Source organism: Annulohypoxylon truncatum, assembly GCF_022578515.1.
Source record: "Annulohypoxylon truncatum strain CBS 140777 unplaced genomic scaffold F4807scaffold_22, whole genome shotgun sequence".
In the NCBI taxonomy this organism is placed as follows: domain Eukaryota; kingdom Fungi; phylum Ascomycota; class Sordariomycetes; order Xylariales; family Hypoxylaceae; genus Annulohypoxylon; species Annulohypoxylon truncatum.
In genome coordinates this window covers 180-65154 of record NW_025953808.1, presented here as the reverse complement: position 1 = coordinate 65154, position 64975 = coordinate 180, and the positions used below count along the sequence as shown (strand labels likewise).

Below are 64975 nucleotides of genomic sequence, written 5' to 3'. Positions count from 1 at the left end.
TCGTCCCCTTTAAGTAACTTCGAGGCCCAGTGGTCTACAACGCCTTCTAGTTCTTCTTTCTCTCGCCATAGCTTAAGGCTCGTAGGATAGAACATCTTGTAAGCATCGCCGCCGCCTCGTCCGGAAGTTTTCGACATACGTTTCACTGGATTCGGAAGAGAAAATAGAAGTCCCCTTGTTGCGACCTGGAAAGTGATCTCGTCCTGCCTTAATACGTGACTCGCGGAGTCTCGACCCGAAAATGAAGATGTACCAGAGCCTCGCCCGCGGAAAAATGAATCCCATGATGGAGAAAGTAGATCGCTATCTGATAGATACTCAATGCAATTGCTGATATAGTCGAGTGATGAATTTGGATCAGATGGCCCGGTAGCTTCGCAGGAAAGCACATAGTTCTCGTGGAGAGCTGATATAAAAGTATGAGTATCGGTGCCCGTCTCATCGATGAGGCTATCGACAGAAACCTCAGACCGTTTTGGCCTAGAAAGATGAGACATGAAGTCAGGTAGTATTTCAGCCTGGCCTTCGGGTGTCTGTTGACTCATTGGTCGTTCATCCCTTTTATTATATACCACCTTCCCAACGGCATGGAATATACCTAGACTAGCTTCCCGTTGTGAGACAAGCTGCAGGGTTTCCACTTCGCCTTGAGTTAAGGAGACTTCGTTTTTCGCTCCGCGCTTAGGTTTTGTAAATGTGACCTTAGAGCCCCAATCGGCTGTATCTCCTTTAAGGCAGAGGAATTCGAGCGAAGAGACCGCACTTCTTATATCCCCTATCTCTCCTAGCCTTTTTAGAACCTGGGGTCCTGGAGTTTTCCGTCGACCGGATTTTCGGGCTTCCTTCTGTACGATTAACTCGAGCGCGCTCGAAAGAAGAGTGGGCGCAATGGCGTTAAAGTCTATAACGCAACAACCTGGATGCCGAGTTATTTCGGGTCCTAGCAGTCGATGAGCGGTAAAGCTGTCTGCAGATGCCGAAGTAGTGGTCAGGAGAGTTTCCGATATGACCATAACGACAGGGGTAATAGGTTCTAAAGAAGTTTGCCGGCCAAATGTAGCAAGAGATGGTGTATTTGTGGCTAGGTATCGTAGTATAGTATTTCGAAAGGCGGTTAAAGCCGTTGACGAGCGGGTGAAAGTGTTTGGAAATTCTTCAATGAGGATAATCTTCCTTGTATTATCGTTAATATCGTTCTTGGGGATACTCGAAGGAGTTGAGTCAAGATCAATATCTAATTGCCCAAATTTCCCACCTCTTCCCATGAACTCCTCAAACTGCGCTGAGGCTGATTGGAACCCTTGATTTGCGCCCAGGGAACCGACTGGATTTCTCCATTCGAGAAGCTCGCAGCGCATATCCTTAGCAAGGAGCTGAACTGTACTCGTCTTCCCGGTTCCTGCGGCACCTTTTAATATAAGGAGTCTTTGGCGCATCCGGCCAGCCATAACATCTTCAAGCCACCGGCGAACATCTGCTACCTTCTTTTTGTGGACTGCCAGTTCCTCCAGGTTCACGGGCGCAAATCGTTCGGACCAGGGTCGCTGTTCGTCGCTTGGAACAAGGCCCTGTTGAGGACGAGGTGGTTTAAGGAACTTCTGGCTAGACATAAGTGCCGGGCCACTAGTCGGTTGACTCGACTGGGATGAATCTCGGAAACGCTTGCGGGCGTTCTGTCCTACCCGGCTACTGCTCGCGGCTATATGCTCCCCCACGTCGTCATCATCAGAAATTGGATCGCTCATAATGTCATCTCTCTTAGTCGGTGAAATTGTCGGTGCCCGTTGTGCTTGTCTAGAAAACATAGTCACTAGATCCGCACTCTTATCTTTTTCGACCCGTTTGCCTTTCGTGAAAGACCGAGTCTTCGGCTTTTCAGGACTCGTACTAGCACTTTTGAACCCATTATTACTCGGTTGAAGAGACTTCGACGTCTGTTTCGGCTTCGGAGGTTGAGAGGCGAGGGGACGAGAGGTCTTCCTCACTGGACTCGGTGAAGTGGGTGTGGCTCGAGAGACCCCTGCGGTAGTACTTCGTTGCTCAGGCGAAGAGAATAGGTACTGGCTAAGGACGTTTGTCTTTGGTTTCGACTCCTCTTCATCGTCCGAAGAAGCGTGAACGATGTTTCGTCTCCGACGCTTCGTAGGCGGCGCCATGACGATAAGAGAAGCAACGAGGGCACGGCATCTGCTAGCGATTATAATTTCTCACGTCGAAGGGAGAAGCGACATAAATTTTCAACCAATCTTTCCGACAAACTGAAATTGAGATTTTAAGAAGCAAGAATTAATTATAAAGAGAGAATACTGAAAAGGATGGTGCGGCTGATTTTTCAAATTTACGTAGTGTACTTTCCGTCATACCCAATCTAATGGAACTCTCGTCGCGGCACAAGTCCTGGGGTAGGCGCGTCTTGCGGGATCCAAGCCACCATAATTGGAGATGCGACATCATGTGATCAATTAAACTCGCATACTAACAAGTTGCTGTACCAAAGTATTTTTATCTTAGTTGAAGTCATATTTCAATCTCATTTGAGATATTATATGCATCAATTGATATCAGAAGTAACATTTGATCATTATTGTTATTGATATTGAATCCAGCAATTTCAATTTTCCATTCTCATCCTTTTCCGGGTCATTCTGTCACATAATCCTTAAGCGCCACATGTGAAAACTCCGAACTAGTATACATCCATTCATCATAAAGAGACCTTTCACTTTTTGACCTGACTATGTCATAATTCATGAAGTCGACAATCGCAATGTCTAGAGCCATCAACTGTACCTAGGTTCTCAAGAAAATACCCAACCTTGAAAATCGTCGACGAATCGTACCGCGGAATTCAAATATCGATTGTGCACGTCTCCCCAAGTCCGGGCCGCTTCCTTGATTGCACGGACAACTATAGTAAGTTAGTATACGACAGATTCACTTTGGGAATTGAGAAGGTTGAAAGTAGTTTTACCTTTGACGAAGTGAGCATCGGTAGCAAATGAACCATCCAATGCCTTCTCTTCCACATAGTCCCATTGCTTCTGGCCACCATCCCCGATATAATCAGGATCGATTTTCGGGCGAAATACAACAATGTAGACAGCAATTGCAAACAACCACCATTGCCTGACTAGGTTGATGCGATGCTCGGGTGGTATGAACGGAAGCAGAATTCTGACGGCATGGCTCGTCGTGAGTATATGGCATAAATAGAAGTTGTACGCATGGGTTCCATTTGGAACTGTCGCGATTACGACAGCAACAGCTGCCTCTTGAGACAATTCGAAATCTTTGACTGGGTCATCAAGACTCCACGCGTTCCAGTACTCAAGCACAATGTTCTCGTGGTCGATGAATAGTCGCTCCATATTCTCGGCTCCGGGCGTCTTGAATAACCCATTTAGGCGATTGTCGCTTGCCAGTTTGTGAAATAGTTCCAATGGCGAAGACGACTTAATCGGAGAAGGCTTCGAATACGAAGGGTCGTCAATGTACTTATGAAGGAAATTGTACTGCGTGGCGGCCATACCGAGAGCCTCCATGGCAACTTCGCGGCTATCTACCTCATAAGCATATGCCAAGTGAATGAGAGGATGACCGACTGAGACAGTTAGCTTATACTCTAACAAACAGGTGCATCTCATGGATCAAACGTACGGCCTCCGAAAAGACAGTTGATCAACGGTTCTTTTCCTTCATACAAATATTCATCCACGACGCCTTTCCATTGGTAGTTGTGCCTCAACGCTAGGGCGTCTTCGAAGAAGTCGACGTAGGCTCGTTGGTAGTCTGGATCCCCAAGGAAGTCTTTCCAGTCATCCTGGGTTATCTCGGCCGGGGACGGTGTCCACGGCTCGAGTTCTTTAGCTTCCACATCGTAGATTTTATGCAGATGGTCAACGTCTGCTCCAAGAAGATAAGCAGAGCCAAGGATATGTGGCATATGATTGTGAAACTCCAAGCTGTGGTAAAGGATAGCGTGGTTTACATGATTTGCCTTCAATAGGTGCTTCAGTGTTCTTGGTCGCTTCTCAGGCGCCGTCTCCACATTGTGAACCTCAACAGGTGGGATGTCAATCGTCCGGCTTTGATTATCCTTAGAGACGAACCGGTTCACGATGGGAACGTGAGATAGTATCGAAGCCATACTGAACTTCATACTAGAATATCACAATATTTGCCGAATCAAAGATGAAGTGGCGGAGTACAAATGACGTAGCAATAAGAATCTGTGTGAATCTGTAAAAGGTTACCTATTAGATATATGCATTTAATCGGAAGCTTCGGAGTAGGAATATTGCTATAACGTACCTAGTGACTGTGCTACTGTGTAGGTAGCTATATGTCCAGAGAACACAGGACCATAACTTCTAAGATTACATATACTTTTCGTAATCTGAGTTGAAGCACGTTTCCATAAACCAGAAAACTAACTCTTCAAATATTGTAAATATTATATAGGAGATAAAGAGTTTTTGAAAGCGGAGGCTACTTCCGATATTTCTTAGGAGTATTACGATTGGGACATATATGCTCTAACTCGATAAAAAAGAAACTCCACCTCTGGTCTGTGCATGTCCAGAAATACTTATATCGATCACGCCAGAACTGCCGAGAAGTTCTCAACAAAATATCCGAGCTGCAACATGAGTGCATCACAATCAGTCCTGATCTACGCCGAACTTTTGTCAAATATACGCCAAGTCTCCGTTGTATGCCTATTGCCTACTCCAAGTCGAGAGGCAACTAGTGCTATTATCTCGCCTGATAGCCAAGTCTTCACAATCCATCATGATGGCGTGGAGACGTCCGTCCGTCTCCCAGGACAAGTTCATGTGCACAACCCGCCCCGAGAGCAAAAGCTGCCCCGATCACAGAAGCTAGGATCGAAGTATCTTTCATGGCGGTTGCCTCTAGCAACTACTCAAGAACACCATGTCGTACCCACGCCAGAAGATCAGATCGTTCCATGGTCTGCGAACAATCTCCAATCGGAGTCATCTCTTACCTGCAGAATATGCAGTGCCGTTATTGTTGAATCCAATATTATCAAAGTATGGAAAGACCTGCCAAGTGAGAATTGGGCTGAAATGATGGAATTCTGGCATTGTCATAAACCACATGACCATGGACACGGGCATCAACATGATGATGAAGGTCTCACTTCCAAAGGATATGGAGCGAGTTCTAGAATATCAACGCAGCCTAGTGTTGGGTTTGTGGATCTTACTTCATTCCTGTTATCTGAAACAGATATTTCTGCATCTAACGTAAGTACGTTTCTCATTAACTAATTTAAATGGGTATATAGAAGGTGGCCAGACCAGCTCTTTAGCTTATCAGTGGTATGGTCACCGATACTCATACCCTAGACTGATATTATCTTCCATATTAGTATGTAAGCGTTGAACCCTAAGCTTCAGCTATGGGATCGGCACTTGCGTGCTAGAAGATTCCTCTGTCTTTCACTAAGAGTTTCCTTGGATGTGGAAATTTTGGGATTATCTAGAGGTACATTTTGCGTGGACACCAATCCTCTGGTGTAGTGTAGTATCCAGGGTTTATTCATATCAGAAGCTTTGCTAATGCAAACTTCGATAGATAATAAAAACTACATTCTCGGCAGAGTTATCAAGGGAAGCAGATGTCTGTAACGAAGTGTCCAAAGATGAAGAACTTCATCAATCGCAAACGGGAAATACACCCATTATCTGCGGTTCCTGTAAGACTCAGCTCGGAGTGTTAAACGACCAGGATGCATCTGTCTCCTTGTTTAAATGGCAAGTCCATGTGAATGAGCAGATTCAACGAAATATCGACAACTCTCCGAATCTTTCTCATTGCATCAGTGCTATGCTTCTAGCAACCATGGCCCGTTCGGGCTGTTCTAAGTCCATCATACTGCCAATGAAATCGAAAGGGCAGCCAGCCCAAGGCATACCACAAGGAGATGGTAACACTCAATCTTTATTAAACATCTGGGTCTTTAACAGCAACATTACTTTCTCATCCACTAAGGAGACAAGGTCACCTGTCAAAGCAGTCAGGCTATTTTATCGTATGGTTAGCCAGAATGAAGCAGACAAACTGCTAGACTCCATGACATCGGACGTACAAGATATCACTCTGCCAGCTGATGCAATTGAGAAGATCATTGGTGTTCTGGACAATAGCAACGGCTTGCTACCTCCGAACGATCGCCAACTGAAGGAATGGAAAGTTGGTCTCCTGGAGAAGTGGGATGGAAAAGACCCCTTAGTTTCCTCATAAGTAGACAATCCAACAAAGTTAACTGATGTCGATTTATAACCCCGAATGATGATAGATTGCGAAACAAGACGGTTCGTTAATACGATTCATTACTACGTAATTGTACGAGTCAAATCAAATTTATATGTCATTTAGATGTGATAATGTTTTTACTCCTTAGTTTTATTCAATTGGGTACTCCTATCAGCCCCCAATACCCATCACCACGGCGCTATGCAAGGCTATGAAAATAGCAAGAATTGCTCCCGTAGCAGAAGTCATGTCCTAAATCACAATGGATCGTGAGGCCGGTATTTTAAGAATAGATTTCTTTTGACTAATGCACAGGGGTGTTTATAAACACAGGTAGAGGGCACAAAGGGAATAGTGCTTATGCGCCATGGAGTATCTGTCTAAATTGCCTTGTCTATTGAGTCTTCTGAGACACAATTCCTAGAAAGTTGTTAGCTATTTCAGCTCTTCGGACTGGTACAGAACCTGCGACTTACTCTCCACATCGGAGACGCTCTGTTGAAGAATCTGCGACAGGACCTTAGGACTCTCGAGCTCCTTCTTAACCTTGGCGATGATGCTCTCGGCCAATTCCCTCTGCTGGCGCTGCTTGACTTGGCCCTCGTATCTTACCCACGAATCCAAAACGGCCTTGGCTTCGTGCGCCAGAGCGGTGGTTTGCTCGAGCTCGTAGGCCTGGGCCTCGAGCTTGGCAGTCTCCTTGGAAACTTCGAAGAGGGACTTGGTGATGTCGACAACGCCGGACATCTGCTGGACGTTCTCGATGCGGTTCTTGACGGCCTGGGTGTGGTCGGCACGCGCGGAATTTAGGATGTTCTTTATCTTCGCGTTCTGAGCCTCCGCCCATTCCTTGTACATGGGGCCACCGTACTTGATCAGAGCCGCCCAGACGCTGAGAAGACAGAAGGCGACTACGGACTCCTCGTTTACGACATAGTACTCGTTGCTAATGGCGTAGATAGAGAGACCGGCGGCGGAGGACAGGATGGCGGTCTTAGAGACGAGCGAGTTGCCGGGCAGAGAGTCGATGATGGACTGCGCCTTCACCTTGGGCTCGGGCATATTGGAGGCCGGGCGGGTTGTGGTGGAAGAGATGGTGACTGCGGGAAGAGCTCGCGAAACAATCGACGGTCGCAGACGGGCGGCCCCTGCAATTCGCGATGAGCTTTAAACGACCCAATTGATATTATGAGTAGCATAATCCAACTTACCGACGGCACGAGTAGCCAAGCGGGAGGCCATTGTGAGGATATGGCGATTGAAGGCGGCTTCGGGTGAGGGGATATGTATTGAATTATTTCAATATTAAAGAGGAGCTTCGGAATTGATGTCGATGAGGTTTTAACGGAACTCGCACTTTCCCGGTCTTGCTAGGTTCAGGCTCAAACAAGCTTCTTTGATTGGCTGAAAATGCACGTGATTTACCGATTATGCCCCACCTCAAACTCAGCTAAGGTACGGCAACTACGTGGTCAGCCTTGCATGGTTTCTTTCTCGAGGCTGTTGACAATTTTAACTTTTTTCTCTCTTCTTCTTATTCTAACATTTCCACCCGCCACTTTGATCGATTGCGCGAAAATGTCAGGAAGTGTTGGCGAAGAATCTCGGAAGAGGAAGCTATCGAAAGCCTCAGCGAAAGTCAATAAACGATCTAAGCTAGAAAAGAATAGCAGTGAAGATGAATCCGATCCCCAGGCCGAGATCCTCCTACTTGAAAATGCGATACTAGAGTCAAAGAAGAACTACAACAACATAACAACACTACTCGAGCTGGCGCAAAAAGATGGCGACTATGACGCGACCCAGCTTGCCATGGTTTCATTGTGCAGAGTATTTCTGCGCTTGCTTGCATCGGGAAACATGTCAAGGCGAGATGGGCAGTCGGAGAAAGACATTGTAGTCGTCCAATGGCTTAAGAAGAGGCTCGGAGACTATAAACAATTCGTACTCTCTGCTTTTAGTCAAGAAGAGTCTGCATCAACTGCCCTAACACTAGCTATGCGCATCTTACAAGCCGAGGGCAAGTACACGAACGACAAGGACGAGTCCAACTTTCCCAAGGTTTTCCTGAGGGAGATAGTAGGTGCGCTTGTTCGGAGTGGAACTGAAGATATTAGACAAGAGTTCTGTGAGAAGTTCTTGGCCGAATACACGGATATACGGTATCATACTTTTAAGGCGCTGAAGTAGGTGGATGGCTCTTGTCGAAAACCTGATCATACATACTAACAGTTTCGCAGAGATATTCTTTCTCTTGAATCGGATGAATCTTCCGATGAGGATCTGTTCGACAATGCATTTGACTTGCTCTCTTTCTTCGAAGATGTTCCAGATTCTGCAGAAGATATGAGCCAATTCTACGTTGATGCACCTAAGAAAAAGTCTGATCCTGTCAAGTCCCTTAATCAACATAAGAGACAGGCCCAGGAGGCGTGGCTAGCATTGTTCGCTCTAGATCCTAACCGGGAGCAAAGGAAGAACGTGCTTCAAATCATGACCAAATCTATCGCTCCGTGGTTTACCAAACCCGAGCTTTTGATGGACTTCTTGACAGACTCGTATGATTCGGGAGGCGCAACTTCGCTCTTGGCACTATCGGGAGTATTCTATCTGATACAAGAACGAAATCTGGACTATCCGTCCTTTTATCGGAAATTGTACTCGTTGCTAGATGCAAACATCCTTCACTCGAAGCATCGGTCTAGGTTTTTCCGATTGTTGGACACATTCCTGTCTTCCACGCATCTTCCCGCCGTCCTTGTCGCAAGTTTTATCAAGCGGATCACGAGGTTGTGCCTCAATGCACCCCCTGCCGCCATCGTCGTAGTCATACCCTGGATTTATAATCTATTCAAGAAGCATCCGCTTTGCACGTTCATGATGCATCGCGTACCAAGGACTCCGGAAGAGAAAGAGATCTTGGAAAATGAAGGGATGGCAGATCCGTTCATCGCCGACGAAGAAGACCCAATGGAGACGCGCGCCATAGATTCCTGTCTATGGGAAGTGGTTCAGCTACAGTCGCACTATCACCCGAACGTTGCGACCATCGCGAAAATAATATCGGAGCAATTCACTAAGCAGTCATACAATATTGAGGATTTCTTAGACCACTCTTACAGTAGCGTAAGTCAATCATGCCGCCGGCTCGCCCATCAGTTCCTCTTTTGCTTACGAATCTATCTAGTTGCTCGATGCGGAACTTTCCAAGCAAGTTAAAAAGGCTCCTGTTGTGGAGTTCATGATACCAAAGAGAGTATTCCTCCCGCAGGATCCAGCCTCGGGGACGGAGGAGAGCCTTCTAGCCAAGCTCTGGGACTTTCAATGATCACCGGGTCAGACGTTTCGTATAGCCTAGAGCTATGGGGACCGCGTCAGGATAACCATCAGGATATCTTGAAAATCTTGGCAAGAAGGCTTCCTAATCAACAGTGTCAAGTTTACTATGACTATCGGCCCCGATATTGATTACGCCATCTATTCGATGGATTCGATGGATAGTCAAATAGACCCTCGGGTCGATGCCGAAAGGGAAAGGGACGAGATCGTCCGGTTACGAAGCCACTCTCACCGCTCCGACTGGCTGCGTCGCCACCGTCGCTGAGCCCTGTTTTTCCAAAGGTTGAATTCTCGAAAGTACTGTTGGGATCTTTTTTTAGGCCCCTCAACGGCTTCACGCGACTCCGTGCTACCACGGCCATATTACTTAGGTACACCAACGCAAGGTACGGAATGACAATCTGCTGCGCATCGTTCGATTTGGAATATGCTTCGACGCGCAGCCTCAAACTTCCATCTTGCCCTACGTAACGCGAAAGTGGGGAAGAAGTCGCTATTTCAGGTGTTCACGTTGGGCGAGAAATACGTTTCAGAATGCTCACGTTCCGACGAGATGAGTGGTCGAAATTACCAAGAAGGATTCAACCAACATGTCAAGTATATTATCCTTTAAGAAGTTGCCTGTTTTGAAGGCAAGCCGCACCTGGGCACACATGGTTCTCCCGGACTATCGGGGCTACACCGCCATAATGGCTGACGCCTATCCCTGAATTTAACTTACTAGTGAAAATACGAATCTCAGATCCAGCTTGGCAGAGATGGAATTGACAATTGCAAACGAAGACGACAAAGGCAGACAAAAAACGTCGATATCGCTCTCTTCCCTTGTGTGACAACAGATTTAGATATGACTCATTCTTCAGTCCCCCGATTTAGGCATGTTACAAGCAAGTATCGGGGTTCCTGGTGGTTCGAACGTAATGTCGCATGTGGCCGGTGGAGCCAGACGGTACCTTGGCTGCCATTGAAGCTGCAGGTGTCCGATGAAAGGTTAGATCTGAGAAACGGGCGCTCGAAGGAGGCCGATAGGTAGAAGCATTAAGACCATTTGCTTCGTTCGAAGCCGTCCACATCAACACAATGCAAATGCAATTGCATCGAGCAAGCTGCTCCTTGGATAGGTACGCCAGGGCAGGCAAGCCTAGGGATCATCTAAAAAATCGACATTTTCATGACGAATTCTCCATCTCGCCCTGATTTCCTATCCCTTTGGGCAGAAACGAAGGTTTCGTATTTGACTATCAGTCGTAGTACTCCATACCAGGATCGATGTTCGGACGCTGGTTGGTCGGCACAGAAAAAAATGCCACTCACCGCCGATTACGAGCTATCCCCTTTCGGCCTTGGGAGTCCCGAGCTGGTGCACATGTCTTGCACTCGGCAGGCTCAGACGAGCCAGACAAGAGCTGTTGAAGTTTAGTGTTCTCCATCAGCCCCGAATCCGTCCTCTCATTCTCTTCAGATCGTACCAGAAGGGGGATGTGATCAGTCTTATGTGCGAGAGGCCGCATAAAAGCCGGCCCGCTAGGTGTCACGGTGCTGCATGTGTGCAGTTCGTGCCTAACGAGGAGCTGTTCCAATCCGGGCAAGTGCTCAAGTTTTTTTTTCTTTTTTCTTCAGTGTTTTTTTGTGCAGTTTTCAGCATGTATCGTCGGTATCTCGGAATAAGGTACCATACTGGCCGCGGCCATAGTCGGTGTAGGTCGCACGATTGGCTGAGCTCCTTGCTGCAACAGGGTCGACCTGTTTCGTCCACACCGCGTCGCACCCACTGAATAGTGGTGAGCTCGCTGGTACGTCATGAAGCCAGTGTTGGACGTAACGCCCAAAGCTACAGTACATAGCTACCCGCCTGCTACTACTGCTTGTTTTGATCTAGAATCGTCCAATTCATTCATGCTCGACCGGGTTAATTGTACTCGATACTCGATCCTCGACATTGCGTATCGCGGGTAGGGAGGTAGACAAGCAGAAAACACGCGCCGCGACAAGCGTGGCCTGGTTCATGGCTTCTTTTTCAGCCGACCCGCAAGAGGATGCACAACTCACAGCCAATCACTCAGACGAGGCGAACGAGCATTAGGAACAGTAGTAGTAGCAATTGAATAGCACGTGCGGTTTAAGCAATCCCTCAAGCTCCTTGCCTCGGATTGAGACGAATTAAGAGCTGATCACCAAGTTTCTACCCGTATCATTCAGGCGTCAACCGAGTTACCTGCTGTCGCCGATGACAACTTTCTTTCGCTATTTCTCCGGTTGGCTACTCCCACCTGCGAACATCCAGTCCAGAGCCCATGATCATTCCAACTCTGGTCGCGGTGGCTCGGGGAAAATGGGAAAATACTGGTTACTGGTCCTAAGTGCTGACAGGGCTGTGATTAGCGATCAGAGGATATTATCTTTTTTTCCTCCTCTGTCTCTCGGACATCTACTTATAAACAGAAGTCCTTGGCTTTCGTCCGATTATCCGTCCCCGTGATGCCCATTTTCCCCCTAGTAGAGCCTCGAACGGATCCTCCACGAGGCGTTCATTAACTAAGCGTCGCCGGGATCTACAGCTGCGCGCCATCGTTCGAACCGGAAATTTTCTTGTTGGCCCCCATTTCCACCATCCCTTTAACTTATACGGGGTGGCTGAGTACGTTCATGGATGATGTCTGTTGTTGTTGTTGGTGGTGCGTTCGCGTCATCTTGCCCAAAGACCGAGTCGACAAGGCACGAGTCAATACCAACTTCGATAGCCACGATATGCAGACAATTCTTCCCCAAAAGTGCAATTGTATATTTTTTTCTCTCTTGACAACAGCAAGCCATCCTCCCAAAACCGTCAATAGCGCCATTAGACCATCAGACCCTAGTCCCGGAAGACCCGCCTGTCAGCAGGGAAGAGGACCCGTCGCGTCAAACCCGTTACGTGGATATCGAGGAGTCGGACCCATCGTCTGTGCTCAATCTTCCACAACTGAGCCCTTATTCTTCTCTGAGCCTTGACTATTTTTAACGATATTTGACAAAAGATCGTCTTCACCGCAAGTACTGTATCTCGCGCGATTGAAACCAACCATCCACATGTCAAGCTAGAATGAAATCCTTTATCAGACTGAGTCATATGAATTGCGAAGAAAGGGCAGAGAGAGGGGGCAAAAAAGGGTTGGAGGATTTCATATAGGCAACGCCGAACGGAGGATATTCACAAATCTGCCAATCTTGCCAATCTTCCAATCCCTACCTAATCTCCATAACAAGTAACCGACGAGATGCCGACAAGTTCCAGGGTTCCAAGGTTTCGTAGCAAGAGTCGCTACCAAAGCATAGACCAAGGAAAGGATCGACCCCGGGCTCCCGGTTTCGCTTTAACCTGACACTTGGGTATCGCGCTCCCGTCGTCCCGTTCCGAGATCTGAACATGGAAGGGCATGGTACCGTGTGGAGGGGGAAGATTGTAGCAAGTAATCATAGAACGGCCGTGCCGATGCAATCATCGTCAATTGCGGTCGCTGCTGTCGTAACTACCTCGTGATCTACTGTCATTGTCTGTCATTGTCAAACCGGGCATGATGGGACGGACGCCGCATCGCTTCTCCGCGGTTCTAGGGATATGTTGTAGTCGGTGTTTGCTTCACATCGAGACGTAACAAGCGGCCATGTCATAACTGTAAGAGCCGCGGATGCACAAGCTTCCTGCTGTTCAGGCTGCAATCTTTTTATGTTTTTATGTCTTAAAGCTCAGGCGCGGTATACTATACGCCCTCAGTACAAACAGCAATAGTTAGCAGTCCTGGTTGGGTTATGGTCAGGTGACACCGGTGGCAGCAAGAGCATGAAGGGCATGAAGGGCATGAAGGACGTCAACATCTGGGTATCTTCTGCGAGTATCTTGAGTATCTTGAGTATCCCGGGTCTCTCAGGTCTCCAGTAGGATCTCGGGGAAGCCCATCGCGTTTTTGTATGGCGCAGCTGCTCCCGTGCGTCTCGAATTATAGCTAGACGGATATTCGTCATCGAACAGCGCCCATCACCTCGACCACTTAACCATTTCTTGGGCTCAAGCTAAACTACTCCAGAGACAGTCTTGTCTATGTACGGCTCGGGAAGCGACCGTCGCCATTGAAAGCAAGAAACTAACTAGTCTGTCTATTGTATCGACCGATCCGGTGGACTCGTAAGAGCAAGAGTGCCTAGCAAGAAACGATCTCTATCACCCCACCACGTCTCTGCTGAGCAATGAGAGGCACAAGAGGCCATCCAGAGGCTGTTAGTGGACGCTAGACGGGTGCTCGTGGGCGTTCTGGGTGCATGGTTCAGGGCCTTTAGGTAGCAATTGAACCCAAAGGACGGCCGTCGATGCCCAACCTCGGCAGGGCTAACACTTTTGGCCTATAGACTGCTTAGCTCTCTCGTAAACACCGTTTCGGTTCCAAGCATCAATAAAGCTCCGTTTTGGCTAGTACCATGTACCCTCCCCATCGATCAACTCCATCCCGTCGGCATACTATGTAGGAGATCTTTTAGGATTCCAACCATTCTACTCGCTCCGAGCTGTCCAGTCGGAGGAGGGAGTGCGGACGGAGCCCGTGTGGGCGTCTGCCTACAGATCATACACAGAACATACAATGATCCGCTGCCCTACCGTAACAAGAGCCCATACATAGTAGCTGCAAGCTCGGTGGCACGTATCCCAGTGGCTGGAAGACAAAGCTATACTATCGTACTATCTTCGTTAGTCAAGGATCTTGTAAGCTTCCCGCGCACGCTAGACGATCCACCCAACCGTTATAGCTGGGCTATCAGGGTCGTCTACGCTCTCTCGTCGCCCTAGGGGCCCAAGTTTACCGTCGCACAAGACTATTCGGGAAGAAGAGAGGAAAACGGTGCGGGCAGGTTTTTCCAGTTAGGAAAAGAGTAAAAAATAGACGGTGGACCGATGGGCGATTAGCTCGTTCTTGGCTGAGGATCACCAGTGAACCGGAACAGCATCCATCTCGCTGCCACACACCCCCGTACCGTACCTACAGGGACCATACCCACGTCCTCCCACACCATTCCACGAGCGAACCCAAGCAGAAGAAAGATGCCGTTCGTCAGTTGGTAGTCTCATGGGCTTCCTATTCCCCACCGCGCTCTGGGTGACAGTATTTTTGTGAACCCCCCGGTCCCCTTAGCCCACAAGAGTCCACAAGCAAATCCATGGGAGTCAAGAAACCTGACATCTCTTTCTTTAAGTACGACTGCCATCCCTCCACCCCCCATCAATATCGCCCCCCCGACCATAAGGAATAACTTATAAGAAAAACATCTGGATTGCTGTCGAGATCGTTAATCACGCGATTACCAGCGACATCTATTACAACCACCTCATCATCTTCTTTACACTCGTTCTGTTTTACATAAACATATCTTTGTAAGACGGACCCAGACCGACGACATTGCTATACCTACTACTATTACGACATACACGCACAACAAGAAGCCATTCTCTCATATAGCCGAAGAAGTTGTAAGTAAGAATTGTTTCATAGTGTAGTAACATACTCATACCTACCACCTTCTCGTTTTTTCTGGTCTTATTTTTTTTATCAATTTCTTTTTTGGAAAAAGAGAAGAAAAAGAAAAAAGAAAAAAAAGAGTGCCGGTTCTCTCCTCCTTCTATCCCACCCTGCAAGTCTCCCCGCCGCCACACACGCTGCCAATACTACTACTACCTTCTTACCATTACACCTCCAATCCGTCCGACCTCTTATCGGCCTCCCGTACATACATGACTGCAACATTCCCCTCCCCATTGTCTCTCCATTAGCACCTACACATACATCCCTCCCGCATACATACACACACAAACGCTTGCCCTCTTCGCTCATAACATTCATACACAACATTGCCCTTTAATCATCGTCTCAAACCTTGGATTATTATACCGAGTTAGGACTCGATTTACATAAGGGAAAGAGAAAAAAACAAGAAAAAAAAAGAGGCTTATACCGCTTTATACCAACGACCACTACCCGGCACACTAGTCGTATCTATAATTATTCACCGCTCGATGCACTAACAAGAACAACCCTGCAGAGCAATACCGACTTCTTCGACTATATTGCACACAAACCCGCAGAGCTCCTGACTCTCATTTCTCCTGCAAGACATTTTCACACACACACTCACCGCACACACACACACAAAAGACCAGCAATGGTCTCAACATTTCAGATGCAGGCCTTCTACCGGCCGAATCACTTATCCGTCGACACCAACCATGCACAGAAGTACTTTGAGGAAGAGGACCAGATCCTCGACGACAACATACTTGACAGCAGTGGAATGGACTCGGGGTTAGAACTGTCGCCGCCCATGGCCGGGAGCCGAAGAGATTCGTTCGCCGTGCCGGGCTCGATATTCTCGCCCAAGACGGAAGTGGGGGATTGGCAATCCGTCGACATGCAGTCGGTGCCTTCTAACAACCCCTTCCTAGAGCCACAGAACAACAACCCGTTCACGAGAGCTGACCCGCAGGCCGCATACGGCTCGCAAAACCAGCAATGGATGGGACAGACTTCTGGCACCTGCACACCGCTACAGTATGACGGCCTCGAGACTGCGTTCGACAACAACCAGTCTATCTTCCAGCAAAGACCCCTTCAGATGCAGACCCCCTTCAGCAACCCCGGACACCAAGTACCTCTCTTCTCCACCGTCGGTCCTAACAACCCCTCCATCCAAGCCTCGTCAGACAAGGACTGGATGGGTCAGGACTTAAAAAACCAGTCTCTAGTCAAGCGCATGCGGCCAGATACGCCCACGATCAGGTCGCATAACGAGCTTCGCCGCGGTGATGGCATCCGCAAGAAGAACGCGCGATTCGACATCCCCGCCGAGCGCAACCTCGGCAACATAGATCAGCTCATCGCCTCGACGACGGACGAGCAGGAGATCAAGGAGCTGAAGCAGCAGAAGCGGTTACTGCGCAACCGGCAAGCCGCGCTCGACTCCCGGCAGAGGAAAAAGATGCACACGGAGCGGCTGGAGGACGAGAAGAAGCACTTCACCAGCGTCATCAGCTCGATGGAGGAGGAGATGAACGAGCTCCACATGAAGCTGGAGCAAGAAAGACGCGAGAGGGAGTACCTGGTGGCGCACGTCGAGAACTTGACCTTGGAGAAGGAAGAGTTGATCCGGAATCACACGATCGAGACCGGCGACCTGCGCAAGAAGATCAGCGTCCTCACCGACCACGTCCAGCGGCTCGAGCACGCCGCCATGCCCAGCAACACCGGCTACAACAACGGCTTCAACGACATGGACAGCCTGACCATGGACACGTCCTGGGACGGCATGGGATTCATGAACGAGTTCCCCATGGAGACCGAGGTCAAGCAAGAGCTCCAGATCGTGCCGCAGAAGAAGCAAGAGGTCTCGCTGCCGGCCGACGTCGACAAGTCCAGCACCCAGGGCGGCCTGCTCTTCATGCTCTTCCTCGTCGGCGCCTTCGTCCTGTCCAACAGGTCGACGCCGACCATCCCGCGCGTCTCGGAGGACGTGCGCGAGGCGTCGGCGACGCTGCTCAACAACATCTTCAAGGACGCCGGCGTGCCCAACGGCGCGGAGAACGCGATCGTGCCGGCGGGCCCGCAGCCCTCGGGCGCCGCGGACTGGACGTCGTCGGCGTCGGTGCCGATGGCGAGCGGCAGCATGGAGGGCGTGGCGCCGTCGATGCTGGGCGAGCTGGCGGACTCGCTGACGCAGCCGACGCAGGAGCAGACGAACGAGCAGATCTTCTCGCTGACTCCCGCGCAGTACAACGGCGTGACGTCGCAGGACTTCCTGCGGTCGCCGCCGCCGCCGCGGTCGACGACGAGCCAAGGGCGCCGCAACCTCGCCGAGGCCCTCAGCAACATGCGCAGCAGCGCCGAGAGCCAGAAGCAGCAGGGCGCCGCCGAGGTCTACACCCGCTCGCTGCTGTGGGACCAGATCCCCGGCGACGTCGTCCGCAACTTCGCCAAGATGGTGGCCGAGTGCAACGGCGCGGGCGCCGCGCAGGCCGCCGGCGGTGGTGGTGGTGCTGGTGGCGGGGACGCCAACTCATGATACGAATTTTTTTACGAGATTTACGAAACCTACTACTGAAAAACAAAAAGAAAGAGAGATGAGAGATCTGAGAGAGCAATGAAAATATCTGGCGGTTGACGATGAAAACACACTGTTTCCGCAACCGACGCACGTTTATGAATCACACGACCACAAGCACACAACACGCACACACTTCGTTCCTATATTCTCTATTTCATATTGCTTTTACTTTTCTCTTGTTGGTATTTTTACATCGTCGTCGTTTTCGGTTTTGCCAAACATTACTACTACTACGGCCTTAACTACTTTCTTGTTCATACACTACACTTTTTTTCGTCTTTTACGACTTGGTGCTCTCGCGCGCACAACCCAAAATCAACAGATCCGACGATGCTCACGCATACCGAAACGAACTATGACCATTTTTCTTCTTCTTCTGCTCTACGATCAATCATCATCATCTATCATCTTCTCATCCGTCAAACGTCATCTACTTTGTCTATCGAATCTCTCCATCTCCATCTTATCTCTCTATCTCCAAATCCGCAATCATTTATTGTCGACAACTTCTTTTTTTTTAGCAAGCGAAGCGCCAGCATTCATCGTCATTTATTTCCAATCTTGATTTAATCTTAACCTTCGTCTGTCCCATTTATTTGGAATGAGCTTCTTCTCGAAGAGAGAGAGAAAGTTCCATTTTCCAAAAAGCCCGATATTTTTCTTCTTCATCGGCACCACTTAACGTTATTCTTTGCATGGCGAAAATGGGTCGGTCATTGGGAAAGGGGGTGGGAAAGGGGAAGGGGGGGCGGCGGTGGCTAAGGGGGGGGGAGGTGGAAATTGGCATGTTGTAAGCCCTGGGGACTGTCGAGGCTACACATTTTTTCATTGTACAACGTTCAAATGGGATCATTGGGAACTTGGGGCAGAGCCAGCGCGGCCTGCGAGGGAGGCCTTTTCTCTTTTCTTTCGGGAACAGTTGATTGTTATTTCTTTGGTTTTCTTTTTCTTTTCCTCTTCTCATATTATTCTATTCATGTTACCACCGCCCCTTTCCGTCGACATGTCTCCGCAATAGTCGGTAGGCTCTCACGAAGGGGCGGGGGTCCATGGCCGGCTTACTTCGTCTCTTGAGGGGAAATAGGATCGGGATAACGTCTCACATAATAGGGTTGATTTGTAGTCGGCGCAACTTTGAACTCCCCGATAGGGTCGAGACGAAGCGAGCTGACGAGAGCAATCGAAGCGCGAGCAACGTTTATTCACCCTTTCTTACTTTTCCCCTCGTTTCGAAATTCAAGCGGCGCCGTTTATTCAGGCCTGGGGGTTGGAGGGCGGTTTGGTTTATTGGTTGGAAGCGAGAATCATCCATCATCATACGAGAATGACGAAGACATGTCACGGACGAACAGCACACAGGAAGGCAGTCAAGAGACAGGCAGCTTACCAGTAGCTGGAAAGGGACAACACTACTACTTTATTTTTGGGAACAGCAAGGCAAGAGAGAGAGAGAAGAGAGAGGGCAAGCACAATTAGAGGCACCCCCATCATCATCATCCCCATCTGCGGTTGTTTGTTCGTCTTATTAGTTCAGCTCAGTTCAGCTCATCAGTCAGTTTTATTAGCGAAACGTCTAAGATGAACATGAAAAACCCCAGCAAAGCAAAGCAAAAACCAAAACAAATATGAAAACTACAATGATCCCAAAAAAAACCAGTTCCACTCTCGCTCTTCTTCTCCTTGTCTATGACCGACTTCAGTGGATGACCGCCTCTCTCTCTCTCCGGCCTCTCGCTTGTTTTTTCGCTCTCCGCCCTTAGCCTAGTTACGAACAAATGAGAATAAATGAGAATTAATTAAAAAAATATTGTCTTAGTGCTCTAACGTGTTTCGTCTAACCCGTAACCCTCTAACGAATAAACCGAGTAAACTATGTGCCTCATGTGCTCTCTTGACTTATGCCGAACGAGCATATGCACGATACGGATACATTAGGTTAGAAATGTCAGATCAGATGGGGTGCTTCCACTTGCCTAAATCAGCTATATCCATTCGAATACGTTCATAGGTTCTTCCTTTTCTCCTAGGCCGGTGTCATTCTTATCTAATACTACATATAACATACCTACATACTCCATACTACTACGTACATTACGGGTCCCATCCCTTTCTGCGTTGCCCACGGTAGATACCTACATATGTGCAGATTACATATGGTTATGTAGGCTAATTAATTTGCTTTCTTGGAGTAGTTCGTTCCCATGCTTTGCGGGTGCGTCTTCGCTGCGCCCCGACCCGGCTTGCAACCAGTAGCATCGCAGGAAAAATAGTAATAAATTCGCACCCTTCAAAAAAAAACTTACGCCCGATCCCGATTCGCTCACTTTTTCTTACCTTTGCGTAGACCGTAGGTGGGATGGGCCTATGAGACGTCCGGGATAATCCCCTAAATCGAGCTAACAATAAAGAAGATGCCGACTTTACGTGCTTATTGGAAGGCTTCGGATAACGTAGCTTTTCTCCGCCAAGACAACCCCAGTATGCCGTATGCATCTGAGCTCACATGGGCTATTGCTTGCGCGTTCCTATTCTTTTTCTTCCCCAAGTCTCGAACTTCTACGGTTATTCATCTGTTCTCTCATCCTCTCGCGAAACACGCGCATCTAGCCTTTTTCCCCACGTATTCCCGAACATTGCCATATGAATCTAGTTACGGTATGGTATGGTAGTGTATGGACGAACTGTGTGGTTCGAGGCCAGTGAGAGCGGCCGTCACGGCGCATATATATGAATTATTCCAAGACAGGAACGCGCATCGGTAGGTAACGGTGGATGGGTAACAATACGGGGACTAAGTAAGTCAGGTATGACAAAGCGTTCGTGTGTTCGTCTGCATGTCTTAGTATTTCCTGTCTTACTCTTTCTGATTAAGGCATCTAAATCTAGATAGAGAAAGAGATAAATAAAGATAAACCCGGAAAATATTCTAAGTTACTAGGAGGATCAAATAGCGCGCAGGCGTGACCTCATTCCATCACCACCACCCGCAAAGCCACATACGCACCTTTCCCTATAACAGCACCGAGACGCCCACATGCTGTCTCAAACACGGGACTCCGGGGGAAGCATGCAGGTTTTGGGAGCTTCTTAGTGTGGGAAGCAGATACATATCTTAGCTCGTTGGTTCGCCGTTGGTGGGATGGGCTGGATGGGTGGTGTTCACGCGAGACAGGTTTGCGGTCCGGCCGAGCAGAAAGGGGTGTGGTAGATTATGGTAGATTACGAGGGGTTGGTTGATCTCGTGGTTGACAGCTGGCATTTCCCCATTCTGGATTCCCCATTCCCCCATCCATCCACACATTATTCGCGATCCTACATACTGCCCATACAGAACCATGGAGAACCACGTCCACCCGTATAAACATACATGCACACACAAGCTTCTCCCTACAGTAGCGCTAGTGCCTTTACCTAACCAAGGCAGACTTTGTTCGTGTGTGTGGGCAGACCTGCGCATGCGGTCTATTCTATAGGTCCCCCGAACTCATATTGTTACCTGCTAATGGGCCTCAAAGGTTGGTACGGTAGGTATGAGCGAATGTATGTAAGATCACAAGTGAGATCGGAATACGGATGTTCGCATCTGCGCATCTACTACCGATATAGGTAGGTAGCGCACCTACTCGCTAACCGTATTCTCTACTCTGCCTTGGTAGCTGACTGGCCATAACTTTTCTACTGATCTGCCTGACCTTTGTCGATTACCGCGAACCCATCTATGACGATAACCGCGCTACGTGAACATGTGTAGAGTATGAAATGACCAAATTTATATCGAGATATCTTAGGTAAGTAAGTACTATGGGAAACTGAGCAAGGCACAGGAGGCATCGCATCGTCTTGCCTGAAGGCCTAGACCATCGACCGACCGGCCGTGACTAAGAAACACAAGCACCTGTACATACAATACCTCCAGAGCTACCATTAATGTTACCACTATAACCTACCTACGACTTTACCAGCTATCTTATCCCTCCCCAAAGCACGATTGCTCATTCCAGCTCGTCCAACCGCGCGCATAACCAACGACCAGGCAGCCGGGAGCCCGGAATGCCCCGGAGCCTGCGCCGGCGCGCTGCGAGGAGGTGCGGATAGCTGCTTGTTCGCTGCTTGCCTTGTCTTGCCTTGCTCTTGTGTCTCCTGTTTTCTGTTTCGCGGGGCCCGTCAGTCATGCCATCGCCCACTTCGCCTGTGGTACGTGTCAGTATTCCTCTGGAGTGCCGTCGCACTCGGCACTTTATTTCCTTCCATGTCTCTCTTCCCCACGGGGATGGGAAGGGCTGTTCTTGAGTCGTCTGGTGTTACAATACCTTAGGTATGGAATATTCCTGGTATGTAGGTACCAAGGAAAAAAAAACGGACCACGGGTGCTAGCAGTAGTGGCTTGCGGACTGTCACAAGTAGAGTGAGATTTAGCAGCATATAGAGACATAATGGTCTTCATTCGCCCTGAGATAAACCGGTTTAGGTGATGATATAGGCGCATGCACTTGCAAGTTCGGAGTATACATCTCGTGGCACGTCTAGGCAGATAGCTAAGGTAATACAGGGGCTTAAGCAGCGTCCGTCCAGGTGTAATTCTCGTCCTATCAATAGCTATAGCATCTAGCGTATATATGATCTCACATACTACCTAGATCCACTGTGAGGGGGCAACGATAACACCGCCGCCCTCTTCCTCCAAAGGTTGAAAAGGTATCACGAACGTTTATTGCCCTGTTTGTGTGTGTGTGTGCTGTGTCTAAATATTACGTTTCTACGATTGGCATACCTTCCACTGCTTGGATTATGACTCCCTTTCGTCATATACTCAGGTCGCTATATGCCTTAGGCCATTGATTGACTAGGCGCATGTCCCACGAAGCTCACGATATACTACATCGCCCATGTATCATGTAGTATTTACCTAGGTACGTTATACACAACGGCGCATCACGCAGCCCCGGCGTACTACGGGATCGCCAAATCGCTACAAAGGCAGAACGGCTACATAGTACCTTACCGCCTGTAGCTAAGGTAAGTTCGCGCCCACTCAGAGCGCACAGAACACGTTTTACAGATCCCATAGAAAGGCCTATAACCTTGACGATAAGACGACGGAGGCGGAAGGGTGTCGATAGGGAAGATAGGTAGGGGCCTTTACGTACGAATATAACACGGGCGATGCGGAAGAGGCTTGATCGAGATATCCGAGAGTCGAAGTAGGACATGGGCAGACATAGGTAGACAACCGCCGGAGAAAAAACCGCGCGCATACGGTTTCGCAGCATAAATGTTTTTTATTTTTTAATTTTTTTTTTATAAATTTCTCCTTCGTATACTTACTACATCACGCTTACACGGCTTTACGCCCATCCGGGACGTGCGGCGTCTGGTCCCGGAACCACAAGTTAGGAAACATTAAGCATTAAGCATTTGCTGATCGCCGGGACGATGAGACGTAAGAAAGCAAGGAGGTAAGGCTTTACATATCTCTATCTCCATCCCCCCATCGTAAAGGAGAAACCGTTATTCGCGGCGCGTTACACCAACCAGCCGTAGAATACCTACGGATTGGGGGTCTTCGGGTTATACGGATTAGGAGACAACGCCTAAGGCAAGGAGTAGAGCAAAGTAACATCCAAGGCCAAGGCGAGGCGGTTTCCTCACGAAGGAACCGGATGACATCGGATGGTGGATCATCGACGTTTCTCCACGAGAGGCATATCGTAGCCAATGCTGACGCTGAGCTGACTGTATTTCCCTGCAAGACATAGGGAATAGGAGCAAATAGCTTATGTTCGAGCCGACATAACTCCATATATTCTAAGCCTAGGCCTATGCTAAGCCGTCGTAATCTACGCAAGGAATAAACAAAAACAAATAGTGTCTGCCTTTCCAACCCGAAGGGATCCTCAATGTGCAAAAAGCTAAGCTCCTTACCGGTCAATTCTGTATATTAAAGATATATGAAACGGCGGCAGGCTCAGTCAGCCGCATGCCCTTCTCCACACGGGTAGCGAAGCTAAGAGGCGCTGTAATGTACGGGACGGGATGGACATATGGCACGAGTTTCTCCAGCTTCCAGTCGAACAGCCATCTGCTAGCAAAGTCGCAGCAGTAGTGTACCTAAAGTCTGCCTTGAACAAGACCCGCCGAGAAAGCCACCAAACCAACCAAGCACCCCAATTGAAACCAATTCATTATGCAAACCGGCTCCCCCCCATTCGCAATTGGCAAATCCGCAACGAGGGGCGCGCTGCCGAGATACCCCAAAGTGCAACTTTTCTGTCCATTCGAATAATCCAGGTAAACCCATCAAAGCCAAGGCAGGCAGGCAGGCAGGCAGGCTGTTCTACGGGATCTACGGCGTAGAGCAACACATCCATCTTCTTTTCCAGTCTTCTAACCTATCTACCCGCTCGCCCACCCCCCCTCTCGCAACTTTCCCGGCCGCAAAAGCACGCCTTTCTTCCCCCCAAGGTCCGGCGAAGAGAGCAAAAGAAGACAGAGAGAGACGGGAAAGAGAGGCGAGCTTAGAAACATGCATTCCCCCACAATCGGCGATGCATATGCAGAGATGATGTACAGAAGCATATCCAGTCGCTACTACATATGCTGCGACCCGGCGAATGAGGAAAAAGAAAAAGAAAAAATGTGACTAGCTCAAAACTTGTGAGAAAGGAGTCCGTCTTCCCCCCTTATCCGCGTATTCGCTCGGTCGGTCTATCGTCATGTTTGCAAGTACAAAAAGGAATCTGCCCTCCCCCAAGATACCAAGATACCTACGTACATACATACATAAACACTGCTTGCATTGTCAAAGAACTCCGTATCCATTGCGCTAGGATGCCGTAATAGAGGGCCACGAACCGGACCGGAGCACTGCATATTCCCCCCAAACCCAATTGACGAATGGCCGACTTTTTTTTTTAAATTCTACCATAGCATTTTCCCTCTTACCCTATGAGTAAGCCCCGAACCGCGCGGGATGTGCAGCTTATTTCTTCTTGGGGTTCGTAGGATTATACTTGTCCTTCCAAATCCTAAGCGCGGCGCGTCATTGGTTAGTAAAGGGAACGAACGTTGCAGTAAGAGGTAGACAGTGAATATGCTAGATTCGGAGAAGTTCGGCAAAGGCCAGTGGGAAAAAGGAACAGCGCAGAGTAGCAGAGAGTAACAGGCAGGCTGGTAGGTAGCGTAGGTAGCAGGTAAGCGTAGAGCAGAGATAGACAAAGAGAGCGACGATACAGAGCGCCGGACAGCTCCGCTACTGCAACTGAGGCATTTACATTGGTCATGGCGTGAGGGTGCTAAAGCGCTCGCGGCCACAGGATAAGCCTAGTCAGCCAGCCAGCCAGCCAGCCAGCTAGCTAGCCAGCGACGAAACAACTGGTCAAAGACGGGGGACCCTAAGAGAGAGGGAAACAAAGGGCGACAATTCCCGGGTTCGGTGAAAGATGAGGCTCTGATTCGCCTAGACCCCAACCCGCGAGGCCCGTTTTCGCGGCCCGTCCACTTGTTGGAGAAAAAGAACAACATTGGAAAAGACGTAAAAACCTAAGAAAAAAAGGAGAAAAAAAAGAGGAGCTTTGGTTCTAGACTCGGACCGGAGAACCAACTTCGCCAAAAGCTTAAAAAAAAAGTAAGGCGAACAACTTCAACTACTGGCGCCGGGAGCACGGAGAGCCCTGTCGTCTACCTTGAGGAGGGGGCCACTCACCCGCGACGGCCGGGGTCCTGCAGCTACTTCTTTGTTGCTGCTGCTGCGCCGCCGACGCACGGGGGGTGAGGTAGCGAAAGGGAGAGGGAGATCGTGCCAAGATGGGTAAATAATAAAGGGTCCCGTCATACGAGGGATCTTACGAAACTGGGACGAAATAGATCGATGACAACTTACCATGTATTCCCTAGGGTCTTATTGCCGTTCTCCTCCGCCAGCCGGTAGTACCTCGCAGCGGCATACTATAGAGGAAGCATACGGTTAGTCTCATGTGATCTTCCTCCCCCCTTTCCTTACTTAGGGTAGTGTAATATGTACGTAGGTATGGGCATATAGAGGCATGTTGGTTAGGGGGGCATGTGTCAGGTTAGGTACGTAAGCACGTTCACGGTTCAGGTATGCGTCGCCGAGTGGCCCTGATTTGCGGCCGAGCTCAAGCCTCATTGCTGCCCAACGGGAGAGGGATCGCGATTTACAAGACAGCCAACAGGGCATACTTAGCTCGCCGCTTCTCCCTTTGCAGAGCACTAGAACGGAGACAAGACATCCTGACCTAACCGTGAACGTTAAGCGAGCCGAAGCTGATCATGAACAAGCCACAATCTAAACCACATGAGGCTGACACCTCATCGACGTGTAGCTGTCGCTCATGGGTGCATGGTGTGTTGTATGTTGTCTGAGCTTTGGGCAGGGACGTGAGGCGACGGATTTGGAAGTGATATGTGACGGAGAGAGGAAATAGATGGGCGGCGAGGGAGAGGGTCGACGCCTTCGCGCCTAACCTAAGCTCACGTACCTTGTCTTTCTTGCACCCGAAGCCCTCAAGATAGCACCATCCGACCTCATTCATGGCATCTGCGTAGACCGAGGAGAGTTCCCCGTACGTTAGCCTACCGCATACCGCAAGTTTCTTCGTCCACGCAGCGAAGAGGTGGTGGTCTGTTCTCGACAGGTAGGTCTGACCACATCACTTACCGGTATCTCCAAGGTTTGCGGCCGTCTCGTAATACTGCCCGATGTTAGACATTAGCCGATACGATCATCACATAAACAGCGGGACTCCCAACGACAGCAAGATATCTCTCTGGCTAGGAAGGTGGGCAAGCGTAGAGTGTCGTAATCCTCCCTTCTCTCGCTCTTTTCCTCTTTCTGTCTCTTTCACACACACACAAAACTCTTGATGTTCATTAATCATCCACTTGACATAACTCCTACTACCCCTTTTCCGGCCGAGTGCTTTTCAATATGCTTCAATAATGAAACGGTGACAGTAATGCAAATATTGGATTGGATCATGACCCACCTGCTTTGCGGCGACTGGGTCTCGAGGGATGCCCCAGCCGTGGCGGAAGCAATTCGCCAATTCGAAGATGGCCAGGACGAGCTCGCCCTTGGCGGCGCCGCCTTTCTTGAGGCCCGCCTGTAGCGCCATGCTCTCGACCGCTGCCGCGTTCGACGCCGCCGCCGAGAGGTACGTGACAGCTCGCTCGGGATCTGGTTCGCAACCCCAGCCGTGCCTGAAAGTGCCCGCCAAAGCGGTTCGTTAGCTTCGCTTCCTTTGACCCTTTGAAGATGAATGTAACTTTCGATATCCCTTATGCTGCTGCAATACTTCGTATTCGTATGTCTGCCAGTAGGTGGACAACAGGATAGGTAGATAGACAACTTTGCCACCGTCGGTCTATTCGCAAGTTCAACCCATCTATGATGTTTGCTACCCAGAAGCCGTAACTCTCTTTCGCTCTTCCCGTCTTCCACTTCCTGATGAAGATGAAAATCGAAGATGCTTCTAGACCCGCAAAGCAAGGAGAAACGTGCGCATGAGAGATAGACACGACTTAGACCTCGAAATGCAAGATGCAAGATGCCAAATTCAAATGCTTCCAAAAATAGCACCGCATCGCTCTGCATCGCATCGCATCGCATCGCATCGCATAAACCCAAAAGACGTAAGATGCAGAGGGTGGCGATCCAAACAAGGGTAAATAGGTAATTTACTGACCTCAGAGCGAGCCCGTAGAGGACCTGGCTCAGGGGATTATTCGCCCCCTGCGGATCGGCCAGGCGCCCGAACAAGCGCGTAGACTGGTCGAGCTGGCCGTCCTCGTGCAATCGGATGGCCTCCTGGATCTGCTCGTCGATCGCCTTCGACGAGACGACCCCGTCCGATCTCCCTATCCCTCCTCCGTTTCCCCCATTTCCGTATCCGCCTCCGTTTCCTCTCCCTCCTCCGGCTACATCATCATACAGTCTCAATCCGGCCAAGTCCGCAGACGAAGGATACGGCGAATTACCGTGCGACGGCGGCGGCGAGACGTTCACGCTAGGCGACCTGCTCCGGCGCTGTCCCCTTTCGTTGGCCTCGGCCAGTATCGTCGCCCTCTTCTCCCACTGGCTCTCGCTCGCCTCTCTATCCACGCCTCCTCCGTTTCCCAAGCCCACGCCCGCGCCCACCAGCGCCCCTCCGATGACCCCCCCTCCTTCTCCCCCTCCTCCCTTGCGCGAGCCTCCTGCACCCCCGACGCCATCGGCCGCGCACACGTTGATCTGCGGCAGGTTCTCCGGCACGAACTCCGACGTCTGCGGCGCCTTCGACAGGTGCAGCCTTTGCGAGAGGCGGCGGTGCGTCGACGAACGCGCGACGGCCGGCGTCGCCGTCAACCCGTTGTTGCTGTCGCTCTGCACGGAAGACGTGCTCGAGCCGCGCGAACGAGGTCTGAACACGTCGAGGCTGCGGCGCGTCCGCGATCCTCCCCCTCCTTCCCTTGCGTTATTACTATTGCTACTATTATTACTTCGGGTCGTCGTCGTCGTGAGGTAGTTCTTGTTGGTGGGCGGGTGGATGATCTCCTGCGTGTGCGTGTCGGACCGGATGAAGGTGAACTCGGGGCCGGCCAGCCTGTCGAGCGTCTCGCGATCGACGCCGCCGTCGAAGTGGTCCTTCTTCTTGATCATGTCGCGAAGCCCCATCGTGCCGGTTGTGTGATTGGTCGCAATTAATCGCAATTGGGTGTCTTTTTTTTTCTCTTTACTTCTCCCTCTTTCTAATTACCAATGTTTACATAAATCCAACGATCCAATGGTAAGAGAATTGTAGTCGCAAAACGCTAGAAAGTAAGTAATTATAGAATTTGTATTCGTTTGAGCAGTAGGAGTAGCAGGAGCAGCAGCAGCGGCAGCAATGGATAGTCGTCCTTCGGTTCTTTAATAGGCGCTCATCATTCGAGCTAGCCCATTCATTTCAGCCCCGGGCTTATGCGCCGAGCCCTTCGCTGCGCTCTTCAACGACCAAAATGCCCTAAAAAGGGCCAAAAGGGCGGAAAGGGGGCAGTGATTCTCAGCTTCCAATTCGCAGCCCCTTCGAGTAACAAAAGACAGGACGCACAACCCTTTGTTTCAATCCTTCCGGTACGAGGCACGGGTTGGCCTCTTTCCAGAGAACCGGCGTGCCAAGATTGGCCCAAGATTGACCGTACCTGTTTCGGAGACCTTTTGACGGGTCGCAGAATGGATCTTTGGAGTCTTCGGGTGGGGTGACCTAGGCGTGACCTAGGTGGCTGACCTACCTGTTGGTCGCAGCGGCGCAAGCCCCTAATTACAACCGAGGAAGCCCCTTTATCTCCTTATAACAGTGTAACTGCAATGTGGATGTATACCATTTAGGCGTAGCCTAAGACATACCGACATCATTTCATTCAACACGCATATTCTACTTGCCTACCAGGTAGGTAATATAGATTTAGAAGCAAAATCTCATCGTCGAAGACGACAATTACAAAGCAATTCATTTTATTAACTGCAGCAATTATCTAGCTCTCTCTTTTTCACATTTCTCTGTTTCTTCCTCGTTAAGGGTATCAACTCCCTAACGGACGCCTCATCCGAAGCGCATCATCGCAGAAAGGGGTATCAAGTCCGTAGTACGCAAGGCATCCCTCAAACGCCAAACTAAAGCCCGTGGCATACATGTGCCTTTTAGATACTAGCCTAAAAGACTAAAACCGCATCGTAGAAATTAGAACACTGTCCTTTAGCATATTGACCATTGTCCAATTGACAAATGTTGAAAAGACCTAGATGTGTTAGTACGAGTCGCGGCGAGACTCATTAAAATCCGATGAAGTCCTTCTGCTGGGCGAAATCAAGGTCGTCGTCATCCTCTTTCTTAATATACTCCTCGACATCATCGGAATCGATGTCGTCAGTGTCAGCCGTAGTGCCCTCGTCATCGCTTGACAAGTCTTCTAGATCGTCGCCAGAGAGGCGATTGTTCTTCTTGCGTAGGACACTCGCCCTTTCGATGTGGGGACGCTTACAACCCTTACTATTACAAGTGCCGGTGTTGCTGAACTCGGGACACTCGAATACATGGCGATCGGGGCACGAAGCTCCCAGTTCACAGTATCCGTACGTTCCAAACGAGCGGCACACAGGGTCGGCCGAAGAGTGCTCTGCATGGACGTAAGAGCACGAAGGGTTGTGGCAATTGCCCTTGGCGAAATGCACGCAGAGGGGGGTACGTTGCTCTGTAATGTCATGTGAAAGATCACAATGGGAACCTTGAAGGCATTTACCCTTGACTAAGTAGTCCCGGCATATAGCCGTCTTGGAAGCGTCATGGACGTAGCGGCATGAGGGTCCTTTGGGACATGATCCTACGAGAAAGTATTAGTATCTGCACCGGGGATCTTACCACGCCGCAATCCTCCATGATTCGCGAAATGGGCTTTTCCGTAGTTGTAAGGAAGACGATACCGGTCCATGAGAAGGCCTTGCAAAGCTCGTTGACCTTCATTAATCCAGCAGATCTAGCAATGTCATTTTGTTAGTATCAATTTCACATCTAATTTCGATATACATACCGCTGCGCGTGAACAACACCGTGTCGGACAAGGTTGCCGTGCTTGGTTCGATAGAACTTGACTCCACCAATGGTAGTCATTTTCGGAGTATCGGAAGGAGGATGGACATCATCTGCAAACCAGTCAGCGACTGAAGATTATGTACCTTCATATCGAAGTGCTCACCTAGGGCTTTGACAAGCTTGCTACCCTTTTGAATGACTCGGAAACGAATACCGTCCACCACAACCTCGAACGGAGAAGCTGACTGTGGTGCGTTAGATTGGTTATCTGAGGCAGCGCTAGCACCACTCTGAACCACACTGCTCATAAAAGCAGCTTTCTCCTTCTTATCTCTTCGCAGCTGCTTCTGGCGAACAGTCTGTTCCATTGCATTGATACGATTCACCGATTCCTTCTCCCAGATATCGGTCTTGATCATTTGTAAATGGCGATCGTGTCTGGTGACAAAGGAGGCCGTAGGAGTGGGAGGGTCGGAAGTATCGTTGGCGCCTTCGCCTGAATCGGAAGCAGGTCGGTTTTGGCCATTGAGGACTAATGTTCTGTTGCGATAAGTTGGCCGGAATCCGCCTCGGCCGCCGCGTCCACCACGGTAAGTCGAGGGAGAAGGATACGGGGAAGCACGGTAACCCGAGGCGCGAGAAGGACGGTGAGATTCTTGACGTGTTAGCATTACTATTGGGAATGCTGAATCTAGGAATCTAGACGATTCAAGGGGACTTCAAACCTGTATGCGGTTGGCCATCGCGCTGTGCCTTGTAACGATTGATCCGACCTAAATGAAGATGAGCATAGGGTTTAACAAAATACTATTGTTGAGACGCACTGGCAAGGTTGGAGATCTTGGTCATCAACTCTTCGTCCTCGGGAGATGACATGATGGCAACTAAATATTATGATGTAAGCGGATAGAAGTCAATCGTCAAATAAAAAACTGAAGGGTGTGTGTTTGTAGTGCGTATGAGACGGTTGAAAGGTGAAAAGATGAACGAGGAGTTAAGTTGGAGGGTGGCGAACGAGAGTATGTGTAGAAGGTAGAATATGTATAGCGGGGTTTTTGTATTTTTTAATTCTTAGACAAGACCATTCGTATTGCGATTAATCTCGTGGCCCACGCGTCTGCTATGAACAAAGAAGATACCAGGAATACGTAAATGTTAATATTCGGTATCCTGGCGCGCATTTATGGGAGTGTCGTCATTTAACTGATAGTTAAAAGAACGGTGATAGTTCTGATGATTATTGCGGACGATTCTTGATTCTTGAGAGGAACAAACCTTGAGAAAGTATTTGAAATTAGAATAACTGACGGCACCAGTATCACAATACTTTCTTGAATAATTGCGATGTTTGTGATGTTGTGAGGGTACGAAGGTGATAGGTAAAGTTGATAAGTTGATAAGTTGAATTCTGATGGAATTGAATATCAAACGGCCCATTGCAGGTGATTCCAATGGTGGGGCACCATACTTATCTAATCCAAACTTTATTCAATTTCCTGCCAATCAAACCCATCCAGCTTCCAAAGTCAGGGTCCACTATATTAAGTAATCCAGTGCCTGTTCGCAGCTTCCCTGGTACCTAGCAATTGATTTAGCTTTACATCATTCTTTGACCTTCAACACGAGCCGCGTTCTGTCTTTCACCTTTCACCTTTCACCTTCAACTCTCAGACTGTTTCGCAACAGCCAACATTCTACCAACTTAACAGCCCAACACCAATCGGAAAATCGCAAATCCACATATCCCGAAGTCTTCTTGCGTCATTGAATATCGAACGTCAAATATTATCGGGCGCGTCTATCAAGATGGCCACCCCTCGGGTCAAGGCCGAGCCGGGAATCAAGCCTGAACCTGGCATCAAGTTGGAACAAGATGACCTCGGTCGCTCCCCCGCCGCTATGTCTGAAGATGATATCTACGAGGATGCTGGAGACCTCGAATTCTACGATCCGAACAACATCAGCGATTCTTCTGCTTATCTAACTCACGTGCCCAAATACCTCTACGACGCATGGAAAAACCTGGACGACGATGCCGAGATTCGCATCGGTACGGTTCGTAGATGGGACGAAGTAGGTCCCAATGGCGAAGTCAAGGTAAGTCGCCAATCACCATCGCGCAACATGTACATTTCCAATAATTCTAACAAGTCTCTCACAGCAACGCATGGCAGTCTTGCTAGACCACAACCTCGCTCCTCATCAACAGTTACCAAAGGAGTACAACCTCGACATCAAGGATACGAATCTACCCAACACGTTTCTATTCACCGAGCAAGATCTCCCGGGATTCAAGTCCAAGTCGCAGGGAGCCAACAGTGATATCCCCGCATTCCTCCGTCCTAAGCCAGAGCGTCGCGACAATGCGCAGCAAGAAGGCGACAACAAGCGCGGCCGCAAAGGCCGCTATCAACCTTACTACCGAAAGGCCATACCTAGTTAGTGATGACTTTGCTCACTGCTGCATTCAATATCACTGACAAAAAAACAGAGAAAACTGTTCTTCGAGGCCGGTTCCGTCATGAGTTGAACTGCCAACCTGTTTGGACTCCGGAGACCAGACATTGGCTGAACATACGCAACACCGACGCTATGAAACCCAAGGCGACTACGACGCTTACCTCTTCTGCCAGGCCTACCAATCTCATCCAGGCCGGCGCGCATGTCTCCAACGACAAGTTCAGCAACTTTGTTGTAAGTCTTACTGGCATTCCTATATCTATTGGCATTCTAACATCAAGTTTAGCGCTCCGCTCCCGAGGTCAAGAAAGGAGGCAAGAAGCAAAGGGAGGAGAAGGCTGCCCGTCTACCCAAGAGCGACTTACGCGACAGGCTATTCGAGTGTTTCGAGCGTTACAACTACTGGTCCATGCGAGCCTTTAGGAACGAACTGCGCCAACCCGAGGCGTGGCTCCGAGAGAATCTGGAGGAGATTGCTATCCTCCACAAGACCGGTCCGTTTGCCAACAACTGGGAGCTTAACGCGGACCACAGAGGAGCCCTCAACATTCTTAAGGCCGACGGTGTGGCGCCTGATACGGCCCCCGAAGGTGAAGGTGAGGGAGATGTATCCGACTCCGATGCGGAAATGGAAGACGTTATGCCAGCTTAATTTAAGAGCGAAAAGAGCGTCTACTGAAGGCAGTGATAGCTACAGGATGGACTCAGTACACGGAAGTACATGGAAGTACTCAGAAAAGGAGTTACGGCGTCTTTTACAATTGCATCGATGATGCGATTTTCCTTGTACCATACATAAATGATACCCTCGGCGTGACAAGCAGAACTGAGGTTTATTGGCTATTGCCTGTGGAAGTTGAGCTAGCATGCCTAGTCATTTCTGCATGAGGAACTCCACAGTTTATAAAACGAGTTCCTATCATGACTTGCAATATGAAACCTTGTGTTTCTTCACGCTTATATCTATGAGAGTGAATTGAGACTTATTAATCCTGACGTATGCGCCTGTTACTTCAGGTCTTGGCAAACCGACTGCCTAAGTTCACACTTCAAACCCCTTCCGTTCAATGAAACTTCCTGCCTTTGGCATAGATTTATATACATACACTGTATGTCAATCCTCCTTTTTAGTACCAGTCACATGGGTCTCAGTATTAAGTCTCACGAGTAATCCCCGCAAATCTCACCCGCCACAAACAACCATTCACCATCCCCTTTTCTCCTTTTCTCCACACTATTACCCAGCTTAGGTAATACACCTACCTAACATCGCAATGAGCATCTTCCTGGACTTCGACGGCACCATCACGTCCCAGGATACCATCAACCACCTCGCCGACTTCGCGCTCGGGGTCCGCGCGTCCGAGGGCCACGACCTGAAGCAGGAATGGGACCAAGTCGTCAAATCGTACGTCGACGACCACGGCGCCCACGTCTCCTCCTACAGCCCGCGTCCGGACTCGCGGAGCTTGCCGGAGCACGAGATTGAGTTTCTGAGGGACTTGAAGACCGTGGAGACGCGCTCGCTTGGCCGCATTAATAATTGCGCGCTCTTCCGCGGGATCCACCCGGCTACGTTTAGAGAAGCGGGGAGGCAGCTGGTAGAGCAGGGGACGGTAAAGCTGAGGGATGGGTTTGCGAAGTTTGTGGATGCGAGACGGAGGGAGGGGTGGCGGGTTTGGGTGCTGAGTGTGAATTGGAGCTCGGCGTTCATCGAGGGCGCGTGTGGCGAGTTGGAGGGCGTGGAGGTCATAGCGAACGATGTGAGAGAGGACGGGTCGATTGCTGGGCCTAAGGTGTTGAATGGCGACGGGGCCAAGGAACAGAGGAACTTGACGAACTCGCGCGATAAGTTGGACGCCATGGAAGCCATACTCGAAGCAGAGGGATTGTCCCGGAACCCGTTGATATACTTTGGCGATTCCACTACGGATCTGGAATGCCTGCTTGCTGCGGACCTAGGGTTCGTTATTTCGGATAAGGAGGACTCATCGCTATTGAAGACTCTTAGGAGGATAGGCAAGGATGTTCCTCATATACGGGATCACGATCAGAGTACGGCAGGTAAGCTTGCATGGACTTCGAATTATGAAGATATACCGGCGACTAGGTTTGTCCTGGAAAGGAGTAAAACATAAAACAGAAAAAGAGTTCCTAGATATTTATGGTGGTTTAATCATGCTTTCGACAGGGAAACTGCCAAAGATACTTTGAGTACATATAAGTAAATAGCGTTCCCTCTGTACGAATTTATTCGCGTACTAAGATTGACGCAGGACTTATAAGTTCTTACAGAAGACCAAGAAAAGCTATTGCGTAGGGATCACTCAATATGCGTGGTCCCTACATATCAAACAATGAAAATCTATGAAATACACTCAATGTCAACTTATGCAAGAAAACACCAAACCCATGCATTTTTAATACTATGTGGGAAATAAATACTAGGGAAGAAAAAAAAGAGATTGGCTAGTGGAGGAATTGAACCCCCAGACGTAGTGGTGAAGTCTGATTTCACCAAGCCATCGCGACTTTGAACTTAGTAGTTATACGCTGTATAGCAACGCTTGGAAGAAGTCATGCTGACCCCACTAAGTCACTCCAGTCCAGCCCTTCGCCGCCTTCTCCATTTCAAGGATGCTGAAGTTTGCTAATTTAGACCCTATATGTCCTCCTAGGAGTCTTCTTACCTGATTTGTGGTGAGTGGTGCATATGTACACTGGGTAGGAACGATGAGAAGTCCAATAGCAGTTACCAAGCTTAGGTGGAAGGTTCTAACATAAAGGAGCTCAACTAGGCAAGAGCTAGGCAAGAGTTAGGCAGCTTATCCATTGATGGTTAAAGAATCTAAGACGCTTCAATCTCATTCAGGTTGTTATCACCGATTGCACTAGATCTCTAGAAACCGAGTCAGTTATGCCTAGGTATATCCTCATCACATAACCCCTTAGCCTTTCACTCTCTTCCAATAGATGTATATTCCTCACTTGTCATGTCTAGATGTTTGCACCTACTTCTACTCTTGGTGGTTACGTGCAACACCTAAATCGACTGCCTTGGATTGGTGGGATATGATTTGAGTTGGATTTTCATATCACTAGACCTGTGTCAACTGACAAGGTATACTAATGATGTTTTTTTTGCTTTGAGATTATTTCTCAGCATGTTAGTTACCCGTTGAGCAATGCGGGCGTCACTTCAGTATTTTCAGGACGTACTTTGAACTTGACCAATATGGATCCCTCCCCTAGGATAGAAGACCATGGATATAATATATATCTTGTGATAGGATTACGACGTGAACGTCATATAAGTGAAAGGGTAGCATATCAAGTCAGGGGTTGTTGGGTTGGACAAAAGCCGGAGCCTCTATAATTATTGAGAGTTCATTATTTGGATATACAATCCAGTGTACTTTCGATTGTATAGGTAATAAGTAAGCGTTAACTGTATGGCTACTTATCTAGTTCATCGACATTCATGTTTTACCCCTGAATGGTTTTCATATACTTTATTCAAACTTGGTAGTACAATTTTGGCGGTACGTCAAACAGCGGTAGCACAAGTTGCCGTGGTCTTTTGACCTTGATATCCTGACGACGGTTCGTAGTCGCCATTCACGTCATTTGATTTCTTGTCAGGGGTGGTTCACATACACCTAGAGTGGAAAATGAGCTGGACTATAATGACGATGCAAACCTCGACTGCTACTAAACGCCATACGAAGATTATAAAAAGCCCTTTCACGCTGCTATGAACAAAAATACAACTCTTTACTCGCCAGATTACTGCTCCCTAATAAATAATAGTAGCGGACACCTTAATGTTCGTAAAACACCTTACATTCTAAATATCAAGAACCTGACACCAAATCGACAGCTTCAACATGAACAGTTGGGAAAGATTCGGACAAACTCAACGGGGTACGTGGATACCACCGCCAAATCCAGTCGGACATGCTCCCGAAGCTAGGGTTGATCCTCCCCCAGGGATGACTTCATTCCAAACCTCGTACTTTGCCCGCCACTCTGATGCTGCTCCTGCTTATCCTCCCCCGCCACCACCACCTCCTAATCCTCAGTATGGATATGGACCAGCGTATGGGCAATCCTATGGGCAACCCTATGAGCAACTTTATGGACCAGCGTACGGTATGGCGTATGGACAACCCAATGGGCCAGCAGATGGATCAGCACATGAGGCACCACGTCCTTCCCGATCTCATCCCGGCTACGCGCGGACAAGCGATGGTGTATATATCCCGATATATAACGACCATGCGACCTGGCTGCCCCCTGAACATCACCATGGATATTACTATGCCGAGCCATCACTTCAGCAGTATCCAGATTACAGTCAATACCAACAACCACCGCCACCTCCTCATCCCCATCCCCATCATCATCATACTCACCCCCATCCCTCCCGCCCCTCCTCCCGCAACACCCTCCGCCCCTTCAACCACTACCCACACTGGCCCCCCTCCTACCTCCCCCTAAGCGCGCGCATAAACCCGCGTCCGCCCCCCCTCCCCATAAACCAAACCCCAATCTCCCTCCACGAGCGTCCCGAAAACATCATCTTCCTCAGCGAAGCCGAGCTGCGGCTCCGTCTAACCCCGATCTTCCGCCCTATGGTCGGCGTCGTCGGACGCCGCGTAAGGGACCATCTCGGCCTGGAAGAGCAGCCCCCCGTTAAGTTCGACATGTACCCCGTACAGGTCGACGAGCGGGGGCGCTCGCCCGCGATAAGGTGGCGCACGCTGTCGCGCGCGCCCGTGTACTGCGTCACTTTGCCGCGTGCGGGCACGAACGAGGCCGTATTGCAGGATCTTGCCGACGCGCTGAAGGATACGTTGGCGAGCTATCCGAATCCGTGGTACCGGCAGGCCGGGTACGTATTCCGCGTGTCGCGGTCGGCGGCGGGGCAGAGGAGGAGGTTCTGGGTCCCGCCGCTGTGCGTGTACAAGTACTCGCGGAGCCGGGAGGCGTACCGCGCGCTGTTTATAGAAGTTTCGGAGGAGCGCGTGGAGGAGGTGGATGGGTTCCACGATTACGGCGATACGAGCGAGGATGATCAGGGCGCGCTGGTGGATGAGATGTGGGAGGATGTGAGGATGAGGAATGCGTATGGACCTTGGGCTGCGAATACGCAGTATTTATGATCATCCGGGGGGTCGTGAGAAAAGGGGCGTGAAAAGGTTATGGGGGTGTGAGAATTTAGGGGGTGGGATGAGGGTTGCTTTGGGGCTGGTATACCCCGTTTAGTTTGGCCATGTTTGATTCGTTCTAGCATTAACGACACGAATTTATGTGAAACCATAATTGTATTCGTATGCTTGAAAAATATCCTCTAATGGGGCAGTTGCCATTCTTGACGTGTTATAGTAACACTGCGAGAGGTTAGAGGTTAAGTCTTATAATGAGGTATCTGAACCAGCAACCTAAGGCGATATTCAAACATGTCTTTCTAACGAACAATGGATTTTGAACCCAGAGTACTGGTCTTCATAGATCACTACAGAAATCGCAACAAAGTACGGCCAACAAAGAACCTGTAACTAGAGAACAAACAGCCTTGGAGGGAACAACACAATGGTATTGTCTAATGAAGTCAATATAATACGGATGGCTTAATCTTGAGTGTTCCGTTTACGTGTCTTATCATCTACCTAGGTTACCAGATTCCACAAATCAACGTCAACAAGGTAGGTAAGGCTTAACTACTCTCAATCTATCCAAACTCCACCAGATTGTCTACTTGGTTAAGGCATATATTCAACACCTAGGTATATATCAAGGTATATCAAGATGTGCAATTACCGTAAGTTCATATATCAATGTAACCATTCTAGGATCTCTGATGACCCTATACAACTCTGTCAGGAGCAGAAAGATCACGAGTCAGGGCAGAGGTCGGAGCCATGCAACACCACGGAAACCCACCCACGGAATAACATCAAAATCAACCATTTATGTCTTCCTTGCCATGAAAGCAAGGAAAGTACCGACGCGAAGTTTGCCTTGATAAAACAGCGCCTAGCAGTGTTTAGGGAGATACTTGAGAAGACGCATGACGATTGTAAAGGACATCTAGAGGAGGCGGGCCTCGAGCCTGAGAACGGTCAATCGCCAACTGCAGATTCATCGCTAGATTCGTGTCTTGAAAAACTCAATGCTACTGAGGAGTTCTTGCGGAAGAAGATGGAGGAAGAATATGCGCATATGATGATGCTATCGGATTACAGGTAAGTTGAGCGAAATGCGCTCTGAAACGGAATATGCCTAGCAGTCTAGGTAATTACGAATAATTGGAAACCAATACGATTTATCCCCTTTAAAACACTCTTGACCTACTTGACTACGTGAATATTCTAAGCTGTGAAATATTGTAAGATTAAGCTTCAGGGGCAGCTCCTAATTTGGCAGTGCTAGACCGTGCCCTGATAGCTTGTTTTCTTTATTCTTTGTCACTTAGAAGCAATGCTTTCTTCAGATTATAGATAATAAGCTTCTGAGCTATCATTGTGAACTTTCTTGCGAATGGAAGTCGTACTAATAATCAAAGCATTTATAATATACTAGACCCCGAGTAACCTACCTTTACTCTTCCATCATTTAATCACCCCTATCCCATTTACATGAGTCAACATACTGGTTTAAATTCGAGATAGACCATCTATTGCGAGAATCAGTGAGCTCCGCGGTAGTTAAGTTTGACCAGAAAAACAAATAAGGAGACACCTCATGGAAAACGGTCGAAACCCGACTATCCATGATAGCAATTAAGACCCGACCTCGCAACCGATAGTGAATATAGACTGTTCGCATGCAATATTCGAATAGGGGGGCCTTGGTTTTACTAGACGAGAAAATAGGAGAACAAGCATTTCAACCTGGGTTGAAATATTGTACTTGCTAACGGCAGAGGATGAAGCTTGGATTTAATCAAGACTGTTCATATTAGTTTCGATATTTTCATCATTACGCATTCCAAAAAGGCAGCTTTAGAACTGAATAATGTATTATTTGGATGGCATTTTGGTCAATTCGTCTTGGTATTGTTCGTGATTTGCATACGTGGAGGGTACTGAGTCCGTTGTCGCCAATATATCTCAAAAAACTCGTTCTAGGCATTGCTGTCCTAAGCCTGGACTTTGAATGTCCTTCCACTCGCTGTCTTTCTCTCCTTTTCTTCGTTCTCTGGTCTTGCTCTTCGGAGTACTGCAATGATGATTAGTATTTAATACCAACATTGGTTGACATAAAATCTTACCTTGGAGGAAATCTGCCGTCCGCCTTCTCATACGAGAGTGAATGTATGCCTATATTCTCGTTAATATAAAAGCAAGAGTGATTGGTGGTTGGGATTTCGTACCTTAGACGCTTTGATGTGGTAATGGAAGTAGTCTCGGAAGGTCTGGATGTGGGAGATGACATCAGGCATTCGCTGGGGCGTCAAGTGTCGCGGGAACAAAACTTTCACAGTCAGTCAAAATCTCTAGAGCTATGCGATATCCAAACCTACCAAAGGTAACATATCCAACCTCTGAACCGGAAGTGGCCTGTACACCGGGAACATCTTGCAATTCCAGTGGCGGATCATTCCTGAACAGAACTTGGGGTGCATTCTGGATGGCTCTCCTTCGGGCATCGACGAACTCTTGGATGAAAACCTTCCCGAATACTCGGTCTGTCTCTTCCCGGAAGATGGTGCTGAAGATGACAGTTACACGATCGTGACTTGCCTTGACGTAGATAGCTTCCTCGTCGCGGTAGTGGATAGCCATAACATCACCGCCTTCCCGGACACCTTGTGGTGCTTCTTCCGACGTGTACTTCGAGGCAGCCTCCTTGAGTTTGTAGTGTTCTGCGTAGGCGTGCTCGAATGGGGCGGCCATTGCATTTCGTTTTAGTAAGGAGATCTTCTTAACTAGTTCGTCTCGTTCCTCTATAACGTTTGTTAACACCATCTCCACCGATAAAGGATATTAGTCTTCGTATAATTACCCTTTTCTGCTGGGAGGTTATCCAGATCCACCATAACCGAGAAGTCATAGCCGATCTCTGGAGCTACAACATATTGTCCGTATTCACGTTGAAGGACCTGCTCAGCGCCATATTGAACAAGCTCCTTGAAACATCGGATTTGGATGGATACTTGGATCCTAGTCTTAGCTTCGGGGGTCGATATATGGAAGATAACGCCGTCGAAGTCGGAAACCGTCTGGTCGATAGAAGTAGGGGGCGCTCTAAATACACCGTTAGGCTTGAAGCTACAGAATCCAAATATCTCATTCTTCCACTTACCCGTAGAGTCTCTCCTTGAGTATAGACTCTATTAAAACGTTTTGGTAATCTAGAAGCAGCATGTTGGGCGAGATTGACAGGTATACTTGCTTCTAGATTGAGTTGGTGTTGTATGGAGCTGGACTTGAATGTGGAATGGTGTTTAAGGATGCCTTTGGTGGGGCTCATTCTGCTTACATACGCAGCTACGTAGGGGGATGAGGTCTGTGCACGGGCCTCCTACGATAAGTGATAAGCGATAAGAATTTCTTATCGACAGTCCCTTATCCCTTCTAAAGAAAAAAAAGTTATGAATTGAATTTCTTAAGCAGAAGCAAATGAAGCTCCCAAGGAATCAAACCGATCGCAACGATGGTTAAGTCATACTTGTGAGTTGCAATCCACCCATATGTAGTCGCATACAACTTAGGCTAATTATAACCCTATTTAGAAAGTATGAGCATTCCAATTCCTTTGGTCTCGTAACTTCCAGCACGTCGAATATCCTCTGGACCCAGCAGAATCGCTCTAGCACCGGTGCTGGCCAAGCCGTCGTCGCAGCAAATGAAGAGCTCCTATGTTGGGATATCAAAACAGGGGATATTGTTGAAAGGTGGAAAGATGAGAAGTCTTCCGCTCAAGTGACCGCCATTGCGCAGAGTAAACTCAACGACGATCTATTTGCCGCCGGTTATGAGGATGGTAGTGTCCGGCTTTGGCGGAGCAAGGACCCGAGCCCCTTCATCACCTTCAATGGGCATCGCTCGGCCATTACCGTCCTTGCATTCGACCGATCCGGCGTCCGACTCGCGAGCGGCTCGAAAGACACCAATGTCATCGTTTGGGATCTAGTAGCGGAGGTTGGCCAATTCAAGCTGAGGGGTCACAAGGACCAGATCACAGGACTACAATTTGTGGAACCCCAAGAGGAGGTCACGGAAGAGGAGGACTCGCAGGCAATGGTTCTCGATGGCGTAGCCGATTCTTCGTCTGAGGGCTTCTTACTTACTACAGGAAAGGATGCGCTGATCAAACTCTGGGATCTGGGGTCAAGACATTGCATCGAAACACATATCGCGCAAACGAACGGCGAATGTTGGGCACTAGGGCTCTCACCCGATTACACCGGATGTATAACCGCAGGAAATGCTGGCGAACTCAAGGTCTGGGGTCTCGATGCTACGACACTAGCCGCGTCGAGACGACAAGTCGATGTGCCTGCCAATATACAATACTTACAAGATCGAGGAACCTTGTTTCGACATGGAAAGGATAAGGCTACCGAAGTCGTGTTTCATCCTCGCCGAGATTACTTCGCCGTGCACGGATCGGAGAAATCCGTGGAGATATGGAGGATACGTAGTGAATCCGAAATCAAGAAAAGCTTGGCAAGAAAGAAGAAAAGAAGACGAGAGAAGCTTGCGCAGAAGAAAGAAGCGGAGAATGGTGATGCTCATCTAGACGGAGAGGAAGATCAAGACGAAGATCCTAGCAGCGCAGACGTAAACGATGCTTTCGCTCAGCACCTAATCATTCGGACCGGTGGAAAAGTGAAGTCAGTCGATTGGGCCGATACTCGTAGCAAGAAAAAACTTGAGCTGTTAGTCAGCGCGACGAACAACCAGCTAGAGCTGTATAGTATGCCTTTGAAAGAGAAGAAGTCGAAGCAGGAAGATGTCCCCGATTACGAAAGAGCTTTATCCATCGAACTTCCTGGTCATCGAGCAGATATCCGATCATTGGCCTTAAGTTCTGACGATAAATGGCTCGCTTCAGCCTCCAACGGAAATCTCAAAATCTGGTCAATGTTGACACAAAAATGCGGCAAAACTCTGGAGTGCGGGTATGCGCTGTGCTGTGCGTTCTTACCTGGGGACAAGCTTGTTGTCATCGGTACGAAAAGTGGCGAGATCGAGTTGTTCGAAGTGGCCACAGGGGCATTACTTGACAGTGTAAGCGCTCATGAAGGGGCCATTTGGTCCTTACAGGTTCACCCGGATGGTAGGTCGATAGTGTCCGGAAGCGCGGACAAGTCAGCCAAATTCTGGAAGGTTCAGGTCGTTCAGGAGGAAGTCCTTGGAACAACTCGAACTACGTCTCGTTTAAAGTTATCGCATTCGCGAACGCTAAAAGTCGCGGACGATATCCTGAGCCTCAAGTTTTCGCCCGATGCGAAGCTCCTAGCTGTTGCTTTATTAGACAGCACGGTCAAGGTGTTTTTTGTGGACTCCCTCAAGCTATACCTCAATCTCTATGGTCACAAGTTACCCGTATTGGATATGGATATCTCATATGACAGCAAACTAATTGTGACGTGTTCGGCGGATAAGAATATTAGGATATGGGGTCTCGACTTTGGTGACTGCCATAAAGCATTGTTGGGACACCAAGACAGTATCCTACAGGTCAAATTCCTCCCAAATAACCGGGAAGGTAACGGTCACCACTTCTTTAGCGCTAGCAAAGACAGGACGATTAAATACTGGGATGGCGACAAGTTTGAGCAAATCCAACGACTCGACGGCCACCACGGAGAAATTTGGGCTCTTGCAATCAGTCAGAGCAGCGAACCTCCCTTCATCGTAAGCGCTAGTCACGACAAAAGCATACGAGTCTGGGAAGAAACGGATGAGCAAATCTTCCTCGAGGAAGAAAGAGAAAAGGAAATCGAAGAATTGTACGAAAGCACGCTGACAAAATCCCTGGAACAAGATGCCGACGAGGACGACGAAAACGGAGAGATTGGGGCCGCAACGAAGCAAACCTCAGAAACCCTGAACCATGGAGAACGAATAGCAGAGGCCTTAGAATTAGGAATGGCTGATTTGCACGTTATGCAGGAATGGGAAGAAGCCAAGGCGTCTAACCCGCATATTGCGTCGCCTCAGCGCGATCCGATGTTCATGGCCCACGGCGGGATCAGTGCCGAGGAGTACGTTATGAAGGTCCTGCAAAGACCAGCAGCCTCAGCGCTAAACGATGCGCTTCTCGTCCTTCCGTTCGCCTCGGTCCCTATGCTTTTCACATTCCTCAACCTTTTTGCTATGAGGTCGATGAACATTCCTCTGACGTGTAAGGTCCTGTTCTTCATGCTGAAAACCCACCACCGCCAGATAGTAGCTAGCAGGACGATGCGGGCTATGCTAGATGGCATCAGGTCGAACCTACGAAGAGCTCTTCAAAAACAGAAAGACGAAATGGGATACAACATAGCGGCTCTTAAGATAGCGGGGATGCAAATCCAGGATAAGGGAATCAAGGAGTACGTGGACGAGAACTGGGACGACGGCACCGACGCTCAAAATGTCAAGAAACGAGCTTTCGTACATGTATCGTGACAGAGTTAGATGTTACTTACAACGCACACCTACCTAATCTACCTAGGTAAGGTATGCTACTATATAAAAATAGAAATTAGTATATATGAGCAAAACTCAATTCGAGATTCAGCCAATGATATCATAGCTTCGAGGTACTTAACTCCGAATAGATGGGGAACCGAGAGAGCTCAAGGTCTTGGCAAGGGACTAAAAGTGACTTTATACCCCTCCCCCGCATATTTTCCGCACTTAGGCGAGGGACGCCGGCCAATCAAGTGGGGCTAGCCGTTACCGCCTGCCAGGTCCGTAAATTACCTCGGCACCCATTTCGACGTCAGCTCTTTGCTTTTTTTTCTCTTTTGTTAGATTGAGGCTTACCGCCGCATTTTATGAGATGCGAGATGGATAGTAGATTCCAAGCCTCTTTTTACTTTATTTTGTTTCTGGGTTTGAAATCGATTGGCCATACTCCAACGCCGTAACATGCGATGATACTTAGCATTTGATTTTAGGAGCGAAATAGAAACGAATTGTCTCTTCTTTTTGTCGGCTTTTGCAGGCGTAGTTCTTTGGTAGCTGAAGCGATGGCTGGGAAAGTAAGGCATCCGATCGATACGGCGGCGTTGGAACGCTACATCAGCGAGAATGTGCCCGAGATCAAGGTCCCATTGGACGTGAAGCAGGTTCGTCGACATACCATATTCACTTTTACCAGCCATTCCCCCCTTCCCGCCCTAACCTACCAAACCATTCTCTAACCTCTTCACCAAAAAAACAGTTCGGCTTCGGCCAATCCAACCCGACATACCAACTCACCTCGCCCACGGGCTCCAAATACGTCCTGCGCAAGAAACCCGCCGGTGAGCTCCTCTCAAAAGCCGCGCACAAAGTCGAGCGCGAGTACCGCGTGATCTCGGCCCTAGGATCCTCCCCCGTCCCCGTCCCGCGCGCGTACGCGCTCTGCGAGGACCCCTCCGTCCTCGGCACGCCCTTCTACCTAATGTCCTTCGTCTCAGGCCGCATCTTCGAAGACGCGGCCATGCCCTCCGCCTCCTCCCCCTCCGAACGCACCGCGCTCTGGAAAGCCGCCGTCGAAGCCATAGCCTCGCTGCACCGCGTGGACCCGGACGCCGTCGGCCTCGGCTCCTTCGGAAAACGTACGGGGTTCTACGACCGGCAGCTAGCGACCTGGTCGCAGATCTGCGCGGCGCAGGCCCGCACGCGCGACGTCGACACCGGCGCGCCCGTCGGCGAGATCCCGCACATGGCCGAGCTGATGTCCTTCTTCGGCGACGCGACCCTGCGCCCCGCCGACCGCGCCACCCTCGTCCACGGCGACTACAAGATCGACAACGTCGTCTTCGCCGCCGACGAGCCGCGCGTCGCCGGCATCCTCGACTGGGAACTAAGCGCCATCGGACACCCGCTAAGCGACCTAGCCAACCTCCTACACCCGTACGTCAGCGCCTCCATGTCCACATCCACATCCACCTCCTCCTCCTCTGCCGCCAGTGAAAACAAGAAAGCCGCCGTCTCGGCGGTATCGCACCCGGGCTTCCTCCCCGGCGCAACTCCCGGACTCCCCACGCCCTCGCAGATCCTAGCCTGGTACGCGGCGGCCGCGGGCTGGACGCCGAGCGCCGAGGATGTGGCGTGGGCCAGCGCCTTCAGCGTCTTCCGCCTCGCTGCCATCTGCCAAGGGATCGCGGCCCGCGTCGCGCGGCGCCAGGCCAGCAGCGCCGAGGCCCAGAAGCACGCCGCCGCCATGCCGCTCCTCGGCGAGTTCGCCTGGGACCTGGTCAGGCGGGAGCAGGGGAAGGGGAAGGCGAGGGGCGTCGGGGGCGCCAAGTTATAAGTCGAGCGATATGTGATATGGTTTGGTTTGCTGTTTTCGAAATAGGATGGACCGGGTTGGGGTGGTTGGTATATCGGTATGTGAGGTTAAGGTTCAGAGAGAACTGAATATTGAGAGTAGGCTGAGGAAATCTAACCAGATTTGAGAAGACCATGTTGAGACTGAAATCAATGTTTGGCTCTTGTACCATTAAGGACCTGCGAATGAGTTTTAGGTCTCAAGATACACACCTAATAGCATCAGTTTTGAATTTACGTCTTCTACAAGCCTTACATGAACATATTGCCCCATCAGTGCATTATATATGTACCATGTTTAGTTCCTACAGACAAGCCATTTCTATGTGAACACAGCTACCTTCTACTTTACATTTCAATCATTTAATACAAATCACATGTCACTAGAGAAGGCAATCAGACGAGGCATTGCCGAAGCGAAGCGTAGCGCTCCAGTAAGAGCCTATTTACCTAGCTGAATTAAGGTAGGATAACCCATCGCGTCAAATTATCAGGGATGGGACTTCGGGGGAAAATGGGGTGAATTTGGGGGGATTGGGGGAAGTATGTACATCAGTGGATGGTATGACCTATCGATCTGTCGTCGCCTTGAGGCGGAATATACCCATATGGGGCTTTGTTTGTGAGGGAGGAGACTATCCCAGTCTAGCAACTTGTCTCCTGCAGAAAAGTGAACTCATGCCTTGTCGTCAAATGAAGCTCGGTCCGCGAAGAACGAAACCGGCCGTACGTAAAAGAAAAGAATCGTCGAAAAAAACCTGGTGCGTATCGTGCGTCACATGGCCACCCTGGCCGTGCCGTAGAAACTCCCCTAACGCCGAGCAGAGATGTTCGCGGGATTGCGTAGAAGAAGAAAATGAGAAAAAACCACCCGTCAAATCTGCCTTTGCGTTTGCCGAACCATCGAAATGCCGTAAGACGAAAATGAAGACAATGCAAATTTCTATGCGATTTACCCATTCCATTAAACGTCGCATGCGTGAAAAAGGAAAAGGGTTGATAAGATATCGCGAGGTATCGTCCATGGAAGTTATAAGTAGTCGCACCCGTTTAATGGTTGCCTCGGCGAGAACGTGTGTTTCGTCGTGCTTGCTCTTGAGGAGGGAGCGCAAAATCGGCGCGTGCTCTCGGGGGAGAAGAGCTTCTAGCTTGCTGTCGAGCTCCCACGAAATCGCGTTCCTACAACTGTCCGTGTGAAACTGAACCGCCGTACATAGGCTCGTCCGCGTTCGACATGTAAACCTCCGGTCCCGCATATGTCGGGGAAAGAGGCGCAGTGTGCTGCGTGCGCATGTGAGGTAGAGTAGTGTACTCGTCGTTGTTACCGGTTGAATTACTCATGTTCAACGGGTTTGAATAGGTCTCGTGGGGGTGCGCACCCATCGCTGTCTGGAATGGAAAGGCGGGGGCGTTCGCGTCAAACGCGGTGCGGCCAGCAGTGTTCTGTCCATTCTGTCCAGACACCGAATGCTGTCGATTGAGTGAATGAGGCTGATTTGTGCGGTGCATCCAATTCGAATACTGATGTGTTGAGCTGTTAGCCATGTCTTGATCGATTTGAGAAGCTTCGGGAAATATAAAATGGGGATAATGGGGGGTAATTATTAGGACTAACCTGAGGTTGAGGAGCGTTGTTCGCCGGGGCCGGTGTAAAATGCGGACGTCCCGGAGCGAATCCACGCAGACTGCCGTGGCGAGGACGCACTCTACGCCTGTTCTCGCCCATCTCGTTGAACGGAAGGGGAGAGTGGCGCTCTCCCGAATTTCCATGCCAAGCCGGGTTTCGAGGACCAATGTGCATGCCATCCGCTCGTCTAGACGGAGGGCCTCCCGCGGCTCCATACTCGTCATACCCCGTGTATGGGCTATATGTCAAGTTAGTATAAGGATGTTACATTGTCAGGATAAAGGAAATAAATACCTTGAAGCGAACCCATTCAAGATAGAGTCAAGTCGACCCCCCGCTTCCGAATCACCTCGTTCATGTTCTCGGCCTGGTCGGGTTATTTGCATCTGCATCTGCATCTGGTGATGCTGGCGCAAGAATCGGTACACGTTATGAGCGTTCATGGCCTGACGATACTGAGGTTCGGAAGGGACTCTATCTCTGCAGTAGGGACAGCTGTCCGATTCCTCAAACCACTTCTTGATGCAATGATCTCCGAATACGTGCTTACATCGTGGCAATCGTAGCGGGTTCTCACTAATGCCTTCGGGGGTCTCGACTCCATAGTCGTTGTAGCAGATCACACAGGCTGTCTTGTTAACTAAGAACGTATCCATCGGGTTTCGGTAAAACTTACTTCTCTCGTTCTGTGGCAGACTCGAGACAGTCACACTCTCAAGGGATGTGAGTGCCTTCTTAGATGCCACTCGCTTAGTCGAGATACTACCTCGCATTACTTGCTGTGCTCTGAGACGTCCGTCCGTTCCACCTTCTGCGGGCGGTCCGGCCACCGCGGCCTCTAAGAGCGACATTGCAACCGCATCAGGGTCGGAGTCGTCGTCACTAGACCAACCAGATTCCGAAGATGGCAATCGCGTAAGACCTCGTCTATCACGGTTCGCATTGACTCGGCGCGGGTCGGTAAGATACCCCTCCGGCACCTCCACATATCGCGCGGTAGATGCGGCAGTGCTAGGCGCGCGACGGGAAGGCGACGACGAATCTAAGATGCCGTTAGTAAATTTTCTGCTAAATTTGACTTCTCATTTGAAATAATCTGAAAAAAAAAAAAAAATTTTGCCATAAATGTATTCGAAGGGAGGATAACATACCGTTCTGGGCAGGGCCCGACTCACTTCCTACACCGGTGGATGCTATATTAGATTCCGACATTTGGAGTGATAATGCTGATGGTGTACTACTATGTCGAGGAAGAGGAGGAGGTGTGTATCGGTCGGACTGCTGAGCCGCACGAGAGTTTTGGGGAAATGTTTGCGTTTGCGTTTGCAAATTGTTGTTTGTGAGAGGCGGAGGAACCGAGTTCATAGATGGGAGGCGACCGTTAGCTAGCCCACTCTGTCGCCCTGGGATTCCAGAGGTAATCATTAGGTTTCCTGGACCACCTTGACCACCTTGACCACTTTGGCTACTTGGACCACTTGGGCCACTTCCAGTTCCACTTCTAATTCCACCGTGAGCTTGACCTTGGTTGGAGCCCGAAAAGTTTCCTTGGCTGTGTTGGGCCGGAGCCGTGCCTCCAATTCTCGTCAAACTCATAATCGGTGTATGGTAATAGGATCGGGGTGACATGTGGGGGTTGTATTGTTCGGGACCCCTCGACGGATAATGAGGTGGGCTGCCTTGACCCGCATTCATAGTCGGCGGCATGCCCAAGGCAAGCATATTAGCTTGGTGGAAATCGGCGGGCGGCCATCGGCCGTAAGCGTTGGGCATGTTCTGCCAAAAAGACGGAGGGGAATTGGATGGGTCGGGACGATAGTTAGGGCGAGAAGAGAACATCGGCGATTGTTGGTTCTGTTCGGCGGCAGCACGCAAGGCTGGACAAGCTGAGCGGGCAGGGTGGTCCATGTTGGACGAAGAGGTAGGAGAGCCGGCGTGGTTAGGTGAATGCATGTCTTGATGCATCATGAAGTCCATCGGTGAAGGATCCATGTTGAATACTTTTTGGAGAGTGGCAGCCTTGCTAAAGAGGCCGTCACTCCCGCTACTGTATTCCAACGGATATCGTCGAAACGATGTGCTTGGCGTTAAGTGACGGAGTGGATTTTTTGACTACTACTTTATATGAGAAGGTGATGTGATATCTTGAAAGTGGATTAGTTGGCTGGTTGATTGTCAAGATATCGATCAATGTTGGGAAGAACGAAGATCATGCCCGGAAATATGTAGGTGAGTAGTGTGGTCAACGGCGAGTGGTGGTGATAGTCGCAAGTAAATATTTAACACTGGCAGTGAAAAATATTGTGCATTCCCGATACCGTTGCTTCAAGGTACAGTGTGCGTCGAATATCGAGGTGTGTCCAGGTACGTTAGCGTACTCGAGATACTGTCCACCCTGTATGAGCACTGGAGGCGTGTGCGGGGTGACGAAAGAATGGTGACGAAGATCCAAGTGTATGAGACCAAGGAAGCAGGGTTACTGTGTGGGAAGTCTGGACTTTTTGTCTGCCTACGTTGCCCTAGCGATGTGACTCTTTGAGATAGGTGTCTACCTTAGGGGGATGCCTAGGATTTCGGATATACTGGCCAATATCGATATTGTCGCTGGGGATTGAAGTTTGGTAGAATATTCGACCCTTTATTATAACTCTTTGACCCTCCGTGTAAAGACTACCGCTTTCCTTAACGCTCTAACTAACCGCCGGAATGTTGGGTAGATGTGGTAATTGGACGGGCAAACGCTTGCCTTTGACGATACTTCGATATGGATATGGAAATATTTGGCAGCAAGATTCAGCGGGTTAGATCCTTTGTTAAGTGTCACGGCCTATGGATTATAGGAAGTTAGGCTGTAGGGCGTTGGAGAAAATATGTGATGTCGCTAGGTAAGATGATGAGATGGAAAAGATACGGTTTTACCGATAAGTGGAGGTTTGGTTTTAAATGCTCAGAGACCAGCGTCCGAGGTTATTCGGACCTACCTGAGGAATAAGTATCTACCTCCGGAAGGAACGTCGAAGTTCTAAGACGAGCGGAGGGAAGATGGAAAAGGAAGAGCAAGAGCGGAAAGGTAAGAGAGGTCGGAGGGTAGGAGGAAGGTAGGAAGGAGACAAGAAGAGAAAAAAACCAAGGCTATCAAGGTAAGAAGTTAAAGACGTACTACCAATGTAAGTAAGAGCAACCCCAAAGAGCACCGAGGCAGTGAGTGCGATGCAGCATTACCTCGCCTACCTTCTCCCTACCATACGGAATAGCGCAATAGTGCACTGTACGATACGACGGGACTGGACGAGGTGTCTACATGCATCCAATTGCAATAGAGCGAGAAGTGGGAGGTGGGTAAGTTCTAAGACCAGACGAAGAGAGACAAGGCCTAATCCACCTTACCACCTTACATCCATGACCTACCATGACATCTGGACCGACCTACCTAGCATAAGCTAACATGCTTAACATGTGTGAGTGCAAGTTTTAGGTAGTCTGGGTGGTCTGGGTAGTTTGCGTTATCCAAGGGATTGCCCATTGTCCACATCCGTTTTATCGATGGATGGCTCTGGCTCTTCAAAAACAACCGAATCAACCGAATCAGACTCACTCGCTGACCCATGCACATACAGGTACCATGAGACCGTTAGTACTATCAGTACCATCACCACTTGGTACGTACCGGAAACAGCTGGGCACATACATATCATACATATGTATTCGTATGCAATAGTATGTTACTATTGGAGCGGTGGATCGAATCAAGGAATCATTGCCTGCGGGAATGGGAATGAAAAAAATGACGGAGTTGGATTTTCATTCACAAAAAGGACCTTTCTGGCTGACCACCTCTGATCCTGGTCCAAGCTGAGCCGGGACTGGCTGGTCGGGCTGGTCTGGCTGGGGTGAGAAAGCGGGCGGTCCAAGACAGATGGATTACCGATTACATACAGACAAGGCCTGGCTGGCTTTGCTTGGCCTTTTCTTCTTCAGAGGGTCCCTGACTCCTCGAGCAGCTTGAACAAGCAGGCTTAGACGCTGCCAGCTGGTGCCCACGTCCGGGCACTAGAAAGCAAAGCGAATGAGCCGTTTGAGCTTTGTTGTTGCTGCTGCTATTGTTGTAATGTTGTTTGGCGTCAGGAATCAAAACAAGTCGACTCGTGAACATGTGTCGTACCCATATATGTAGGTGCTGTGCAACCGACGCTCCTTGCTGCATTGATTCGGCGGCTCGGAACTATCGACGTTGGCACTGAGTGCTAGGATGATGCTGTTCTATCATGTATCCTGACTGGGTCGATAGATTTCAGAATTGGTTTCACATTGTGATTTCGGTATTTGTATGAATTGCGCACACTAATCTCAATGCTGTCTAATACAATCCCTTCAATCCCTTATCAGTCTTCGATGTTGCGTTAATCCGTCTAAACTCCATAATTCCGTCATATCAAATCCCACCTAAGTAACACGAGATAATATAGGGTTCATATAAACAAGCCTAGTTCAATGATAAATATTGAGAAAAACATAAAATTCAATAATTTCGAAGCTTATTAAATGCTGTGGGCTCTTTGCGATGGATACTACTTTCCAAGATGCTTTGATACTTGGGTATATAATGTATACTATCGTTGCAAGTTACAAACAATGGTTACTCAAACTTCCGGCACCTTAACACTGTCTTTCCTTATTAGGTAATTCTTAGACCGAGTAGCGGAAAACCATCCCGGCTAGTGTGGTGCCGTAAAATACGGTGGATTGGGTGAAGATAAAAGTGATGGATGACCCCTCCAGCCCCTCCTTCTTAGATGAATGGATGTGTCCACTTTTAAATGTCGCACAAGGTTTATGAGCTGCTGAATTGCCTTTCCTTGAGAGTCGTAACATCCCACTAGGGAATCAAACAGCTCTAGCCATTAGAAACTTGGAAGTTAAATACCTGAAGTCAACCCCGTTTTTACGATGCACAATAAGTCAATATCTGACTGACTCACTCTTTCATCCACATGCCACATGATAAAATCAATGCCTTGATCAAACCCATCAAACCCAACCGGAAACTATAGGGATGAAATTTTTTGTTGATCACTTATCCATATTCATCCTGTTGTCATTAGAACCCCCAAATCCCCCCAAACCCACCCTCTTAAATCCCTTAAACCCCCCCTTCCCCTCCATCTCCACCACCAATGCCTTGTCATGCCCTGCCCTGCCTCGCTCCATTACCTAGAACATGGTAATAAGAGCGAGACAACCGAGGAGCCCGGCGCCTCGCTGCAGCTAGCATACCCTTTTCACTTTTTGCTAACCAACCACAGAATTGCTGCACCAGTGAGTAGCTCGTAACTATATATCAGCCGGCCATACAGGAGGTCTTGTGGACGGCTACACGATACCATGATAATATCATAATGCTACTCACAATGCTACTCACTAGGTACCTGCCAGGTTACCCTACCCCTGGAGTCCGACTTGGATGAATCATCCCAGTGCTTCGTAAGTACATACAATATTGATTTAGGTGGCCTTGGTCGCCGGTGCTGCAGCTTCCCCCTCTGTATTTGTATTTTTCTCGGCCTAAGTAGTTTACCACGAATCGTCGTCTCTTACAACCTTGTCTGTGCGCAGACATAGACTGTTACGCGCTCAAGCATTTCGCTGCTCTCTATACTTTATATACTTTACATGTTACAGGCATACTCCGCGACAAAGATCTGTCCGGTCCACGGACCGACCTAACACGACCCAAGAAAGTCAAGAAAATTCTAGGACGGACCCCACGGTTATTAACTACGCGGTGTGCGTAGAAAGCAATAAGTAGGGTTTTCAGGTTCAGGGTCTTGGAGGAGGGTAACGTCACCGTCAATATCCTTTTCAAAAAATACTGAGGAACAAAAGAGGAGGAAAATGCGATCCACGGATGTACCGATTTACGGAGTATTAAACACGGTTCCGTACCTAGCGAACTCCATTTACGCACCTGCATAGCTGTCCTGCGGGTACACAACCATATATCGGACCGCTACTTATCCATTAAACTCGCTACCCCACGGAGCAAAAGATGTTGAAACGGTCGAAGATTTACCATCCTGTTATGCCATGATTAGGCCATGTTGGCCACCTAAAGGCTAGGAGTGACAATGAATTACTACGTGCAGATAAGTCACTGGTAGCGGGCCGGCCGGGGACCTTTCACCACGTATGAAGTCGGTGTTCCTTTCTCCTCATCTTCCGAGGTCCAGGACGCAGGTCCATCAAATAACCAGATTCAGCGCACAGGTAGCCAAGCCCTTGTCTACGGCCGTTGGATGTTACGGCGAGCCTGCTACGTCCAATGTTGAGCCGCTTGGCCTGCAACGCCTATATCCGCTTGCTTTCCCTGCGTATTACTTACTTATGTGGTAACCCATTCGATATCTGCCCCGCCTCTGACGCAGTCATGTTGAAAAAGCCCCTGCGGGTAGTATATTCCTCGTAAACTTGTTGAAAACTTACACCAGGGAAACAATCAATCATATGCTGTCCTACCCAAAATTACTTAGTTGTGATGCATCATACTCATTTACGAACAGGCCTTTTAATTGCAAGGGTTTAGCAACCAGGGCAAATCGCAGGGTCAGCAATGAGTCTTGCGAAAAGAAGCAATCTGGGACTACCTAACACGGCTGCTGTTGGGTGCAAGAAGCTTCATTGAACCTCGAAGGAACTCCTTACTACATTGTTCCGGATATATATGTGGAACGGAATTACTTTCAAATCGTATATCTGATGCGTGTAATCAGAAAAGGAAAGCTACCTTAAGGCAACAAAATCTGAGGTTCTTTTGAAAGATAATACTACCTATACGTGTATGAGCGCTGAGAGGGGCTACTTAAAGTGGTTGCATATGCACCTAAATATTAGCGTTTGGTGGGATTGTTACATAAGCGTTGCCATTAAACGATGAGCCCCAAGCATCTTGTGGAACACATTCAAGCCATTTATGGTTAAATCCAATACATTAAATTCTTGGATACTTTTACATGCATACCAGGTATGTACAAGTTCTCTTAAACGACAGCGAAACTTACTTAAGTGCTAATATTTATCCATTAAACTCTCTCCGTAGCATCAACTTCAACTTGCCGACTTGAAATCCACTCATCCTGTTCCTCTTGTCGTTCTTGGTAGGCGGATGAAGACACCCAGCTCTGTGATTGGTCAAGCCAGAAAAGGATCGACTCAGGGTTAATTTATTTGGTTCGCCTTGCAACTCGCAACTTACTCATCATGATACTTTAAGTACTTTAGGGATTCGTTCATGGACCATGGATCATGGAATTTATTCACTTACATATCACATCTCAGCTGGCATCTTACTGTATTTCGATGCTAACGTGGACGAACACGACATGGATTCGAACACGATGCGTGGTCAGCTGGTCCTCGGAGGCTGTCGGACTTTTGCCCCGTCCTACTGTCAACATGCAGCCAAAGCTATGGACGCTGGCGAGAACGAGGCTTGCTATTTAGTTCGCGATTAGGAAGCCCACCGTGCGGTCCGGATTACAGCACTCAGCCTATTTATTCCGCACATCTTTACCCATGTCGTTTGTTAGCTTATTCGGGTTCGGATTTCGAGTTTCGAATTGCACACTTGCAGTAGCTCTGTCGGCGTCGTCACCGACACGAAAGCAGTGCTTTCTACCAAAGACTATTTATATATTAGGTTACTAGGCGCGAGCTCATCCCCCAACGCCGTCTTGAGTCATATGATTGTTGGCTCCTCTCACCGCATCTCAAGTCCCCGCCTGCCCGCGCCTCCAAGAGAACCCTGCCCTTCGGCATTCAAGCACCTAGGCACAGGCAAACTCCCTACCTTTTTATCTCTGGGTCCCGAGCGTACTGTCCAACACGGCAGCACTCGCCTATATTCAATCATAAGAGGCGCCACTTCGGAATGATAGGGATTAAGGAAACCTCACGTTCCGACCATCAAAGGTACAATGACTTGCCAGCTTGCCTCACACGGCAACTTTGGTCCGAGAGCAAACTAATTTCGCTGAAACATTACCACCGAAATATCTGCACTGTCTGGAGCAGCTTACCGATCTATGATAATTAACTCCTATCTAGCTAGTGTCTCCCGTGATACGTCGTATAGTGCAAAAAAAAAGAAAGAAAGAAAGAAAGAAGAAAATTATTATTTATTATTCTTCAAAAGCGCTTACGCTACTGCAACACCATTCCCTAGGGTCGATGGTTCAATTGCCCCGATCATGTTAGAATACGCGGCCACATTGCCATGATTAGCGATCAGCTGTCAGCTCACAATTTGTCGGATCGATGATTTCTGTCTCGCATTTGCTTTGCTCCCAGGGTCTCCAACTCTTCCGGAGCAAGGGCAGCGCGTGCCGCCGCCTCCTGTGCATTCCCGTGTAAGTTGTTTCTAGGCTTACGTTGATTAGATCCTCCCGGCCTCTTCGTTCGCCTTCCGAACTCTACAATCAGGCGCGGTGGCCCAGACTGTTGCAGTTGCAGTTGCAGTCGCATGGGCTTATGCAGAACCAATCACATCTAAATTGGAGTTCACGGTATATCCAATGGTAGAATTCGCTTAGTTCTGATTCTCACATCAGACGCATGGGATCAATTTCGATTTCTCGGCCGAGCCATCACAAATAGTGTGTCATATTATGAGCGAGCACTTCTTATCAACCAACTCGCCGCGCCTTTTAAACAACGTTCCCGGTCACATCAATATCGATGTATATCCATCTGAAGTCATTCCACAGCCTCGGCCACAAAGCACAGATCACAAATACACTCATTTTTGCGCCCCCAAAAATGAGCAGGGCAAAACAGTGAAACATCCCCTTGCCGGATAGGATATACCGAGACCCTGAGTGGCAGAACTTTGCAAAGGCTCATTTATGTATGGAAACAATCGCCTTCCAGGAAACGGCTTACTTCCGCGGACCCAAACATCCCGAACATGTAGCGACAACCTGTTTTGTTGTTGGCGAGCTTGGATTTTCCCTACCGCTCAGGGCTACAATTTGGAAATGCGGAAATATGGTCAACTTGGGTAGGATGTTTCGAATCATCCGTTCAACAATATAGCGGTCTTACCACGTATCTTCCGCATCGAGATGCTCATTTCATGGAGGACCTAGTGATCGTTTCTAAAGGGGCAGATGTACGGCAGCCTATAAGTAGCCGCCGCTTATGGCGCACTCGCATCAATTTATGCGAATACCCAGCTTCTGACAGGCGTATCGCTGTAGCAGCAGTACTAAAAACATCTCAGCACCGCCTCATTTCATGCTGACCTAACCTAGGTATTTCAAGCTCACGACTACTAACTTTCAATTATTTCTTATGTTGAATTGATTTTACCGCGCGTCTGGCATAAATGGAGAGGACGTCATTCACCACTACTAAAATTGCAGTCCGTACTTACGTATGCATCATATATCACGTTTGTTCTCGAAGCGACACGCTTAGGAGGACTTTACAGCCTGAAGACTGTGTTGGTCCTGGCCATACAGCATTCCTCGCTCGGAATTGGTTGGGACCGGTGGTGATTATTTTGGAACACCTTCAATGCCTCCCTACTCGCTAGTGGCGTTTACTTATAACTTCACTTCCAAGAATTCAGGAAAATGGCTACAAAGCTCAAGGTATCCACCCCGAATCATCTGATCACTATTTGTTAGGAACACGACATAGGGACCGATGCAGGACGGAAAATGCCGCATTTCCGAAACTTAAGGCAACGATCTCAAAGGCGGCGCTCGCTTAAGTGAAAGCGGCTTGCTGGGTGACGAGTCTCCTATAACTCCATGTCCGGCTTCCCAGATGACTCTTTCAAGACTTATTGGGATGTCAACGTGTTCGTTCATCTGGAGGCGGGAATTGGCACGTGCCCAGATGGGTGCCTGGACGTGGAATCAATTCGCAGCTGAGGGATACGCTCGCCGCGTGTTATCAATCTAACATATCGGCGATCAGGATATTGTCGTTTTCTTCGACACGTCGACTCTAGACCGAAGAGATATAAAGAGAGACGTCTCGTCTCGGTGTCCTCCGCGACCTTCCGGAATCTGTACTCTTAAATCTCAAACGGGAGGTGCATATACACGCCACAAGTGCGCTGGACTAATTCATCTTATCAAATACATTAAGTACAGGTAGGCTTCGTAGGTGGGAAGACTCCTTGGAACGTACTTTGCTCTTCTAAGGTAGATGACTCATCATGGAATGTAATGTCTTCATAGGTATCATCATAGGTAGTAGGCCGAAGATATTATCACGTAGACTACCTATTTATGTCAATAAAACTTCGCAAGATTGTCAAGCAACTCCTCCCCCTTCCCAAAGCTATGATACGCAAATACTTCCCGCATCTTTATCAACACATGTAGTTGGTCATTTCGACTGATCCTATATATAGTCTAGAAAATGAGTGAGAGCTATATCGGTATTTTTAATATATTCTTGGTCCATGTGACCCTTCGCCTACTAGGTATTTAAAGGGGGTTAAAAGTGATGAGTACACTTCACCGTTCAACACGACTTCTATGAAGTTATTCAGTGGACATATGAGTAGCAGTTCGCTCGAGATATTTTCAATGTTATAAGAGTAATCTGATATTAGCGGTCAAACCAACCTGAACTACATTATCTACGTCGTTCTCGCTTCTCCTACCCGCTCTCTGCATCCGACCAAAGGGCAATACTGACTAGTTTCCTTAGGGGATCGAGGGCCTGCTGACTTATAAGCTATATATTATAGGAAGGACTGCTGCCACCATGATTAAGTATGGCGCCATATATGCGCCTAACCCAAGTCTGCGAGCTTCCATGTAGCTAGATACTTGAGAGAATATAAGATGACCGTTTAGTTCGCATATATCAAACAGGTATTGGGGTAGCTTGCCGTTGACAGGCTCTATGTTAGCAGTGAGCTATAGACATATATTCCTTTCCCGCATTCTTCATTCCTCGTCCATCTACAAGATGTGGTCATAATGTGATTGTCAATGGCACGACAAGTTGACTACCCCTTATACGCTCGTATCTTCGTTTCGATCTTGAAGCAAGTCAGTAATAAGTTTCATGTCATCAATCAATACCAGCGTCTCAGCTATTGAACTTGGAATCCTTTCTGTCCTTCAAATTAGCCGCCTCATCTGCCTCGGCCCAATGTAGGAAAAGGGGTTCGCGTATTCGATTTCAGTCGCTATGGTGATCTTAGCGGAAATTTTCCCTTTTCACTAAACATGATGGTTGCTGATAGCATTAGTCTTCCCCTTCGCGACATTCCCTGCCCTCAGTATTATTCGTACTTACTGCTTCCGATGACTTGCATTATAATAAGATAGAAGAACCCCCTTAAACTTTTGCTCATGATACCCCCAAGGCAACTCTAGAATAGGTTGCTCGTGGTACTTTTGTGGGATATTTATGCAATTATAATCAAGCTTCCATGAAGCGCCCTCAAACGGATTTCGCATATGTAAGGCCATTCTACGATGGGACGGTAAATCATCCATTATTCGATAGCAACTACATCGTACAATGCAGAGGTATCTGTATATATTACTATGGATCTAATGGGAGTCTTGTGTCGTACCTAGGTACCTAGCCGGTCAAGAGTATGGCTAAGTGAAAATCAAGAGTGCTATGGGCACTGTGGTCACTACGGTTACTATCGGTCAGGTGGTCAGTCCATCAGGCAGCACCCTACCTTCCAGGAGTGAAGCTTAAATAGCACAGTAGAGTCACAGATTTCCATCGGCGGCACCAAAATCAACAGCCTTAGCTCACTGAGTGGCTGAGTGGTTGTGTCACAGACACCTGATCGTTCCTGCTCTAACGGCCCCCTGCAATGGGCGGTATAGGGTTCGATTCTCACGGGTTGCAAGTGCAATTCCTCTCGAGATCCTGAAAAGGAGTGGCAAAGAAATACCCAATAGCGGGGGCGCAGTAGCCAGGAGCCGATCAACAGATCCTGGACCGGGCCTTTCAAAGTTAGTCTACTCATCATTTTACTTTTTCTTTCTCTTTTTCTTCATATCGCAGCACTACGAACCTACCTTTAGCTACCACTATGTATCTCATAAATGTGTCTCATATTCACGATCTCCTTAGCTGGCAAATGAATGTAGTCGGAGATTAAAGGGTAGAATGCACCCAAAAGCTCACCGAAGCTCGCTTCTGACAGACTGGGAGCACCCGGTGTAGGCTAGAGCATTTTTTGGTACAACATACACAGGGCAAAACAGGTGTAAAATAATGTACCGTTCGTGATCTTGACTCCTTTACATTCTGGATCTGGTCCAATAGGCTAGATAAATTTATCTTCACCCTCTAATCTCTTGTTGTAGTCATTTACTATTAAGGAGGCATAGTGATGAATGAAACCCACGGGTGCTTATGGATGGAGGCTCACGTTTAAATACCTGATAGGAGCCCTAGAATATTTGATGAAGATTGATGGAGGACATCATAGGCAAAAGCATTAGGCTTTCTCGAAGATTCTGACGAGGCCAATATAGGTATAAAATAGGTACAGAAAAGGAGATATAGCCAGGAGGGACAAGCAGTCAACGACACCCATGATAGGATTATCGAGTTTTGATACTTACCTTACAACTTCTTTTCTGTGTCAATACACCATCTTGTAAGAAAGTTATCATATAACTGTTGAGGCCCACGACCTTAAACATAATCTTTCCACAAGAACATATATTGAGGAGGGGTCTATCAATGCCCCTGGATTCACCACAAGCTCATTTCCTGGGTTCAACGATATCGTTTCTCAGCTTGTCCCAAGTTAAGACGCTGTCGCAGCTCTACCTACGCACATGACCTAGCAATGACCAATTTCTATGATAAAAGACAAATTACGCCTAGGAAGGTATTGGGATAGATGGGACAATCCTTAACATAGAAGTAATCTCTGGCGATGAGCTAATCCCAAAATCCAGGGGCTGACACATAGCTGCGGCTCCGTTCTCAATGAATTAGACATACCGGGTACCACGAAGCACCTCGTGAGGGGAACATAGTAGATCCGGCGTTTAAGTTGATATCCAAGTCTTCAAACAATCTTATAGGGATCCTTGGAAGGTAGGTATCTAACGGTCACTTTCTGCAAATGTACATGATACGTGTAAGATAGTCCTTCTTCAAAAGTATATTGCAAGAATACGACATGGTTTCTTGTCATACCACAAGTTCCCTACCTCATTACCCCAGATAGACCCCAAAAGACATCAAGTACAGTCCAATATAGACCCCACCGCTAACCGAAACTCCCGTCTACCCCGGACGCACAAACCCCAAGTTGAGTAGTCGCTTTCCCCCATAGGCATACTCAGAACGGAAGCCGCGATGCGGACCCGGCAGAAACTCCGTCCGGACTGAAGTGACAAGCACCGGTAAAGATACCGGTGTACATCCACTCATCCATCCACCCTCTTCAGTCATGCGTATTCGCGAAGACCTCAAATATTACCTGTCACCAGGACACCTGACTTCTTATCTTATCGGTCGAAGGATTCCTCCCCTTCCCTCAGCTCCCTATCCAACCCCTCGCCCTGTTGCCTATTGATCCCATCACATCCGCGCACCGGGGGGGGGGGGGGCGGGGGGGGCTTATTACATATCACATCTGAGCCCAGTCAAGCCCTGACCGGGCTAGCCCGCCTCGGAAAACTAGCTTGGACCCTTTTCCCCTTGTCTTGCTCGGATAGGAGGGCGTTGAGGAATGAATGTGCCGTGCATGGAGAAATCGCGGGAAGGAACCGAAAAAGAAAAAAAAGAAAAAGAAAAACAGAGAAGGGGAAAATAATAGCGCCCACGTTTTCAAAATGTCCTAGTTCGCGCGATGACCACCTGCTCGGCGCAACCGGGATGCATTTCAGAATAAAAGCCGAACAAGCTCGGTCTTGAGTCTAAGCCTGCTTGACCAACCTAGTGCTGCATATCTCAACGACGCGACAATGCGACTGCCTACCTGAGGAAAAGCTCAGAGGGATATGTGTAGATAGGCAGCGAGCGGGTACGCGCATCCAAGGCCTACACAGTTACATACCTATACATGCCACGATAGGCACATGAAGAAGGCGTTCAACCAAGTCCGACTCGGCTTATCCTATCCCGTCTCGTTTCGACTACTGCGTACCTCTCGCCATATATCTTCTCTCCCGGCCATCCGCCGCCCTGATCCCTGGTAATCCTACAGCCAGAGCTTACATACCGACCTAGGTAACCTGACAAAGTCAGTCGCACAGCAGATAGCGCAATTACACCTACGGTACGAATACACGTCTATACCTAGGTGAGCGAGGCGAACCAAACCAACCAACCAGGCGTCCAGGTCGCCAACCCTTCGTATAACTGAACAACGCGTGCACTTTCCCAAGTCAATATTAAGATACCTACCTGTAAGTTCCCAATAATCGTCGTTTCCGCGTACCGCGCACGTGCATCATCAATCATCAAACCCCCTCCGTCCCTCTAATCATTCCCCAAAACAAGGAACAGTAGGGAAAAAAAAAGGTCAAAAGGTCAGAAAAGACCCAGACCGCGGTACCGAACCGAATCGGGATATAAGCCGCGAGAAACGAAGGAGACCTTGGCAGCTTGGGGGGTGGAAATACATAGCTGCTAGGTAGCTACTAACTACTATTATACGTAACCAAACGTACAGATCCTATGGTTACTTGGCAGACGTTCTGCTGACGGCGCAGGCCTTCCACGTGCGGACGGCCAATGGCCGCTCACCTGCATGCTTACTCCCCTGGCTACGGAGGTGCACAGGGCTCAGAACGAAATAACGCGGTTTTTTGATGCGCAAGCCCCGGGGGTGGTAAACGAAAAAAGAAAAGACATATATGTAAGTATGTAAAGGTACGACTGTTTTTACGCATATTTATGTATTAAGGCATGATTATTGAATTAACGGGGTTGATTTTTTTTAAAAAAATAATTTTTAAATAAAATAATATTTTAAATTTTATTATATTATATAATTTTTTATAAAATTTATATAATTTAATATTTAATTTATTTTTAATTTATTATTAAAAAAATTTTAAAAAATTTAATTTTATAATTATTATATATATAATTTAATTTAAAAAAAATTAATTTATATTTTTAATATATTATTTTAAATTAAATTAATATTATTAATTTATAATTTAAAAAAATAATATTAATATAATTTTATTTAAATTTTAAATTTAAAAAATTAAATTTATTTTAATAAATTTAAATTAAATTTTTAAAATTAATTATATTTAATTATATTATATATAATTTATAACGTTTATATATATATATATATAAAATAAATATAACGTTTTTAAAAATTTAATTTAAATTAATTTAATATAAAATATTTTTATAAATATTATAAAATAAAAATATTTTTAAAATTTATATATATATTATTTTATAATTATATTTAATATATTTTAAAAAATATAATTTAAAATTAATTATAAATAATATAAAATTTTTTATTAATTTAAAATATTATTTAAATTTAATTTTATAATATATTAATTTTTAAATATTAAAAATTTTATATTATAAAATTATAAAATTATATTTTTTTATTTTAAAATAATAATATTATAATTAATAATTATATAAATTTAAAATTAAATAATTTAATAAAATTTTAATAATTTTATATTTAAAATTATTTATATATTTAATATTTTAATTAATTATTATATAAATATTTTATTAAAATTTATTTATTAAAATTTAAATTAAAATTAATATTAATATAATTAAAATTAAATTAATAATTAATATTTATATAAAAAAATTATTTATTTAAAAAATTATTTAAATATTATTATTTTTAAATTTTAAATTATAAATTTAATTAAATATTAATTAATACGTTTATATATTTTAATTAATAAAAAAATTTAAATATATTATAATTTAAACGTATTAAATTTATTTATTATATTTTATATTAAAAATAAAATTTATATATTTAAATTATAATATATTTAAATTTTTTTAATAATTAAAATATATTAAATATATTAATTAATTTAAAAAATTTAAACGTATAATTAAAATAATATAATTTTAAAAAAAATTATTAAATTATTTTAAATTAATAATTCGTTTTTAATATTTTCGTAAATTTTTTAATTTAATTAATTTAAAATTAATATAATTAAAAAAATATAATTAAAAACAGGTTTATTAATTTAAATTAATTAAAATAAAATTAAATATTATTAAATAAAATATATTAAATTAAAAAATAATTTTTTAAATTTTAAATAAAAATATATTTATATATAATAAATATATATTTTTTAAATTTTTTAAAATAAATTATTTAAAAAAATATTAAATTTAAAAAATAAAATTTTTATTTTTATATTTTAATTTATTATATAATATTATAATATTAATTTTAAAAAAAAATTTTTTATTTAAATTTTAAATAATTATTAATAAAATATAATATTTATAATTTTTATAATTTTAAATTTTAAATTTTAAATAAAAATTATAAAATAAAATAAATTAATATATAAAATTTTTTTAATTATAATAATTTAATTAATTATATATAATAAAATTTAATTTAAAATATTTTAAATTAATTATTAAATTATTAAAAATAATAAAAATAATAATAAAAAAATATATAATATAATAAAAATAAAAATTATTTAAATAAAATATATAAATTATTTTTATTAATTATTAAAAATATAAATTTTATAAAAATTAAATTATATTAATTATTTTTATTATATAATATTATAAAAATAATATTAATATATTTAAATAATATATAAATTATTTTTTAATATTATATTTATATTTAATTAATTATTTTATATTTAATTTAATTTTTAATTTTAATTTTAAAAATTATAATTTTAAATTAATTAAAATATTAAAAAATAAAATAATTTTAATAATTTATAATTATTATTTAATAAATTTTTTAAAATTTAAAATTTATAAATTAATTTATAAATAAAATAAATTAAATATTTTTATTTAATTATAATTATTAAAAATTTAAATTAATATTAAAAAAATAATTTATATATTTTATTTAAAATTATTTT

At 47.2% G+C, this 64975-nt stretch overlaps 16 protein-coding genes across 16 annotated transcripts in view; 9 read left to right on the top strand and 7 right to left on the bottom strand.

Annotated features, from left to right (window-relative positions):
- F4807DRAFT_430846 (Rad17-domain-containing protein) overlaps nt 1-2385 on the bottom strand; it is a 3156-nt gene extending 771 nt beyond the window's left edge. Inside the window, exon 1 of the mRNA XM_047998444.1 lies at nt 1-2385. This exon is cut by the window's left edge and continues 771 nt beyond it. Within this exon, the coding sequence (XP_047852839.1) occupies nt 1-2156 (2156 nt within the window). The 5' untranslated portion in view covers nt 2157-2385.
- A 2-nt stretch (nt 2386-2387) lies between these two features.
- Nucleotides 2388-4554, bottom strand: F4807DRAFT_430845 (uncharacterized protein). The gene is made up of 4 exons (XM_047998443.1): nt 4312-4554; nt 3658-4239; nt 2972-3601; nt 2388-2908 (listed from the first exon to the last, which is right to left on the bottom strand). Exons 2-4 carry the CDS (start codon nt 4157-4159, stop codon nt 2799-2801), a joined length of 1242 nt encoding a protein of 413 aa, XP_047852838.1. The 5' UTR covers nt 4160-4239; nt 4312-4554; the 3' UTR covers nt 2388-2798.
- A 33-nt stretch (nt 4555-4587) lies between these two features.
- F4807DRAFT_430843 (ubiquitin-conjugating enzyme E2-binding protein) lies at nt 4588-6367 on the top strand. Its single transcript, XM_047998442.1, has 2 exons — nt 4588-5270; nt 5602-6367. Exons 1-2 carry the CDS (start codon nt 4647-4649, stop codon nt 6268-6270), a joined length of 1293 nt encoding a protein of 430 aa, XP_047852837.1. The 5' UTR covers nt 4588-4646; the 3' UTR covers nt 6271-6367.
- On the bottom strand, nt 6368-7628 carry F4807DRAFT_430839 (uncharacterized protein). The gene is made up of 3 exons (XM_047998441.1): nt 7494-7628; nt 6759-7430; nt 6368-6702 (listed from the first exon to the last, which is right to left on the bottom strand). Exons 1-3 carry the CDS (start codon nt 7522-7524, stop codon nt 6677-6679), a joined length of 729 nt encoding a protein of 242 aa, XP_047852836.1. The 5' UTR covers nt 7525-7628; the 3' UTR covers nt 6368-6676.
- Nucleotides 7629-7787: 159 nt separating this feature from the next.
- F4807DRAFT_147405 (CBF/Mak21 family-domain-containing protein) lies at nt 7788-10201 on the top strand. Its single transcript, XM_047993170.1, has 3 exons — nt 7788-8468; nt 8523-9408; nt 9470-10201. Exons 1-3 carry the CDS (start codon nt 7861-7863, stop codon nt 9608-9610), a joined length of 1635 nt encoding a protein of 544 aa, XP_047852835.1. The 5' UTR covers nt 7788-7860; the 3' UTR covers nt 9611-10201.
- Nucleotides 10202-15652: 5451 nt separating this feature from the next.
- F4807DRAFT_147263 (bZIP transcription factor) lies at nt 15653-17886 on the top strand. The gene has a single exon (XM_047993169.1). The coding sequence runs from the start codon at nt 15808-15810 to the stop codon at nt 17698-17700; it is 1893 nt and encodes a 630-aa protein (XP_047852834.1). The 5' UTR covers nt 15653-15807; the 3' UTR covers nt 17701-17886.
- Nucleotides 17887-24408: 6522 nt separating this feature from the next.
- On the bottom strand, nt 24409-28556 carry F4807DRAFT_147463 (HCP-like protein). Its single transcript, XM_047993171.1, has 7 exons — nt 27952-28556; nt 27447-27864; nt 26748-26961; nt 26420-26453; nt 26241-26299; nt 25622-25686; nt 24409-24767 (listed from the first exon to the last, which is right to left on the bottom strand). Exons 1-7 carry the CDS (start codon nt 28412-28414, stop codon nt 24722-24724), a joined length of 1299 nt encoding a protein of 432 aa, XP_047852833.1. The 5' UTR covers nt 28415-28556; the 3' UTR covers nt 24409-24721.
- A 577-nt stretch (nt 28557-29133) lies between these two features.
- F4807DRAFT_430812 (uncharacterized protein) lies at nt 29134-31702 on the bottom strand. Its single transcript, XM_047998440.1, has 6 exons — nt 31133-31702; nt 31034-31081; nt 30472-30963; nt 30307-30418; nt 30200-30252; nt 29134-30099 (listed from the first exon to the last, which is right to left on the bottom strand). Exons 1-6 carry the CDS (start codon nt 31182-31184, stop codon nt 29552-29554), a joined length of 1305 nt encoding a protein of 434 aa, XP_047852832.1. The 5' UTR covers nt 31185-31702; the 3' UTR covers nt 29134-29551.
- Nucleotides 31703-31906: 204 nt separating this feature from the next.
- On the top strand, nt 31907-33723 carry F4807DRAFT_430798 (transcription initiation factor iif). The gene is made up of 4 exons (XM_047998439.1): nt 31907-32405; nt 32470-32746; nt 32800-33002; nt 33055-33723. Exons 1-4 carry the CDS (start codon nt 32115-32117, stop codon nt 33418-33420), a joined length of 1137 nt encoding a protein of 378 aa, XP_047852831.1. The 5' UTR covers nt 31907-32114; the 3' UTR covers nt 33421-33723.
- Nucleotides 33724-35145, top strand: F4807DRAFT_430796 (HAD-like domain-containing protein). The gene has a single exon (XM_047998438.1). It carries the CDS (start codon nt 34043-34045, stop codon nt 34904-34906), a length of 864 nt encoding a protein of 287 aa, XP_047852830.1. The 5' UTR covers nt 33724-34042; the 3' UTR covers nt 34907-35145.
- Nucleotides 35146-37313: 2168 nt separating this feature from the next.
- F4807DRAFT_430793 (uncharacterized protein) lies at nt 37314-37993 on the top strand. The gene has a single exon (XM_047998437.1). The coding sequence runs from the start codon at nt 37403-37405 to the stop codon at nt 37931-37933; it is 531 nt and encodes a 176-aa protein (XP_047852829.1). The 5' UTR covers nt 37314-37402; the 3' UTR covers nt 37934-37993.
- A 586-nt stretch (nt 37994-38579) lies between these two features.
- Nucleotides 38580-39020, top strand: F4807DRAFT_461639 (uncharacterized protein; the record flags this gene model as incomplete). Its single annotated transcript, XM_048001708.1, has 1 exon — nt 38580-39020. One exon carries the CDS (start codon nt 38580-38582, stop codon nt 39018-39020), a length of 441 nt encoding a protein of 146 aa, XP_047852828.1.
- Nucleotides 39021-39306: 286 nt separating this feature from the next.
- On the bottom strand, nt 39307-41223 carry F4807DRAFT_430792 (P34-Arc-domain-containing protein). Its single transcript, XM_047998436.1, has 6 exons — nt 41079-41223; nt 40779-41020; nt 40297-40719; nt 40147-40247; nt 40045-40093; nt 39307-39992 (listed from the first exon to the last, which is right to left on the bottom strand). The coding sequence occupies exons 1-6, from the start codon at nt 41138-41140 to the stop codon at nt 39913-39915; spliced, it is 957 nt and encodes a 318-aa protein (XP_047852827.1). The 5' UTR covers nt 41141-41223; the 3' UTR covers nt 39307-39912.
- A 171-nt stretch (nt 41224-41394) lies between these two features.
- F4807DRAFT_147155 (WD40 repeat-like protein) lies at nt 41395-44549 on the top strand. Its single transcript, XM_047993168.1, has 2 exons — nt 41395-41446; nt 41509-44549. The coding sequence occupies exons 1-2, from the start codon at nt 41430-41432 to the stop codon at nt 44393-44395; spliced, it is 2904 nt and encodes a 967-aa protein (XP_047852826.1). The 5' UTR covers nt 41395-41429; the 3' UTR covers nt 44396-44549.
- A 201-nt stretch (nt 44550-44750) lies between these two features.
- On the top strand, nt 44751-46558 carry F4807DRAFT_430788 (phosphotransferase enzyme family protein). The gene is made up of 2 exons (XM_047998435.1): nt 44751-45060; nt 45156-46558. Exons 1-2 carry the CDS (start codon nt 44962-44964, stop codon nt 46230-46232), a joined length of 1176 nt encoding a protein of 391 aa, XP_047852825.1. The 5' UTR covers nt 44751-44961; the 3' UTR covers nt 46233-46558.
- Nucleotides 46559-47318: 760 nt separating this feature from the next.
- F4807DRAFT_147095 (uncharacterized protein) lies at nt 47319-50477 on the bottom strand. The gene is made up of 5 exons (XM_047993167.1): nt 49028-50477; nt 48553-48918; nt 48171-48504; nt 47865-48114; nt 47319-47770 (listed from the first exon to the last, which is right to left on the bottom strand). Exons 1-5 carry the CDS (start codon nt 49866-49868, stop codon nt 47429-47431), a joined length of 2133 nt encoding a protein of 710 aa, XP_047852824.1. The 5' UTR covers nt 49869-50477; the 3' UTR covers nt 47319-47428.
- Between the last annotated feature and the right edge of the window lie 14498 nt (nt 50478-64975).

Bases quoted from the DNA above. Each gene is read 5' to 3' on its own strand.
- F4807DRAFT_430845 (XM_047998443.1), bottom strand. From the start codon at position 4,159: ATGAAGTTCAGTATGGCTTCGATACTATCTCACGTTCCCATCGTGAAC. The intron at 3,602-3,657 runs GTACGTTTGATC...TAACTGTCTCAG, and splicing joins CAACTGTCTTTTCGGAGGCC to TCGGTCATCCTCTCATTCAC. The intron at 2,909-2,971 runs GTAAAACTACTT...AACTTACTATAG, and splicing joins CGATGCTCACTTCGTCAAAG to TTGTCCGTGCAATCAAGGAA.
- F4807DRAFT_430843 (XM_047998442.1), top strand. From the start codon at position 4,647: ATGAGTGCATCACAATCAGTCCTGATCTACGCCGAACTTTTGTCAAAT. The intron at 5,271-5,601 runs GTAAGTACGTTT...AAACTTCGATAG, and splicing joins CAGATATTTCTGCATCTAAC to ATAATAAAAACTACATTCTC.
- F4807DRAFT_430839 (XM_047998441.1), bottom strand. From the start codon at position 7,524: ATGGCCTCCCGCTTGGCTACTCGTGCCGTCG. The intron at 7,431-7,493 runs GTAAGTTGGATT...CGCGAATTGCAG, and splicing joins CTTGGCTACTCGTGCCGTCG to GGGCCGCCCGTCTGCGACCG. The intron at 6,703-6,758 runs GTAAGTCGCAGG...ACAACTTTCTAG, and splicing joins GAGCGTCTCCGATGTGGAGA to GAATTGTGTCTCAGAAGACT.
- F4807DRAFT_147405 (XM_047993170.1), top strand. From the start codon at position 7,861: ATGTCAGGAAGTGTTGGCGAAGAATCTCGGAAGAGGAAGCTATCGAAA. The intron at 8,469-8,522 runs GTAGGTGGATGG...ACAGTTTCGCAG, and splicing joins CATACTTTTAAGGCGCTGAA to AGATATTCTTTCTCTTGAAT. The intron at 9,409-9,469 runs GTAAGTCAATCA...GAATCTATCTAG, and splicing joins TAGACCACTCTTACAGTAGC to TTGCTCGATGCGGAACTTTC.
- F4807DRAFT_147263 (XM_047993169.1), top strand. From the start codon at position 15,808: ATGGTCTCAACATTTCAGATGCAGGCCTTCTACCGGCCGAATCACTTA.
- F4807DRAFT_147463 (XM_047993171.1), bottom strand. From the start codon at position 28,414: ATGGGGCTTCGCGACATGATCAAGAAGAAGGACCACTTCGACGGCGGC. The intron at 27,865-27,951 runs GCTCGCGCAAGG...GAAACGGAGGAG, and splicing joins TGGCGTCGGGGGTGCAGGAG to GCGTGGATAGAGAGGCGAGC. The intron at 26,962-27,446 runs GTCAGTAAATTA...GGGCACTTTCAG, and splicing joins CTCTACGGGCTCGCTCTGAG to GCACGGCTGGGGTTGCGAAC.
- F4807DRAFT_430812 (XM_047998440.1), bottom strand. From the start codon at position 31,184: ATGTCATCTCCCGAGGACGAAGAGTTGATGACCAAGATCTCCAACCTT. The intron at 30,964-31,033 runs GTTTGAAGTCCC...TAACACGTCAAG, and splicing joins CGATGGCCAACCGCATACAG to AATCTCACCGTCCTTCTCGC. The intron at 30,253-30,306 runs GTATGTATATCG...TGACATTGCTAG, and splicing joins GGTGTTGTTCACGCGCAGCG to ATCTGCTGGATTAATGAAGG.
- F4807DRAFT_430798 (XM_047998439.1), top strand. From the start codon at position 32,115: ATGGCCACCCCTCGGGTCAAGGCCGAGCCGGGAATCAAGCCTGAACCT. The intron at 32,747-32,799 runs GTTAGTGATGAC...ACAAAAAAACAG, and splicing joins CTACCGAAAGGCCATACCTA to AGAAAACTGTTCTTCGAGGC. The intron at 33,003-33,054 runs GTAAGTCTTACT...CATCAAGTTTAG, and splicing joins ACAAGTTCAGCAACTTTGTT to CGCTCCGCTCCCGAGGTCAA.
- F4807DRAFT_430796 (XM_047998438.1), top strand. From the start codon at position 34,043: ATGAGCATCTTCCTGGACTTCGACGGCACCATCACGTCCCAGGATACC.
- F4807DRAFT_430793 (XM_047998437.1), top strand. From the start codon at position 37,403: ATGGTCGGCGTCGTCGGACGCCGCGTAAGGGACCATCTCGGCCTGGAA.
- F4807DRAFT_430792 (XM_047998436.1), bottom strand. From the start codon at position 41,140: ATGCTGCTTCTAGATTACCAAAACGTTTTAATAGAGTCTATACTCAAG. The intron at 40,248-40,296 runs GTAGGTTTGGAT...TGACTGTGAAAG, and splicing joins GGTTGGATATGTTACCTTTG to TTTTGTTCCCGCGACACTTG. The intron at 40,094-40,146 runs GTACGAAATCCC...ACGAGAATATAG, and splicing joins ACCACATCAAAGCGTCTAAG to GCATACATTCACTCTCGTAT.
- F4807DRAFT_430788 (XM_047998435.1), top strand. From the start codon at position 44,962: ATGGCTGGGAAAGTAAGGCATCCGATCGATACGGCGGCGTTGGAACGC. The intron at 45,061-45,155 runs GTTCGTCGACAT...CCAAAAAAACAG, and splicing joins TCCCATTGGACGTGAAGCAG to TTCGGCTTCGGCCAATCCAA.
- F4807DRAFT_147095 (XM_047993167.1), bottom strand. From the start codon at position 49,868: ATGGATCCTTCACCGATGGACTTCATGATGCATCAAGACATGCATTCA. The intron at 48,115-48,170 runs GTATTTATTTCC...CTTGACATATAG, and splicing joins TTGAATGGGTTCGCTTCAAG to CCCATACACGGGGTATGACG. The intron at 47,771-47,864 runs GTTAGTCCTAAT...TCAACACATCAG, and splicing joins ACAACGCTCCTCAACCTCAG to TATTCGAATTGGATGCACCG.